This window comes from Schistocerca piceifrons, chromosome 6 (assembly GCF_021461385.2).
Source record: "Schistocerca piceifrons isolate TAMUIC-IGC-003096 chromosome 6, iqSchPice1.1, whole genome shotgun sequence".
Taxonomy (NCBI): Eukaryota; Metazoa; Arthropoda; class Insecta; order Orthoptera; family Acrididae; genus Schistocerca; species Schistocerca piceifrons.
In genome coordinates this window covers 114,974,191-115,046,279 of record NC_060143.1, presented here as the reverse complement: position 1 = coordinate 115,046,279, position 72,089 = coordinate 114,974,191, and the positions used below count along the sequence as shown (strand labels likewise).

Here is a 72,089-nt window from a genome sequence, read left to right as displayed (position 1 = left end):
TAGTGAGGAGAACCTTTTGAATGCAGGAATTTTAAACTAAAACTGATATATTTAGATTTATTGCCCAATTCACAGACTACAGAAATGGGCCTGTTTGAAAGTATTTGTTTACAAATTTATATAATTGCTAATAACATGTGATTAGTGTAAAATATTCCTCAGTTGATGTAGCCAAGGTCCGTCTAAAGAAACTGATTACAGTGATACATTTACTGATCTTGTGATGGCATTTAAAATGTGCAATCAATGAAAGGACTTAAATAAAGGAATGCAAGGCTATACTAAATTCTTGCTCAGACTAGTGGGTACTTGTTTACCACCAATAAATTGCGGCTCTTATTATCCTGTATTTTATTAGAAACTGAACTTTTTACAGCTGTTGGTATATTAATGACTGTGTATTTCTGAATAATGGACATTTTGTAAACCTCAGTAAATGCCTTTTGTCTTTGTGCAGATTGTTGTTCTTGGTAGTATTGAATTTGGCTTTTGAGCTAGTTACAAAAAGGGATATATTATTTTAAAAGATCAGTTGTAAATAAATAGAATGCTTTTAAGGCACCCAGTTCTGAGACTTGAGCTGAGTGTTTTTTAATTTACTAGATGATAATTTCGTAATGCATGCTTTTGGACTCTCAAGCCCGTAGCTTTGCTTGAGGTGGTACCTGAAAATATTACACAGTAAGAAATTATGAACAGAAAATAGGGCAACTCTTCTAATTTTTTATGTTGCACAAGTCTGATATTTGCATTGCAAATAGGCCTAGGCCTATATTTCAACAGGGTAAAAGTGCACATAGTGCCCACAGCTTTTGTGTTCTATGCTGCTATTAGTAACCGTTCATGTGATGAATGATGGGAAGTGACCACAAAGACTCATGAATTTAATAGAATATAAGTTCATTGTCTTGTCACATGCAATTTGAAGCCATTGATTTAATGTACAGGAGACTTATCAAAACACAAAAATTGGTTTACAATTTTCCTTATAGGCCTAATATCAGTAATATAATATAATGTACTGTATAATTAATTAAGCTATTAACAATTTTTCTTCAAAAATAACAAACTTTTAAAAATTAACAGTCCTAAGTACTTGCTCTCTCCTGCTCAAAGTTTCAAGTTATTCGTGAATTCTTCTAATGAATAGTAACATTTCTGCACAAATTTGTCATATTAGGTTTTTTTTCAGTGTTCCTAAATTTATGCTGAGCAATTCTCTTCCTTTCACTTTGTTACAAATTTTCCTACCCATATAATGCGGAGTTTGAGCATAAAGTTTTAAATGGTGGGTGGGCAGCATAAAATTATTTTGATTTCTGGTGGTGTAATCATGTTGGAAATGATTTGCAACAAATAAATCAGGGCTACTGTGTACAAAGATGATCAACTCATAGATGTATAGTGAGAGAACACTTAATACACTTAGATTTTTTTTAGGAGTGGGTGACGTGATTTTCTTCACCCTACATTGTGCACATTTCTAATGATGGTTTACTGACGTTTTAATATTTGACACATATGGTTTGAGGTACCCCAAAATACAATTCCATACCCTATTAATGACTCAAAGTAGCTGGGATATACTCCTTTTCTTATGCATGTACTGGTAGCTTCGTACAATATCCTCTTTGCAATTACTAGGCTATTTAATTTATTTGTGAGGTATTGAATAGATGATAGATTTTTATTCAGTTGCATTCCTAGGAATTTCACACAGCTTGCTTCCTGCAAATCCTGGTTTCTGTGACTGACTTGAATATAGGCCTAATTTAATTTTGCTTCTTTTGTTTTAAACTGCATTAACTGAGTTTCTCCATGTTTAATTTCAACCCATTTAAATCAAATCAGGTAGGCTATCTAATTTTTTAATGAATGTAGATGGGCAACCACAGCTGACAGTAATCATCTTGGATGTTAATAAAACACTTTAGCTGTAGTCTTTTATTTCTAGATCTCTATAGTTTTATAACACTAAGAGCCATTTCTTCGAGTGAACCTCAGCATAACAATAAATCAAGAAGGAATAACCATCATGAGATATCCAATGATATAATTTACTAGAATTGATTTGAGATCTTTAAAAAAAAACTTTTACCTAAGAATGTCAAAGTATTTATACTCACGTAACTAAAACATTAGAGTTAAAAAGCTTGTGAATTTAGAATTAAATATCGCTAAAAGGCGGTATGTCATTGAATAAAACAGCTGGATGCATGGAGGGTCATTCCATGTCGAAACACGCAATAATTCAAGGATTTGTAACGCTCTGTCTCAGATTTTCACACAACTTTGCACATTTGCGTATACTTATAACATAGGAACTTATGCAAAATCTTTTTGGTCTCAGACTACAACTTTATTTTATATCGAATTTTAAATGAAGTGATATTCTGATAACTGGGCTCTGCAAGAATGTCAATCAAAATGGTACTTAACTATATAAATGCTCATAACTCAGGTGTTTATGAAGCTTTTGATTTTTTTCCCTTCTTCCAAAGTTAAGTAAGGCATATAGTTAACAGATGTCCAGTTATTGAAGCAGTAAAGTTACAAAGAAAATTTTTGGAAAATATCAATGTATGTCAATTTTCGATTTCAGAAAAATTGCAAGGATGTGGTAAAATGCTTATATCAAATTTCTCCAACCTGCTGGGAACCTGATTTTGGTCTTAAATCCTCTAGATTGTAAGTTTCTAATAAAATAAATATTTTAATGAGTCTTCTGCTAATTGACACACATCTGAAATGAAAATACTTTTTGCTGTGATGGCAAAGGGTCATTTTAAGTAAGTTCATCCATTCATTGCCTCAGATGGAAGGGTATCAAATAAGCATATTTAAGTATAGGCCTAATTCGTTCTAGGCGGCAAGTTAACTTTAAATGTGAAAATTTATTTCTATTATATATGATTTGTGTGTTCAGCCGATCACCTGCTCACAGTGATAAAAAAGTGATCTTAGAGGTAGTAGCTTGTTTGAAACCTTCATAGGAATAAAAACAATGCAAAAATTGCTGAAATTCGTTGTTAGAGAATAACTGGCATGCAACGATTCGTCTATGTGGCCTCAGTTGCTGCAGTTCACATCTGTGTTTGGTGCGGCCCTATTATCCCACTTGTATAAAGTATGTTTTAAGTGAATTAGTGCTCAGTTAATTGCAGTGGAAAATGTGAATTCATGCCCTACAGGAGAATTAGTAAAAACACCATGTCATTTGACAACCTGTACTGCAGTGAAAACTATACAAAAAATAGAAGAGCTGAATGAAGACCAGTGAGATTCGATTTTGCTGCGGTCCAATATAAGCTTTGGCGACAAGATCAAGAAAGTGCTGGTATATGTGGACATGACAGTTACTATTATGTAAAAGTTTTTGAAAGTCATCAAAGAACTTGTGATCCTTTCAAAAAACACAAACAGTTAAAAAATCTTTGAGGTCAGTTTGCTTGTCTTTGTCTAAAACACTGTTACCAGTTAATCTATGTGAAACCAGGCCAAAAACTATACATAACGTGTAATATTTGTAAGCGGAAAAGTGACGTCATTGACAGAAATTGAAAGTGATGCAGATGACTCAGAGGTGACATTTCACAAATCAGTTGAAGTATGCAGGATCCAAATAAAACTTTACATGGTTTGGGGTGCTCTCTCTTAGAACTTCACTCCATTCCAAATCACAGCAATGCATCACATGACAAAAAGAAGCTAGAAAAATTGAAGCATGTTTTGGAAAGGAAAGTGTGCCGGGCATTAGATTGCAGTATTGAAGGTTCTGGCAATAGATAAGAAAAATTTAATGATGAAAGTCTTAAGAAAGCCAAAGATTTTGATGCTATGATATTGTTAATGAAAGAAAAAATTGCTATTGTAAGAGTACCTGTAAATTCAAATTTTAGCCTTAGCTCCACCCTCTTGGTCAAAGAAAACATAATGTCTGAATTCAATGTTAGTGAGTATGTGGTTCGACAAGCAAGGAAACTGAAAACAGAAATGGATATTTTATCAGTTCCTAAACCAAAATGGGAGAAAGTTATTGCTGATGAAGTGGTAAAGATTGTCACTGGTTTCTACCAAAATGATGAATATACTCAAATGTTACCAGGGGGTGAAGACAAAGTTAGCATTCAGAAGAATGTGTATATGCGAAACAATCTCATTCTTTGCAGTTTGGGAGAACTGCACTCATTTTAAATGAGAGAAGCCAAACATTAACATTGGTCTCTCTAAATTTTGTTCGCTAAGACCAAAGTGGTGTATATTAGCTGGTGCTGTCGGCACTGTGTGTGTGTGTTTTTTTTTTTCAGCTGATGGATAAACACAGATCATCGGGCAGAATTGGTAAAGCAGACTGCAACTGTTGGTGAATACATGGACGTGTTCGTAACAAAATTACTGTCACTTGGACCACATTCATTTATATCTAAGTGTCTGACTGAATTGAAAGAAAATCTAACCCCCCGAAAAAGCTATTCTATTAATGGACTTTGCTGAAAACTACAATTTTGTAATTCAGAATGAAATTCAGAATTACCACTGGACGAGAAGCAGCTGTAAAATCCATCCCATGTGTGTTTATTTGGTAAATGAAGTAAATTAGGTGGAAGTATGGCTGCAACTTACTCTGTTGCACTGATGAAGCCTGAAATGGGCACAGTGTGTATCGAAAACCCACACACATTGATTTATATCTGCAGCCCAGCAGCTGTCACCACCCTGCACAGAAGAATGGAGCTCTTAAGACTTGGTCCATAGAGCACGTATCCTATCAGACCAAGAGAGTCTACCAATGGAAATAGAGCATCTTAAAACAGTGTTCTGCAAAAATGGATATACTACCAAACAAATTGAGACGGCAATCCAACCAGTCGCTACACCACAGGTTCCAGAAGCAGAGCAAGATGAAGCAAAGAAGGTGGCATATCTGCCCAGTGCTGGTTCTGTTTCTGCCAGAATTAGTAGGATCCTCTGTAAACACCAACATCAAGTGTGTCTTCTGTCCATCCAGCAAGATCGGGGGACTGGTGGGAAATGTTAAAGACGACCTAGGGTTATGGAAACCAGGCATTTACAATATACCTTGTCAATGTGGCATACCCTACATTGGCCAGACGACAAGAACAGTGGATATCAGGTGCAGGGAATGTCAAAGGCACACCCAATTAAGACGAGTGACTAAATCAGCCATTGCTGAACACTGTCTAGAACTAGTTCATGCCATGAATTATGGTGAAACCAAGATTCTAGCACAGATACCCAGATTTTGGGACAGTGTTATAAGGGAATCGATAGAGATAAAAGAAACTGACAATATAATGAACTGCGATGTAGGGTACCAGCTACGCAGAGCCTGGGGTCCTGCTCTGGAATTGTTAAAGGAGCAATGGGGACAGCTGCAGCATTCCATGAATAGAACTGAGGGTGTGGATATGAAAACGATCCCCAGACAGAGCCAGGCTCTCCAGACTGAAGATGGAATATCCGGGAGCAGGTCCGACGGGTGTGGACCGCAGAGGGAACACCCAGAACCGCAGCGGATGGAAAACGGAATGGCAGCACTCCAGCAGGTCACAGTGAGCAGGTGCGGAACGCAGAGGGAATGCCTGCAACCGCTGGTGGAGGGTGAAGACCACAGACATAAATACTGGACCAGGTCCACTCGAGGAACAGTCTCAGGTCGCACCTGGTAAAGGTTACAAGCTATGTTACAGATATATCGTGCAAGAACGACGCTGATATCTGGCAGAACAGCTGACAACCCAAGATGTCAGCCTTGCTATAGGTTGTCAGTTGATGTAATCTGATTTGAATAATCTTCTGGACAATGATGTGATATATGTTAAATGAACATCCAATATCTACCAAAACTCAGGGGGCTGCTTCTTTTTTCTTAAAAAAATTAGAGTTTCCATAAACATAAATCTTGTATTGGCTGTCAGAAAGTGTTTTACCTATTTAAAAATCATTGTCTGGACCACAACAGCTTAAGCTGATTTTCTATATTCCCATAAGTCAAGAATAGTTATTAATGAATATACATCCCGTCTATGATGTGGGGAAATCTGACAGTGATGTGTTGAAAATAATGTACTTTCTGTTGTTGTTGTTGGTGGTGGTGGTGGTATTATTATTATTATTATTATTATTATTGTCTGAAGTAATGCAATGCGGCATTTATGTTCGTAAAAAATTTCCATTTTTCTCCCTCACACTACATGAAATATGTGGAGAAATTTTGCATTGACTATTGCCATGCGTAAATTAACAAGTAGAAAAAACTTCGTGCAAATCTGAAGCAGTGGGTGTTAGGTTTGGCTGATCTTCCTTACATTTTTTTTTTTTTTTTTTTTTTTTTTTTTTTTTTTTTTTTTTTTTTTTTTTCACCACAACACAAAGTATTGTGATTTCAGATTTATCTGTGTGTCCATTCGCAGAAACCCCATTAATAATTTTATTTTATTCCAATGTGCATTGTCTCTGGAGTTATTTGAGATCAATTATAAGTCCCACCAGGTTAGAGAAATGTGGCATAAGCGTTTTTCAATCTGTCTGTACTTTTTCCGGAAATTGGAAAGTGACACACATTAATTTTTTTTGTATTGTTCTTTGTAAATAATTACATGTCTGTTGAGTATGCACTTCTCTTAACTTGTGGAAAAAATTCCAAATCAAAAAAGCTTCATAAACACGTGAGTTATGGGCATTTATGTAGATAAGTACCATTTTGCATGGGCATTCTTGCAGAGACCAGTTACCAGAGGATCTCTACATTTAAAAATTGATATAAAAAAAAGTTTCAGCCTGAGAGCAAAAAGATTTTGCACAAGTTATAAGTATAAGCAAATGTACAAAGTTGCTATTCACCATATAACAGAGATGCTGAGTCGTAGATAGGTACAACAAAAAGACTGTCACAAAGAGAGCTTTCAGCCATTAAGGCCTTCATCAACAATAGATCTCTCTCTCTCTCTCTCTCTCACTCTCACACACACACACACACACACACACACACACACAAGCAGTCTCAGGCAACTGAAACCACACTGCAAGCAGCGGAACCAGTACATGATGGGAGTGGCGACTGGGTGGGGGTATGAACAAAGCTTGGGAAAGGAGGGGGAGGTGGGGGTATGAACAAAGCTTAGGAAAGGAGGGGGAGGGATAGTGTGGTGGGGTTGGTGGACAGTGAAGTGCTGCAGGTGGAATGGGAACAGGGAAGGGGCTCGATAGGTGAGGACAGTGGCCAATGAAGGTTGAGGCCAGGAGGGTTATGGGAACGTGGGATGTATTGCAGGGTGGGAAGGATCCAAATGGTAAAGGCTGTGAAGCAATCATTGCAATGAAGGATGTTATGTTTGGCAGCACGTTCAGCAACAGGGTGGTCCACTTCTTTTTGGCCACGGTTTATCGGTGGCCATTCTTGTGGACAGACAGCTTGTTGGTTGTCATGCCCACATAGAATTCAGCACAATGGTTGCAGCTTAGCTTGTAGATCACATGACTGGTTTCACAGGTAGCCTTGACTTTGATGTGATAGGTGATGTTCGTGACCGGACTGGTGTAGGTGGTGGTGGGATGATGTGTGGGACAGGTCTTGCATCTTGGTCTATTGCAGGGATATGAGCCATGAGGTAAGGGGTTGGAAGCAGGGGTTAAGTAAGGATGGACGAGTATATTGTGTAGGTTTGGTGGACGACAGAGGGGTTGGAAGGATAGTGGGCAGGACATTTCTCATTTCAGGGCATGGCGAGGGGTTGTCGAAACCATAGCATAGAATGTAATTCAGTTGCTCCAGTCCTGGGTGGTACTGAGTTACGAGGGGAATGCTCCTCTGTGGCTAGACGGTGGGACTTTGGGAGGTGGTGTGAGACTGGAAAGGTCGGGAGGACAATTACAGTCTGTGACGGCTTCAGTGAGACCTTCGGTATATTTTGGGAGGGAGCACTCGACACTGCAGATGTGATGACCGCAGGTGACTAGGCTGTACAGAACAGACTTCTTGGTATGAAATGGTTGGCAGCTGTTGAAGTGGAGGTATTGCTGTTGGTTAGTAGGTTTCATATGGGCAGAGGCACTGAGTTGGAGGTCAACATCTAGGAAGATGGCTTGTAGGGTTAGGGAGGACCAGGTGAAGCAAATGGAGGAGAAGTTGTTGAGGTTCTGGAGGAATGTGGACAGGGTGTCCTCACCATCAATCCAGATCGCAAAGATGTCACCAGTGAATCTGAACCAGGTGAGGGGTTAAGGATTCTGGGTTTTTAAGAAGAATTCCTCTAGATGGCCCATGCACAGGTTGGCACCATGCGGGTGTTGTGCCTATCTGCGACTCTGCATCTCCGCTATATGGTGAGTAGCAACTTTCCTTTTCATAATAATGTTACATTCCATCCTGGATTTTCCATTGTTTGAGCATATGTGCAAAGTTTTACGAAAATCTGAGGTGATGGGTGACATGATAGCTATTGATCTAAAAACAAGGAACTAAATACAGCTGAAGTGGATTATTAATACCCAAGAACCATGAGTGAATAGCCAACAGCAGGAGACAACAGTCACTGTAAGTGCACTTCAGCCTGGAACAGTTAGTATGGTTTTGTTCTTCCAATTTGTTTCATACTTAGTTACATCTATATGCATATCTCAATATTTTCTGTGAAAATCTTTTGTAGGTTGTATTCGACATATAGTGCACCTTTTTCAAATTTGACTGTAAAGTGCCTAGGCACCAATTTTAGATGTTCAGTCTAGAAGCATACAGAGACATTTAACTAAAAATTTGGTATAAAGTGTAAAATATAGTATTATGTAAAGACAGTGATTGCCATAAATTAATAACTAATGCAGTGCCGGGTCATCTTCTAGCATTCCGTAAAATTTTACATCTTGATTATGTATAATATTATACATATCCTTGTGAGACCTCCAACATGCTAATGTTGAGGAATTATATATATAACATTAGCGTGTTATATGTCTCACAAGGATCTGTATTTTAGTTAAATGTTTCATGAATTAGTTGTTGAAGTCTGTTTTAATTCTGAAGTATGATCCATGAATGATGGCGGTTCCTGCAGGTGGACAAGGATGGGGATTGCATTGTTGCTGGTTCCAAGTGACAGTTGTGGTATGAGCATACATGTGCTTTGCACTTGATGAAAGAACTTATCCCAGAAATTATGTCTCTTACTTGCTTGTGTAGAATTTGTCACTTAAATACCACCACCAACATATCGCAACAAATGGAATAAAAATTGAGACGAAATAGCTCACTACAATCACTTATAATGCTTGCATTGCATACAACATTCACAACAGAACGCTCAGAACACCACTGTACACTCACTGGCTGTCAAATAATGTGTGACGTAGGTGTGCAAAACAAGCTTAAACTCAACCGCCATTGTTCGTATCTCCAACTATAATCAGACCTTTGCAGATACTCAGCACTCTATTTTCATTCTATTTGTGCAGAGTTGTTCAAATGCCAAGTGAAGCATTCAGCATCTACACAGCAGTACTATTTGGAGCTTTGCAGCTCCTTCGCTAAATAATATACCTATAGATATAGGCTGACCCATACTGGTGGAACAAATGTCCATACATGGATATGTGTGTGTGTGCGAGTGTATACCCGTCCTTTTTTCCCCCTAAGGTAAGTCTTTCCGCTCCCGGGATTGGAATGACTCCTTACCCTCTCCCTTAAAACCCACTTCCTTTCGTCTTTCCCTCTCCTTCCCTCTTTCCTGATGAGGCAACAGTTTGTTGCGAAAGCTTGAATTTTGTGTGTATGTATGTGATTGTTTGTGTTTCTATCGACCTGCCAGCGCTTTTGTATGGTAAGTCACATCATCTTTGTTTTTAAATATATGTTTCCCTCAGAGGGAAACATTCCACGTAGGAAAAATATATCTAAAAACAAAGATGATGTGACTTACCAAATGAAAGTGCTGGCAGGTCTTTGTCTTTAAATATGTCTGCTTGTGTCTGTATATGTGTGGATGGATATGTGTGTGTGTGCGAATGTATACCCGTCCTTTTTTCCCCCTAAGGTAAGTCTTTCCGCTCCCGGGATTGGAATGACTCCTTACCTTCTCCCTTAAAACCCACATCCTTTCGTCTTTCCCTCTCCTTCCCTCTTTCCTGATGAGGCAACAGTTTGTTGTGAAAGCTTGAATTTTGTGTGTATGTATGTTTGTGTTTGTTTGTGTGTCTGTCGACCTGCCAGCACTTTCATTTGGTAAGTCACATCACCTTTGTTTTTAGATATATATATATACATGCCAGCACTTTCATTTGGTAAGTCACATCATCTTTGTTTTTAGATATATATATATAGTTATAATAGAGGAAAAAATATATCTAAAAACAAAGATGATGTGACTTACCAAATGAAAGTGCTGGCAGGTCGACAGACACAAAAACAAACACAAACATACACACAAAATTCAAGCTTTCGCAACAAACTGTTGCCTTATCAGGAAAGAGGGAAGGAGAGGGAAAGACGAAAGGATGTGGGTTTTAAGGGAGAGGGTAAGGAGTCATTCCAATCCCGGGAGCGGAAAGACTTACCTTAGGGGGAAAAAAGGACGGGTATACACTCGCACACACACACACACACACATATCCATCCACACATATACAGACACAAGCAGTTAAATATGTCTGCTTGTGTCTGTATATGTGTGGATAGATATGTGTGTGTGTGCGAGTGTATACCCGTCCTTTTTCCCTCCTAAGGTAAGTCTTTCCGCTCCCGGGATTGGAATGACTCCTTACCCTCTCCCTTAAAACCCACATCCTTTCGTCTTTCCCTCTCCTTCCCTCTTTCCTGATGAGGCAACAGTTTGTTGCGAAAGCTTGAATTTTGTGTGTATGTTTGTGTTTGTTTCTGTGTCTGTCGACCTGCCAGCACTTTCATTTGGTAAGTCACATCATCTTTGTTTTTATATATATATATATATATATATATATATATATATATATATATATATACACACACACACAACACACACACACACACTAAGATGGTATCTGTTCTTTCGCACATGTCCGAGTATTTATTCACAGCTGTTAAGTTGGCAATTGTGTGAAACAGCTAAACAGTTGGAGCTGTCAAATGTGTACAACACTGAAAAACCTGTCCATATGTGGCATGCTGTCGATTTCATTGTCCCTACTATTACTGTCTGGAATATTGTTCACAGCATGATGTGTATCCAATGCATCACCCTGGCCCCAGCTCTCCCAACATCTAAAGAGACTCTGAGACTTCAACTGCATCTCTCCACAACAGATCAGCTAGGTGTTACGGAACTTCAAACATTTCATCATAAGTAAAACAATACATTACAACAGATAACCGAACATGATCAGTCCCATTCCATCAGACATATTCACACCTATCTTGGAAGATACACTGTTTGTGTGTGGCTCCACTCATTGCAGTGCACTCTACAAGTGTCAGAAATTCCTGGACGGAAAAGATTTATCCAGCCTACACAATTAATGGTGAGTGGGGAGGAATGACTATAACACCATTACATGGCATTACAATACGTTGCCGACAATAGACATCAGCAAGGTGTCACATTTACCAGTCTAATCCCTCTCCCAACAATGCTACATAGGTCACTTACAACATCACACTTACAAATTAATACACACGTCGGCCATTGTTCACATGAAAGTATTTTACATAAAAGCTTACTTTACAGCTACAATAAGTACTAATAATAAACTGAAATAACTCCACCATATAAACATGAACCCACAGAAGTTATTTTGTCTATTCATGTAACAGAATGCATTCTATGTAGTGTTAACATATTTTGTGGGAAATAAACACCCCTGGGTATATCCCTGCACACTGCATCACCAGTGATTCATAAGGTGCGCTGTGGAGGGTAGGCATAACTTTTTAAGACTCCCTGTAATTTCTTCTGGTACAAAGTAAGGAATCATCTGCTCGATCTTCAGTTTGCAGACCTATGAAGGAGAAAAAGAGCACTAACACAATCCCTCACACTTCTATCCCACTCATCGGCCCCTTCACCCTGTTGCCCCCTGGAACACAATTCATCCTTTAATAAGGCTATATGGCACTTAGACTTGGTACACATATTTAATATCTGTTTTCAGCACACTTTATCTATAAATGAACATTAATTGTATACCATTAAAATAATATTTTTAATAATCTAGCAATGGAAATCCCAGGTAGGAACATGAACAAAGTAGGAAAATATAAATTGCTATGTACCATAAAGAAGAGACATTAAGTTGTAGATAGGCACAAATAAAAGGCACTTGCTCAAAGCTTTCAGCCACAGCCTTTACCAGCAAGAGAGAAACAGACACCATTCATACACACAAGTAAGCACACCTCATGCACGGGGCACATGACCCCCAACTTCAGCAGCTCGGACCAGACTCTGACTACAACATGGGATGGAAGCAGCAATCTGGAGGGGATGGGGAAGGAGGACAGATAGCAGTGTACAGATTTGGGGTGAGAGAAAGGCTGTCTGATGGTGTGTGCAGGGACTAGAATGCCAACAGGCACAGTGTCAGGAGGTGATAGGGCAAGATCAGGAAAAGATGGGCAGCTGCATTAGCAGAGGGTGGCACCCTCAATCAGTGGACTCGGCCTTCTTAATCTGGTGGTTAAGATTTTTAGTTTGTTGTTCAGGACACTTGCTCCTAGCACTGAGCAAAAAATTGCAGCTATACGATTTTTTCCCCTAATTTTCCTTCACTGATTGGACTAATGAAGATGACAGTGAAAATTCGTGGGTGGAAAGATTAAACTGCATGAGGACAAACAACTCACCTTAGAGACTGAAAGAAGCTGCATAAATATTCAGTCAGATCTTGATCAGATTTCAAACTGGTGCAAAGATTGGCAACTTGCATTAAATGTTCAGAAATGTAAAATTGTGCACTTCACAAAACGAAAAAAAAATGTAATATCTACAACTATAAAATCAATGAATCACTGTTGGAATCAGTGAACTCATACAAATACGTGGGTACAACACTTTGTACGGATGTGAAGTGGAATGATCACATTACCCCAGTTATGGGTAAAGCAGGCAGTAAGACTTCAGTTTATTGGAAGAACACTGGAAAAACGCAATCAGGCTAAAGAAGAGATTGCTTAAAAATGACTTGTGTGACCCATCCTAGAATACTGCTCAAGTGTGTGGGACTAACATGAGATATTGAAGGGCAGTGCAAATGGTTACTGGTTTGCTTGATCTGTGGGAGTGTCACACAGTGATTCTGAAGGAACTGAACTGGAAGACACCTGAATATAGATGTAAACTACCCCAAGGAAGTGTGTTAAAGTTTCAAAAACAGGCTTTAATTAATGACTGGGAATATAATACAATCCCTTATGTATTGCTCGCATAGGAGTAGTGAGGATACGATTAGAATAGTTACTGCATGCATAGAGGCATTCAAACAAATTGTTCTTCCTGCGCTCCATACATGACTGGAGCAGGAACAGACTCTAGTAACTTGTACCATGGGATATACCCTCCGCCATGTATCTCACGGTGGTTTGCAGAGTGTAGATGTAGATGACAAAGTCTTGAGCAGGAGAAAATACAAAAATAAAGAGAGAAGGGAAACATTAAGCATCAGTAAAAGATATATAACTGTTTCAAAACTATTTACTGAAACTTAAGTATAATTTTATGATTAGGACATAACTACAGCAGTTTTATTACTCAATACTGTTAAGTCTTTACTCTTATCATAGTTACAAATTATAAAAAAAATTATTACAAAATTTGAATAAAATTACAGTAGTCGCAACCAAAAACTATCCACTCTTGCACAAATATAACTAGTTCCAATCATAGTTTTGCCTTCCTTTCCACATAGTTACAATCACTAATTATTTGCTCTGCTTCCACAAATGTTCATGTTTAATAACATCAAGGCAGAAATGAATTAAAGAAGAAGCAACAGTGATCTCCCTTTTTCATTCAACAAACTATTCTGTCAGCACTCGTATTTAACAAAACATCCATTTTCTTCTTTGACATCCTTGCAACATGTTTAACTAAACACTGTTTTGAAAGAGGATACACAGCTTCACACAGTTTCATCAGATTATTAATAGCATCAGTCACACTATCAATGTCCATTATTCCACTTTGGGTGTATTCTGATATCTGCTGATGTGTTGGTAACAGAGTAGCTGTAACTGTACCATGGTTTAAGTTGGTCCCATCTTGAGGAGTTGTGTTGCATAAATCTTCCTCTTCAGCCGTAGGATCAGTGAACTTCATATCGCCATGAATCCCCTGAAAAGAAATCCATAATGAGTAAATGATGCTATATCAATGTGTAAAAGCTATGCTATAAAAGTTTTACATCACAGTAAAGTGTGTAAACTTTTAAAACAATCTAGTTTATAGCAGCAAATTATCATTATACTTTTCTTGAAGCACATGAGAAATTTTGTTTGCACAATAAACAACAGAGAGTAATGATCTGGGTCCAAACACCAAGCACTTAAGCAGCTAAGAAATATGTCAATTGTACTTGCCGCTATTTACTTGAAGCAAAGTGTAATGGGAGGACTACTGGGAATATATTTCGTGACTAAGAAGTATGGGACTTAATCATCATAATCATCATCATCAATAGTTCCAAACCAACAGATACTGCTTAATTAAAGTTTCTTTAAATTTACAAGGCTGGAGAATTTCTTAGCTGAATAAAACTAGGAATATCTCACTTTGTCGCTAAACTGTATCCCACTTATTCTATTAAGGTTATCAGCTTGTCCTATATAACGAATGAGTATGTGGAGCAAGGCATGTGAGAGTTCTTTGATACTTCCAGATTCACAATGTGATGGCAGAATGCATTTTCACTAACTAACTTAAAAAAAAATTAAAAAAAATAGTAGTTTAGATGACACAAGAGAGACTACAGATGAAACAGCGAATCGAACTGCATGAACCATCAAGTATGGTTTTGGCTGCAGTTTGCTCGTTTTGGTGGGAGTGGTCAATGTGTTAATAATACAAGAAAACTGCTTTTGAAACATGGCCTGATCAGTTACCTAGAAGGTTCTGCTCATAAGTGTGTCTTTCAATGCCTTTAAATATTTATTTTCTGGTATGGCATATAATATAATCAAAATAAATAGTTCAGGTCTCCGTATCACCAGATCTAAAACACAGCCAGAAAACCGCTATAAAATAGTTGCACAAGAGTGCGTCAAATACACAAGGTATTGGTAGATTTGACAATAAGTAGTTGCATGGGTGGAGGATGTGTCAGACAAGGTTAAATGTCTTCAGCATTACACTTATCAGACTGGAAAAATCAGAGAGAGATTTGAACCACTGGATAAGCTACAATTAGGATGTAATTAGGATAGCAATTGCAGCTGCTGAAGGTGAAATCATTTTGTAAAGATAAACAGAGCAGACTGACAACAAGGCTATGGAAATGGCCTGAAGAGTAGGTTGTGGCACACCTGGTGATAGGAATATTTTACTAATGCATAAGGACAGGAAAATTTTGCAAAAACGTTAATGTGAAAATGACATGAAACTAGAGGTTTTTAATGAAATAATATGAATCGATGATTTTACCAAATACCGTGAAATATATAATTTTTCTGTAAAAATGGTGAACCATCAAAGGTTCAGGACAATGAGCACAAAGTAATGGGGGATTACCACTTAACAAATAGTGCTGGTTAAAAAGACATTGCCCAGTATGCAACCTAGTTAAAATGATCTCATCGCAAGGAGAGGGTGGAGAGGTGGTCGGCCAAGCAGTTGGGCGAGGTTTAATTCTCTGGAGCTTGTTCCCATGAAGGTACAACCAGTGGTGATGCTAAAGTGACACCACCCGCTCATGATGCCACGATGGTGGGCTGTATTGAGGCGGTATAAGATGGACGAAATTGCAAATGCGTAAACGAAACACTAATACCCTAGTTTCGAATGGGCAATGGACTGGCACAAATGCGAGAGGGTGCTCTGATCAGCTCCCCACGAAGTACTGCTGGGCACACGTAACATTGAGGTACTGCGTACAGCGGGTGGCCAGGTAAGACATGTGGGAGGACCAAGCAAGTTTCCTATTGAGCATGAGCCCCAGAAATTTCGCAGTTTCAACGAACAGAAGATCAACAGGCCCACAATGTAAAGATGGCGGAAGAAATCCACTGCACCATCAGAAAGTCACACAAATGGTTTTGTCAATGGAAAAGCAAAAGCTTTGTCAATGCTCCACGAGTAAAGACGATTGAGACAATGCTGAATACACCACTCAAGGAAACAAGTCCAAGGAGAGCTGCAATAGATGGCAAAATCATCAACGAAAAGGGAGCTGGAGATGCCCACTACGAGACAGGCCATAACAAGGTTAATCGCAATAGCAAAGAGGACGACACTCAGGATGGAACACTGAAGCACATCGTTTTCCTGAATAAAGTTGTCCAAAAATCTATAAAAGGCCCGCTTAGCTGGGCTAGGCAGTCTGTAACAGGTTACAGATGGCCTAGCACAGCTAAGCGAGCCTTTTATAGATTTTTTAATTTAAGGAAGTGTATAGTTAGGATATGTGCCAATATCCAATTTAATAGACAGTGTTTAGCAGCAAAGGTCATTCCAAATTATGTCTGGTGTTTGTTTCGTAAAAATGCTCATGGCACTGGAAAATACTTAGGAAATATTATGTTATTTTGCCTGCGCAATGAGATTCGTTCCTTGTATATTAAAAAAGCCTGTGTAAATAAGGAGCTATATATGGCTCATCTATGTTTAGCTCGCATGTTAAAGGGACAATAATTCCAATGGGTTTCTGATCACATCACTGCGTACCTGGATTCATTTACGCAAAATCTCACTGAAAATCAGGATAAAAAGTTGCAGAAGCTTCAAAATTTGAAGCAATGGAGTCCTAATCCTCAAGTCACTGAATGCAATTTTAAATTTTTTTCTAAAGATTTGTAACTTAACCGACATTGTCTTCGATTGGAAAGAGAAATGGTTATTGGATAAGGGTTTATCCTATAACACATCACACAAAATATTGCACCAGCAACTGGATCGGTTGGTCTCCCACACTGTTTCTGCTTTGGATGGAAAACTGATGACAACGGCTCAGCGTACTGAAGTGGCTATGGGGGTAAACAAAATAGTAGAGATTTACTCTAACAGCCTCGGTTATCCTAGTGGTAGTTCTCTTATAGGGTCTGAGGAGAATATTACAGCACGTACGATCAGTGAAAAGCTCCAGGATAATGGTTCGATTATAGTGCAAGCGGATGAGTCTCAATCAGCCATAGTTATTTCGGAGGAACAGTACGTTGAAAAGGTCAAGCATTTTATTGCTCCTAGACTTCGTGGTGTAAAAGCTCCATAAGGAAGGTTTGCCTATCTGACCCACTATTAACTGCAGGAATGGCCCAGATGTTCAACTTAAGAAACATTTGGCTGAATATTTGAATAGGAACCTCAAGGATCCGGTAAACTTCAGTATCTCAAATGGAGAGGATTTGATTAGCAAACTTTTAGCCTTGACAGTTCCAAAGGGTACTTCCCTGGTTTCATTTGATGTAAAAAATATGTATGCAAGCATCCCAACCGATCAGCTCCATGAAATAATTAGTGAAAATTTAAAGAAAAATAGTGGCAGACCATTAGAAGAGACAGAAGAGGTATTGCAGCTTTTCAAATTGGTATTAGGTTATAACTATTTTAAACTTGGGGATAGTAGATACATCCAAAAACAGGGCTTGGCAATGGGATCTCCACTGTCTTATTGCCTTGCCAACATTTTTATGACTTTTTTTGAGCATAATATGATGGTCGACTTAAGCAGGTACTCTGAAAGGATAATTTTTTGGGCTAAATATGTGGATGACATAATTTTGCTGTATAACAGTTCTTTCCAGGATTGTAATGCTGTCCTAGGTGAACTAAACAAAATACACAAGAGGATCCAATTTACTATGGAACAGAGCATTAATGGCACCCTTCCCTCATTAGATCTATTGGTCAAAATCAGTGGGAACTCGGTTAATTTTGATTTTTTCAGAAAGTTCAACACTTCTGACGTCGCGATACACAGATCGTCTAATCATCCTTTGCAATTCAAAAAGGCCACATTCAGGGCTTTACTACACAGGATGCATACAGTCCCATTATCTCAAGAAGCCAGGGATCATGAATTTAAAGTAATACAGTTTATTGCCTTTTCGAATGGATACGACGCAGAATTTGTTGGTAAGATTAACAGGGGTGTATTACGGTAGATAAACATGAAACATAACACTGCTCACATCCCACTCACTGCCAGAACATTCACTTCCCTACAACCAGCAAACAGCAGATTAGCTATTGGGCGTAAACTTCACAGGATACCTTTCTATGGTAACATTTCAATCAGAATCGGCAAATGCTTAAGTTCCAAGGGAATAAATTCGGCTTTTTATATTCCTAAAAACAATGGACAGAAGTTCAGGCACAAGGAGGCTGGAACATGGAATAGTTTCAAGTTGTTTGGTATATGTAGTATCTATCTCCTGTGATGATTGTGATGCGGAGTACATGGGCCACACAGGAAGAAGTTTTGAGACCTGCTTTAAGGGGCACATCAGCGACCCAGGCTCAAAATCAGCCGTAGGTGCGTATTTGCGGGAAACGGGTCACCATATCACCAATGCTGGTGTTACACTTGGAAAGTAAGGGCAACACACTTAATGTTTTGGAAGAGGTTGAAATCTTCAGAGTTCTGAAGAAATCCTCTTGCTCCTCACTTAATGCCTGGACTGATCTGAGGCACAAAGGTCTTCTAGAAAATTTTGATTACTTAGACAGGTAGCCTTACCCCTATAGCTTACTTGTAGTAGGTTCTGTTCAATATACTTTTGTGTGTACTCCGGGCCTTACGCATTCAGAACCACCGAATTTATTATTCTTATGGGTTTACCTAACTGCCCATTTTTTAATATTGGCCACCTAGTATGGTGTTACACTTTCTTTCAAAAAATAGACATAAGGAATTGTTTATCAAATGTTCAGCAGCCCCCCACTCTTCACACCTTGTACATGTCATCCGGCCTCTGGCAATTCTTGTACCACTGCGTGAGCGCTTTCCGGGTTTCGGTCAGTCAGTCAGGCCGTGCCCACTGCCACACTGATCCTCTCAATTTGCGCAGTATGTTCTGAGATGTTTACATGGCCCTAATTCCGCTGTTTGTTCATGCTAATGTTCTGCTCTTCGCCGCTCGTGTTTAGGGGAGCTTCATAAGCATTGTATTTTATTTTTATTTTCTAGGTCATTGTCCCTCCCATCATTTAAAATTTTTTTTAAATTTTAACTACCGCTTTCACCAGGTGACAGTATACTGGATGTGAATGGTGGGGAGTGGCTACAGGGCAATGTCCAACGTTACTATGTTATAAATAGCGTATGTGAGTACTTTCTTGTTTCATTCAAAAAACTGGCTATTTAAAAGTTTAATTTACACCTCAGAATTGGGGGATCGGATAGTTTATATGAGCTCTTATTATTTTTTGTACAGATTTCCTGAGGATGCACCGATAAGTGGTGCGAAACCGGTCGCAGATTTAATAAAAATCATTCATACAGCCAGTGCGGAATTTTCTTTGAAAAAAATGTCTAAGTTTGGCTGTGGTTGCCCACCCTACAAAACAACAAGCTGCAGTAAGTCTGCCCTGATGACACCGAAGGATAGAGGGATGTAAACGGTACAAAGGGAAAAGGTGAAGTGAGAAGGGAAAATGCGGACTGCAACAGCTTGCAGCAGGGTGCCACAGAGATGGTCTGGCTATGAATGTCATCCCTGGTGAGCAGCATGACTCTCCCATGAGGAGGGGAAGGGGGAATGTCAAAGTGGACCAGAAAGAAATGTGAGAGATCAAAGCGGTCACGAGGATGCAATTTTGTTTGCTTGAGGCAGAGAACAACTGGATGCTGCGATTCCAAGAGCAGCCATAATTTCTCTTTGTTGGATCTATGGCTGTGAATGTTCCAGCGGAGGAGAGTCTGACGAGGAAAGGGGAGGAGGGAAAAAAAGAAGGGGGTGTCACTTTGGCAGGTGCTAAGTGCCAGCCTTCGAAGACTCACTGCTACAGGACGCAGATGCTGGAGGGTCCAGCTCCATCAGATCTAAAGAGACATCCGCAATCTCCCTCTGTCGATCTGCAGAGACCAGGGCAGACAAATGGTTGGGAGTGCACATCAGCAACACAGAGGCTGGCCAGGTGAGGGTATCACGTGTTGACATGATTGAAGAGGATCTCTGAGTTGACAAAGGAGAAGACCATTTGCCTTTGTTTGATTTCTTGCAGCCTTTGTGGGTAGCAGATGGCAATTCAGACGTTTGTTGGCTGAAGGGACATAAAAAGTCTTCAGTAGAGTACTACTCCTGTCCTTTCCAGCTGGTTGGTTGTGTATCAAGTAACTTCACCCCATGAGATGAAAGTTGCTGGCTTGTTGCACAGCTGGAGGAGGAGGAGACAGGGATACTATGAGGCCACTGGGCGATTTTACAACTGCGATGCTGAATTTGAGGTTCCATGTCAGTGTGGCCATGTCCTTCATGGAGTGCGACACGTAGCAGCACAGTACTATAAGTGCCAGATGGTAAAATGCAGGTTTCCCGACTAGCCAATAAGTTGCAAGTGACAGGGTAAGGTAGTCCTTCCTTGACTTGGATTTCCTGGATGACCCGCTCATCGAGATACATGGGACAATCTTGGGAGGAGGGTGCAGCAGAGAGGAGGAGGAGGAGGATGGGGACAATCACCCTCATGGGCATCCCTACCACACGTTACACATTTGGCCTGGTCTCTACAGGACATTCAAGAGTCGTCGTAACAATGACACTGGCAGCAGTGCATCGGGTTCAGAATGTATTGTCAGACTGTGATAATTTCACAGTCTGCTTTGATCTCTGTTGGAAGCACTACTCTATCAAACATGAGAAAAAGAGTGCATGAGGACACTAAGGATGCATCTATCTTTTTTATCACTCGATGCACTGCAATGACGCCCTGATCAGAGAGGTATGTTTGGATATCTGCCTTGGCCAGACCATCAAGCAGCCTAGTGTAAATAACACCACGCAAAGAATTCAGTGCTCGATGGGCTTCAACACAAATATGTTAGCAACGGTGGAGTGAAGCTGCAAGCAGTTGCTGTGCTTGAGAATCAGAAATAGCCTCCAAAAGAAAAGTGCCATTGCGTAAACAAAAGCAGGATTTCACAGGACAGCAAATGCATCAACACGGATTTACTGCAGCGAAGGACTGACCATCTTCAGCATGGGAAACCACAAGGAACTGTGGTAGAGCTGGGAGGGTCTTTGAATTGTTAGTCTCATTCCGGGTAGATTTAGGAGATGTAGACTGTGAAGAAGATGATTAGCTCTTTGCAAAAAAATCCCACATGATTGCCAGTGTCTCCGATAGTGCGCTCTTTCCAACTGGGCGGCTCCTTAAGAATGGGGGGTGCATCTGACTCAGGTCACACCTCCCAAACACCTGGCAGAGGGACCAAATGACAATTTGAGAAAGTAACAGCTCAGGCAATCACCTCTCCCTGGGCCTGGCCTGTACCAGGGGGGTAAGTGCGAACCCTACCTCTCGATCTGGGGCTAGGAATTAGGCGTTACCCAGTCACCTGTTATGCATCAGACACACGAGCCAGACTTCAGGAGCATATAGGGAGGAAGTAAAAAAAGAGAAAACCCAAGTACCAAAGCGGAGGAAAGATAGGAGAAGGGGAACGAAGAAAAAAAAAGGACAAAAAGCTGTGGAGAGATTGTTCTGATATCAGGCTACTGAAAATGCAGAACAAATTCCAAAAACATCCCAAGCATGTTCCCCAAGGGAGGGGAAAAGGAATAGCAAGAGTATAGGGAAAAGATTCTGCAAAGGCTGGAGCCCTGTGGTAGCCAAACAAAAACTCGCCAAAGAGTGGCACTTCCCCTGGGAGGAATCTTCAGGTGGCAGTTCATTTCCATGTAATAAACTTTGATGTGACAATGAAAATAGCACCAAAACTAGCAAAAATACTACAAAATTTGGCAAAATTGGTGAAACAAACATCGTCAAATTCTGAAGGAAAGAAAGCGACACTGAAGATTGCAAAAAGATAACACCATGCTGGATAAAAAAAATCTCTGAATATTTGGAAAGAATGTCAAAAAATTGTGCAAAAAAGCTTTGTCTTTGGTAAAAACAAAACTGGCTTTGGCAGAAAATGATGCCAAATTAAGAAAAAATATTAACTAATTTGAAAAAATAGCAACAAATGAGGCAAAAGGTAACACCAAACTTGGCCATAAAATAAAACTATCTTTTCCTGTCCCTACCAGTGTGTGTAAATGCAGGCAATGGAGTGCCTTGAGGAGAGTTCGCCAGCCGTCATCTACAGAGACAATAGTATTGTAATTTAGAATGGGGGTCTCAATAGTACCAGAGTAAGCAGTTCGCTTTCTACATGTGCCAGAGTGTGGTTCAAAAGAACTGCATGTACACCTATATCTGTCCACTGTAAATTCCTGTGAGGCATATGCCAGAGGGTACTTCCTGTTGTATCACATATTACATTCTCTTGGCCTCTATTTGTGTATGTAGCACATGAAGAATGACTGCTTAAATGTCTCTATGCATGCTGTAATAGTCTCCACGGTCCCTACAGAAGCTGTGAAGTTGCTGTTCTCGCAGCTCATCCGAATATTGGTATGTGCCCTAGTTTATCGCTGCGGGCAGTAAGAGACATTTGGCAGAGTTGCTGGTGAGCAGTCATAATAGATGATTATACAGGTTGGTTGCAAAAATTTGACTTTGAAGTAATTTGCCTTTGGATGATAAGAAAGCTGGTTGCACAAAATTGTTCAAGGTTTAGTTACACTGCTAAACATATGGTTCATTTAACAGCAGTAGCATGTAGTATTCAGTGTAGTTTGGTCATAGTGGAAAAAACTAACAGTAACAATAAAAAGTTATTATCAACCATAAACCTTGTGCCACACAATTAAAATCAATTTCACGATTTGTACCGCATCTTGGTTCAGTACAAAAGATAAGGGAGAGATCTATCACACAATGAGCAATGATAGTATAACAGCACGGACATTACCGAGTGATTAAATAATGGGCCGGGTATACACCCAGATTCTTTATGTACTACTGGTTCTTGAAAGTATGTAAGTAGTCTCTTGCAGAACATCAGCATCTCTCTTCAAGAATCTGTCAGTTCAGATTATTCAGCATTTCCATCATACTCTCCTGCAAGTCAAACAAATCTGTGAGCATTTGTATTGCCCTTCTGTGTATACATTCAATATCCCTCTCACAGTCCTATTTGGTGCAGGCCACACACACTTTTAACAACATTCTACACACATCAAAAAAAGTTTTGCTTCAGCTTGGTTCTGAGAGTTCCGGAACCCGTACAGATAATTGGAATAGACATCATTATAAACATCAATTCTGCCGTTTTTATTGTTCATGAAAACCACACACTGCATGTTGTACCACCATACAGCGAGAACTTCAGAGGTGGCGGTCCAGATTTCTGTACACACCAGTACCTCTAATACCCAGTAGCATATCCTCTAGCACTGATGCATGCCTTTATTCATCGTGGCATATTATCCACAAGTTTATCAAGGCACTGTTGGCCCAGACTGTCCCATTCCTCAATAGCGATTTGGCCCAAATCCCTCAGAGTGGTTGGTGGGTCATGTCATCCATAAACAGCCCTTTTTAATCTATCCCAAGTATGTTCGATAGGGTTCATGTCTGGAGAACATGCTGGCCACTCTAGTCGAGCGATGTTGTTATCCTGAAGGAAGTCATCCACAAGATGTGCACGATGGGGGTGCGAACTATTGTCCATGAAGAAGAATGCCTCGCCAATATGCTGCCGATATGGTTGCACTATAAGTCGGAGGATGGTATTCACGTATCATACAGCTGTTACGGCGCCTTCCATGACCACCAGCGGTGTATGTCGGCCCCACATAATGTCACACCAAAACATCAGGGAACCTCCACCTTGCTGCACTCGCTGGACAGTCCGCCTAAGGCGTTCAGCCTGATGGGGTTGCCTCCAAACACATCTCCGATGATTGTCTGGTAGAAGGCATATATGACACTCGTCGGTGAAGAGAATGTGATGCCAATCCTGAGGGATCCATTCGGCGTGTTGTTGGGCCCATCTGAATCGCACTACATGGTGTCATGGTTGCAAAAAATGGATGTCGGGAGTGAAGCTGCACGTCATGCAGCCTATTGCACACAGTTTGAGTCATAATATGACGTCCTGTGGCTGCATGAAAAGCATTATTCAACATGGTGGCATTGCTATCAGGGTTCTTCCGAGCCATAATCCATATGTAGTGGTCATTCACTGGAGTAGTAGGCCTTGGGTGGCCTGAGCGAGGCATCATCGACAGTTCCTCTCTCTCTCTCTCTCTCTCTCTCTCTCTCTGTATCTCATCCATGTCCGAACAACACCACTTTGGTTCATTCCAAGACGCCTGGACACTTCCCTTGTCAAGAGCCCTTCCGGGCACAAAGTAACAATGCAGACGCGACTGAACTGCGGTATTGACTGTCTAGGCATGTTGACAACACGAGCCGTGTACCTCCTTCCTGTTGGAATGACTGGAACTGACCAGCTGTCTGACCCCATCAGTCTAATAGGTGCTGCTCATGCATGGTTGTTTACATCTTTGGACAGGTATAGTGTCATCTCTGAACAGTCAAAGAGACTGTGTATGTGATACAATATCATAAGTAAATGTCTATCTCCAGGAGTTCTGGGAACCAGGGTGATGCAAAACTTTTTTTGATGTATGTAAGATGGGGGCACACAAGTGTCTTGTAGGTAAATCCTTTGATGACTGACTGCATTTTCCCACTTTCCTACCAACAAACTGAAGTCTGCCACTTGTTTTGCCTATAATTCAGCCTATGTCGTCACTTCATTTGAAATCTACATAAATTGTTACAACTAAGTATTTGTATGAGTTGACTAGTTCAAAATGTGAGACACTGATATTGTCGTTTTAGCTTACAATGCTTTTGCATCTTGTGAGGTTCACAAGTTATAGTTTCGTGCACTCAGTCCCACCTCTATCTCTCACTCACTCACTCACTCACCCAGTCATTCTACCTCACATATCTTAAAGCAATGGAGAAAGTGTGACAGAGGCTACACCAGGGATTAAAACAGAAGTAAAATGACGGAGGAGCTAAAACAACGAACAAGTGTACATGACTGGCTGACCACTTGACATGGGTGAGCAAGTCACCCTGTTAACACATTACGAATGTCTCCTTAAATTTTTTTGGAAACAAGTTTGACAAATCACAAAACCATAAAAGTCTCAGCACATTCATTTCAACGTCACTTAAAATAGAGGGCAGGTCTGCTGGCACATCTGCCTCTGCCTCTGCTCTCTGTTCCGAAAATAAAACAAGAGCTAGTAAAATTTGAACTGTACACTACAGACACCACACAATGGAGGACTGTTGCGCCAGAGCAAGAAGCCATAGGTCATCGAACTGTGGCCTATGTCAAGCTGAGTGAGGACGACCTCATCCTGCCTTCATAGCTGAATGGAGGTATGCCATGACCGCGTAGTGGGCTTTACTAGATGGAGCTTTTAATCTGTCACTTCAGACACTCATCTTCCCATCGATGCATGACTCTGTACCTCAGCCGCGAGGAGATAGCATGCAGAAAGGTGGCACACTGACATAACTGAGGATCACGGCTTACCTCCTTGGCTGCTACATCTGCCATTTCGTTCCCTGCAATACTCATGTGCCCTGGTACCCAGCAGAAAGACACCTCCTTCCCCAACCATTGTAGTTGGAGGAGGGTCTCCTGGATGTTCCAGATTACTTTATCTGCTGGGTAGAAATGTTGTAAGAGTGAAGGGCACTCAGAGAATCAGAACAGACAAGAAATTTAGCACTTGAAGCATATCTCATCTTCTTCTGTGCCTGCAAGATTGCATATAACTCCACGTCAAAGACAGTGAAGTCTCGAGGCAGTCTGACCTTGAGGACAAGATCAGGGAAAATGAACATAGCAACCAATGGAGTCCCCGTTTTGACCCATCCATAAAGACAACTGCAGAATATGGCTGCTCAGTTAAAATGTCAGAAAATATTGTATTTAAAACAAAATCAGGAGTGAAAACTCTTCTGTACTGCACAAAATCTAAAATTACTCTGCCCCTCTGCATTAACCAGGATGGCAGACAGTTAAAACCCTGGATTTGGGGTTGTACTTGCTCCACACAAAGTGACTCCAGCACATACCGAACACAGATCCCAAATGGCCTTGTTGCTCGTGAACAATCGGAGAAAAGGCCTCCCAGATGTGGTCGAGCAATGATATGATATGATAGTGAATTTGGAGCTATGTGGAACTTACATGCCTGACACATCATGAGGAGCTGCTGCCGGGTGGCGAGTGACAGTTCTGCAGCCTCAGCACAGAGACTGGGTGTGGGGCTGGTCCTGTCAGCACCTGTGGCCAGCCTAATCCCCTCAAGGTAGATAGCATCAACAATCTGTGCATCCATCATCTAGCCGTGAATGCACAAAAGCCCTACAAAAATGGAGCGACTTGCCCTGTCTTCTCCCTAACACCTGTGGTTAAGGCAATTTATGATATTCACTGCCGTTGGGTTCTGACTTTCTGGTCTCTTGGGTGTGGTACCCACAACAGTTTCAAATCAAAAGTGAGGCCCAGAAACCTCACTGGGTCTCTAAAATGTAGAATGGTGTCCCTCATATGCCAGGCAGGTAAATTAAAAATACAACAAAAATGATTAAAATGCACACACACACTTATCTTCACAAAACTGAAAACCTGTCTTTGCAGCTTGCTCCTCCAACATCTATATTGTAATTTGCAACTGATGGGTCCTTGATGCAATTCTGGAGGAGGAACAGAAAATAGCAAAATAGTTCACAAATAAGGAGCACTGTACATGACTCCTTACCACACACATGATACTGTTTATGGCTATGGCAAAGAAGGTAACACTGGCGGGAAGAACACCATTCTCCTGCTCAAAACAATCTGAGGGCAAGTCACCAACTCAGGACCTAAAAAAGCACTTAGACAGGAGAAACCGTATGAAGATGATGAGGTGGTCACCAAAGTACCATTGATGGACTTTCACGAGAATACTGCGTCTCCAAGTAGTGTTGTACATCTTACTGATATCAAAGAATGTACCTAGAGAATGATGTTTACGCAGGAAAACCTCCTAGGGACAATGGACTGAAATCTCCAGAATCCACACTGAGAGCAGCTAAAGAGGTGCCTGGACTCTAACAACCAGATGATGATGGTTAACCATACACTCCAGGGTCATTCCTGCACAGCTCGTTAATGCCAAGCTCTGGTAACTACTGGGATTTATGCAGCCCTTTCCTGGTTTCAGGAGAGGTTTCAGAATTGCCTCTCTCCACGAGTTAGGAACTGCCCTGTCTGCCATATCAAATTAAAACATATGAGGAAGATTTCCTTTAATGCTGTTGGCAAATGTCGAAGCATACAGTACTTGATTAGGTCATGGCCTGGTGCAGTATCACGAGTCTCAGACCGCCAATTCCAACTCCCACATGGAGAAAGGCAGTTGTAAGACTCAGAATTATCGGCTCAAGTCCAATTTGACCCTCTCTGCAGTTGCAAGGTAGTGGCGAAATGCTGGATCCTGGCTGGCATTGGCAGTAGTCGCTGCAAAATGTCTGCTACCATCTGAGCAATGTCTCTGGATGTTGTCTGGAGATACCTCTGTTTCAGTATTGCTGCTATTGGTAAACAACTGTGTTTACTGGAAATCCTCCTGATGGCTTCCCATACTTTTGTAGAAGTGGAATAGTTGATGGAGTCCAAGAACACTTGCCATGACCTCCTCTTGCTCTCATTACTGATGTATCGAACCTCGACTCTTGCAACTCGAAAGGCTGTGAGGTTGTCCTCTGTTGGCTAGTACTTAAACCGCCAAGAGCTACATGCCAGTTTGGGATTGTTGGGTGAAACTCACTTCAAAATGACTTCAGCAGCAAATGTGCATTGACAAATGCAGGTACTAGTGATGACACAAGCAATCTCCATTTGCGTAGCAGCACCAGCTTTCTACACTGGCTGTGTAAGAACTGAAGTAAAGGAGGTAGCAAATGTTAGGGGCAGCATGGCTTTATAGGTCTTTTTGGCCTGGTTATATGGGATGCATTTCTTAGTCGTAAGCTCTTGTATCTTTTGTTCTTCAAGATACACGCTGCAGTCCTGACTCCAGGCAGGGTGAGCCCCAGACTAATTCACACACTTCAAAGGAGATGAGCAAGTGACTCTTTTGTGGATGCCCTTGCCATAAACATTTGCCAGAAGGGATTTCTCCCTTACACTCCAGAGTAGCATGCCCAAAGTGCTGGCATTTGAAACACATAGTGGGTTGGGGACATAAGGGCACATGCTTAGACAAAGGAGATTTCCCTTAACTTGCTCAGGAAGTTTCATGCAAATGGATATCAGGATAAAGGAGTCGGATTTGACAAGATCCTCATCCACCATTTTCGTTAGGTCTTGCGTGTCAACTATAACTTCTGAAGCCCACTCACCTTGCAATTCCTCCTTGGGAATGTCAACCAGATTCCTGCAAGTTACAATGCCTTTGCTGTAGCTCAAGGTGTTGTGCAGTTCAGTTTCTATTGCATACCTCCTGAGGCATCTAGCTTTTTGGAGGTTAGCTGCTTGCTGGGAATTTGATGTTTCCACTAACAGTGTTCCCTCTAAACCCTTTTGGATACAGAAGAGCAAAACCTTCTCAAAACTACCCTTTTTTCTTTTCACTCTTTCAAAGGATCAATCTCGGTCACAGCTAGGAGAATTAAAGTCCACCTAGACAGAGTCCTGTATGCCTAGGTAAGGTGTGGTAAGTTTGTACCATCCTCATAACCCAGACCATCAAGTCACAATTGCCGTTCCCTGTGACACTCAATGTTCCACCGCTGCACCACATGGTGGTCATTAAAGCACGTCCAGAGCTTACAGTGACAGGACACGGTGCACTTACCACACCCCAGGTCTGGAATCCTTGGGTCACCAAGCCGTACGCTGCGGCCGTAAGTTGCCAATCTTTGCTTGACTTTCAAACCTTGTAACTATCTGACTAAACATATGTGCAGTTTTTTTTCATATTGTAGTTAATTATAGATAGCTGCGATCTGCAACATAGTCTAGGTTACTATTAATGTTCATTGCTAGATCATTCATGGACAATATGAACCGTAAGAGTCCCAACTGGTTCTGTGCCATCCCCCACCAGAAATCTTTTACCCAGGTACAAATTGTGTTTGACACCTCATATGATGGTATGAGTGAAATGGGCCTTGAAAGTCATGAGTACTGCATCTACCCAATTTGCTCTAACTAGGACTTTCATATGTCATGATGAAAGCATGAGGTGGGTTTTATGCAACTGATGTTTACAGAATGCATTAGGCTTGTCGTGAAGGACCTGATTATGTTTGAGGTCAGATTATATTCTAGGATTCTACAGTAGATGAATATCAATGATGTTGGCAGTAGTTTTGTGGATCACATCTGCTACCCTTTTTGCACAACCTGTGTTCTCATACAATCACTGGGCACAGTTTCATTGTCCAGGGGATCAATGGCATACTATGATTAAAACAGGGGCTAACTGATTTTGAATCTTGTTTTTCCATGGCTTTAGATGTTTTCTGTTTTTAGCTCTTACTTCCAACACCAGATGTGGAGCTTCCATCTCAAGAAATGAACAACTTGGAAATTTGTGGTAAGGTCTTATGGGACCAAACTACTTAGGTCATTGGTCCGTAAGCCTACACACTACTTAAGCTAACTTACACTATGGATAACACACACCCCCATGCCCGAGGGAGGACTCGAACCTCTGACAGGGGGAGCCACATGGACCGTGACAAAACGCCTCAGACCGTGCAGCTAGCAACTTGGCAGCCCTTCCATGCAGTGAAACAATGAGACTCCATGTCTAGCTCCATCACCAGGGTGTGAAAGAAGTTACTCTCACATCCTGTTTCTGCAACTTAATCCCCTACTAATCAAACTTTCAAATAAAGTGTTTAGTACAATAGCACAAAAATTCATGTGTCTGCAATCTATTCTGACTCCTTGCATCTCTCAATCTATAACACGTAAGCTGAAATCTAGGCTTATTACTGTACCACAATTAGGAAATTTAAATGCAGATTCCTAAAAGTTGTAGCTGGTGTGGTCCGCAATTATAGCTACCGAGGCAGGTAGTTCATAAATTCTTCTATTTTCAAAAAAATATTTGTTTACCTGCATAATTTATGGCCCACTCAACTACTCTTTCTGAACCACTACACATTATCAGATGAAACAGTATTAACATGTAAATTACTAAAAGCCACAGCAGATTTGACAGCCATCTTATCGGAAAACTTTATCACCACAGAACCTAAGGAAAACTCAAAATCTCAATATCAAAGCATAGTACAGGTACTTTTATCCTACAACTATGGGCCTAATGCTTTTTTACCTTCAATAGGTTTTTGTCCCCCCCCCCTCCCTCCTAATGAGGGCCATATTGTGACAGTAAATTCTGAGCACTACACAGCCATGTTGTAAACATCTCTGCACCATGAAGTTGATCCCCATAGCCACCTATGGTTCCAGCAAGATGGACCGACAGCCCATATTGCACATGGGATTCCTGAAAGAGTCATTTCTCACTTTTGGGACATCAACCCGGCCTCCTCATTCATGCAACCTGATTGTACATGATTATTTTTTTGTGGGATTATCCTAAACAGAAAGTTTATTAGCAATGTCCAATCATTGTCAACAAGCTGAAAGACTGAATTTGTGAGATTCCAAACATGTTGTGGCGATTTATGTTACCTCTTCCAGAGAGACTACATGAATGTGTTATTCAGCATGGTGGACACTTACCAAATGTTATTTTCAAGAAATAACACCATACACTAATTCTCCATAAAAAAAGAGAATTATTTTTATCAAAAAGTAAATATTTACATTTTCAATTGATATGTTGATTTAGTTTCAAAACCATCAGGTGTTTCTGGTGCACCCTATGTAAACACATGTTAGAATGGTGCTACCTAGAATTACCTAGAAAAGAGGCAGATTAAAAGGATGACTAATGAATTTATTCATGATACATGTTTGAGAAAACCCAGAAAATAAACAAGAATTGTTGTTGTTGCGGTCTTCAGTCCTGAGACTGGTTTGATGCAGCTCTCCATGCTACTCTATCCTGTGCAAGCTGCTTCATCTCCCAGTACCTACTGCAGCCTACATCCTTCTGAATCTGCTTAGTGTATTCATCTCTTGGTCTCCCTCTACGATTTATAGAATATAGTATCAAATATATGCACAGATGAGGAAAGATAGGGGGGTGGGGGAGGTGGGAGGGAATGACAATAGGGATATGAAAAAAAATCATTATTAACACAAATAGATAGCATCTGCAAATATTCAGAAAGATGACATGAGATCACATGAACATCTTATCTACATCTATAAGTAACATACCAGAGTTGCTGCACACACCAAGTCATACATGGGGACACTCGCATCAGCTAGTGCGAGAGCAGCCGAGTTGATAGCAGCTGCTAGCGCACATCCATCATTTTCAAGCACGAGAACATAGACATCCACTTGGAAATTTGGAAACTCATGCTATGAAAGAAATAAGACACTCATGTTACTTAAATATCAGTAATCAATTTTAATGTCAAACCACATTCAGTTTCTATCTCATCAGATTTAAACTATAAATGTACCACTATTACTGCTGCTGCTGCTGCTGCTAATACTACTATTGCAAACCGTGTAAGTACATGGGAACTTGAATGACATAAATTAGAAGTTTCTTATGGCTCCAATTTATCTTCACCGAGTCTTTTTCAAGACTTTAAATGTTATCCATGACTTTTTTGTCAAGCCATACAAATACAAGTATTATACTGTTGCCAGTTCTTTATCCCTTCACCAACATTTCCAAACAGAAATTTCTTTTCCACTTTTGAAGAAGAAGAAATTACTTCAGCGATAATGTCCTGGAGAGCTGAAGAATTTTGTTTTAGGGGACTTAGGTCTTTTCTCGCAACACTTGTTTCAAAGAAACTGTAAGATTCATAATGTAATCTAGGTCTATCATTTGTTTCTTTTAGAAGCTAATGGGCTGCTATCATATAAATATTGCACTGTAACTTAACACACACAAAGTGGTACAAATTAATGTGGTGGACACATCTAAACTAATGAAAATTGAACAGGTGTAGGAACATAAACTGTAAACACATGATATTTAAAGACATATTGTGTTCTAGTTTCTGCCATCTCTTTGCATCCATACACTGCATACCAGGTAGATCTGTGCGATGATACAAAATTCCATTTCAAACATTATGGAAGACGGTCATCAGAGTGCACTCCACCATAGTCCCTTATCATTTATGAAGGCTACAACAACACATGATTTTCCAACGTCAGGTGCTGAAAGTAACACAGTTTGTTCACAAAGAGAAAAATGGGGGCTCTCTAGTTCTGAATCGAGTCCTCTCACGTTCGCATCCAGCTGCTGCTGACCTCAGCGATATAATACAGAACCTTGCATATGAAGCCATTGTTATGTAACTGTTATGATTTGTAGTAAAGTAATACATCTCTCTCTGAGGGACAAAGTAGTTGCTGGCCCATCCTGGGCAACACCAGATACTCCTTCCACTCCTCGGAGAAAAGCAAAGGATAGTACATTAAGGACTAGAGCAAGAAAAATAAATAAGAATTTCACTGAATGTTGCAATCAAGAGAGCAGAAATAAACCATTGCACCTCCTGTCTCTCAGCTGACAAGATGAACAGTGACATACATAGGGGGCAAGCTTCAGATCTGTGAGAAGAATTCACAGATTTTGTAAATAAAATCCTGTGAAGTTATAGGAAACTGGTGGCAAAAAGAGGTAATTTTAAGTTTAAATTTTTCAGTTTGACAGTGAAACTGCCTTCCCCCTCATCTGAGTTACTTTAAAGATGTCATCTTGTTTGTGTGTGTAGAAGAGTTTATTGTCATCAACTAGGTGGCTGAAGTTGCAGTAAAAAAGTCAATTTTTTATAAACTCCCATTAAACATTGTGGTAAAGATACTTAGCTGGTACCCCATAGATAGTTGGCTTGAGTCTTGTGACATACTGACTTTCTTGTTGTTGTTGTCTTCAGTCCAAAGACTAGTTTGATGCAGCTCTCCATGCTACTCTATCCTGTGCAAGCTTCTTCATCTCTGAGTAACTACTCCAACCTACATCCCTCTGAATCTGCTTACTGTATTCATCTCTGCGTCTCCCTCTATGATTTTTACCCCCACTGCTTCCCTCCAGTGCTAAATTGGTAGTCCCTTGATGTCTCTCTTCTTTCAGTTAGCTTGTACCACGAATTTCTCTTTCCCCCAGTTCTATTCAGTACCTCCTCATTAGTTACGTGATCTACCCATCTAATCTTCAGCACTCTTCTGTAGCACCGAATTTCAAAAGCTACTATTCTCTTTTTGTCTAAACTGTTTATTGTCCATGTTTCACTTCCATACATGGCTACACTCCATACAAATACTTTCAGATGGACTTCTTGACATTTAAAACTATTCTCAATGTTAACAAATTTCTCTTCTTCAGAAACGCTTTTGTCATTTGGGTCATAATAATAAAAAAGAGAGATACATGAATTGAAAAAAACTTAATTTAAAGTATATTACATTTGCATTATTAGAAATGTTCTGCATGTACGAATTTGGGCTAATCGGACTTCCTCTCTTACATTTCAATTGTAAATGCAGGCAGCCGACTTCAAGGACACCAGTGCGTGTCAAATAAATGAAGAAAATCCTCTTTACGTGGTTCCACTTCACTTCAATAAAAATACTTAATACCGATATAAAGTCTTCTCTTATTTCGAAACATATATGATGCAAAACAGTCATAGTCCATCATACTCCAAGCAGCACATCTTAACAGAACTTCTACATATAAGAGAGTGAGAAACAAAATCATGTACAAAGAAAACTGAATGATGACCCTTTTTTTTTTGTTTCCCGCAGCTTACTGTGCATTCATAATTAATGTCTTTCTTTGCTGACGCTTATGGTCGATCGCTGTTTCATTTTTTGTTTTTGTTTTTCATAAATTTTGACTTCACCATATCTGGGGGGGGGGGGGGGGGGGCGGGAGTCACCATGTACCTACACACATTGCCAGTCTACATTTTACATCCTCCCTACTTCAACCATCGTCAGTTACTTTGTTTCCCAAACAGCAAAACTCATTTACTACTTTACGTGTCTCATTTCCTAATCTCATTCCCTCGGCATCACCTGATTTATTCCAACTACATTCCATTACCCTTATTCATCTTACCTCGACTCTTGTAACTGCCATCTGGTTTCTGTACAAATTGTAAAGTCTTTCGCTCCTCCCCCCCCCCCCCCCCCCCACTGCCAAAAGCTTCCTTTAAGTCTACAAATGCTATAAATTTAGGTTTGCCTTTCCTTAATCTATCTTCTATGAGAAGTTGTAGGGTCAGAATTGTCTCATGTGCTCCTACATTTCTCCGGAATCCTAACTAATCTTCCCCCAGATTAGCTTCTACCACTTTTTCCAATCATCTGTAAAGGATTCTTGTTAGTATTTTGAAGCACTGACTTTTCTTATATCATCATTATTTTCATTCAATTAATTGTAGCTGCACAGTGTAATACCTAGACAAGTGGTTTCAACAAGTTGATACTTCCCTTGGGGGGGACTCACTTTGTTACTTGTAACAACATGTTCTGCACACAATACAGACCTACTTTCTAACATTTATTTTCTCTTTCACTTGGGCCAAGATGTACTGGGAAAATCCAGTTGCATAATTCTGAGAGGTGTCTGGAAGCAGACAATCTAAAATTTCTGCGTGCAGAAGACCGTTCCCAGTCTGTGGAAACCTCGACCAGTACTCGAAGAAAAGATAGGTTGGACTTGGAGTATTAAATCTCAGCAAAATATTTTGTTGTCCATGGCATTCAAATATAAAAAATGCAGAATAAGAGGTCTCCACTGCTAAAGTTTGGAAGCATTATTGATTGGCAGTCTGATTTCATTGAAGAAATAAAATATCATAGGGTAGCAGTGACTGAAATATTCCACGTGGATGAAACTTTGACAGATGGTAATATGACGGCACGTAAATGTTGGCAGAAGGATGATGTCAGCATTAAGGGGTGGTAAAATACTTATTACTGGAAGTGTTGGATCGAGGAAGGGGTTCATCAATGAGGTCAAACTAAAATTCTGGGCTAAATCCACAAATGAGGATTACCAAGGTAAACTAAATTCTGGAAACTTTTAAAGGCGGTTTCCAAATATATTTCTCCCAAATCTTCCTCCAAAGACAGCTATTGTGACGGACAGTGCTCATACCAAAATGGATGATAAAAGTGGCCAAACCACCAACATGGAATGATACCAAAAGTGAAGTTAATGAAATGGCTGCAAAAGAGGAGTGTTGCCTGCAATGTCAGCATGAGGAAGCAGGCTCTGTTTGCTTTAATTCAAAAACATAAGCTTGATAAAAAAACATACATGATTGATGAAATGGCAAATGAGAAAGCCCACAAGCTTGTCTGCCTGTCACCCTATAATTGTGATTTGAGTGTTTGGAACAGCCATAGGCAAAAGTAAAAGATTCTTTAGGAAGCGCAACATTTCAGTGGACATGTCAAAAGATAATCTGTTTAAGATTGCGAATGAATTCCTTCTGTCAGTAACTGCTGATGACTGGGAAGGGTACTGCATGAAGCTCCAACAACTGGAAGAAGATTACTGGAAGTTTCAGGTGTTGTCAAACTTTCAGCAGACAATAATAGTTGCTACTCACCATATAGCGGATATGTTGAGTGTGAAAATCTTTCCGTTGTGCCTATCTGCGACTCAACATCTCCGCTATATGGTGAGTAGCAACTTTCCTTCTCAATATTGTTACATTCCATCCTGGATTTTCCATTGCTTGATTTCAGCAGACAAGAATGACATTTTCAATCTGCAGCAGAGTGTGCACTGATATGAAACTTATTGACAGATTAAAACTGTATGCAGGACCGAGACTCAATCTCAGGACCTTTGCCTTTCACAGGCAAGTGCTCTGCCGACTGAACTACCCAAGCACAACTCATGACCCGTCCTCACATATTTAATTCTGCCAGTACCTCATCTCCTACGTTCCAAACCTAACAGAAGCTTTTCTGGAAACCTCACAGAACTAGCACTCCTGGAAGAAAGGATCCTATCAGTTATATGACGGTCAGTTTGGCTTTAGGAAAGACACAGGCACTGGAGAGGAAGCTTTGATGTTGCACTCAATAATGGAAGCAAAACTTAAGAAAGACCAAGACACATTCACAGGATAGCAGTTGGCCTTAGTCTCAGACATAAGGTATATGTAACTAACCCAAATATTTTATCTTGTGATGCCTATTGCATCATGTGATGTGGAAAGAGGGTCATGTGACATATCAAACAGATACAGAATTACATCAGAAATCAGTGGTGCTTTTCATTTGAGCACAACTTTATTCATTCTCGAGAAATGACTGATGTTACTTCCTTGCATGTGACAGGAAACCTGATGGCATTACATAAGTCAAAGTGAGATTATGCTGATATCAGAAGAGAAGAACACCAGTGTTGTCACAGAAGATTTCAACAAATGCCACCTAGACAGGCCACCCATTACCCACAGCGTGGTGGTGAAACCATTCACAAAATTCTGTGAAACTGGCCATGTGTTATACAAACTGAAACCTGGATGACCAACAATGGCTACAGATGAAAGAAGATCAACTACTACTATGGTATCATTCAGCAAGAGTGCAGCACTCACCACATCTTGCATGAAACCAGGGTCAGCCATACATCAGTAAACCCTGCACATCTCAGGGAGTGGACTATTGATGCTTGTGCTCGCATTCTACTACAAATGTTGGTTTAAGTCTATGAAGAATAAGCCTAGTGGATAACAACCAACTTACAATGTGATGGATAACATTTTGAACATATCCTATAACCTCTGTGTGTTATCTCCTACACTTGCTATGTTCTGTGGAAAATGCAACAAAACTCAAGAGTGAATAAAGCTTTGCTAAAATGAAAGTCACAATTATTTTTCTCACATGATTCTCTGTCTAGCTGATGGCAGCTCCCAAACTGACCACAATGTTGGCAACATAACGTCACAGACTTTGCCCCCATCTCCATTCTCATTCTACTTGACTGGCAATATGTTTAGTCATCTTTTTTGGTTTTAGAATGGCGGCTCCACGCGCATGGACCATCCTGCAGAGCAATGAATCAGTGAATATATAGCTGTTACTGTATGAATGATTAAAGTACTAAAAAGAATTTAGTAAATGTTTGGAAAAAATTTTACTGAGTAATTATGATAAGGAACCAATTAAATATTGTCTGAGCAATCCACATCAAACATTGACCAACAGACACTAAGAAGTGCGAAGTAGCACATTCAAAAGTATTGTACATTTTGGTCTTAGGCCATTGTTACATTATCATATTTCTTTGACAAAGAAATATGATCAAACATTTGTCAAACTTCTTTTGACATGGCACCAGAAAAGGATATTACACTGTCGTCATATTTTTCATCAAAGTTCAATGTGGTGCAGTCAAAAAAATTATTATGCGCTGCAGTTGCTTGCACCGTAATTGCACTGTCTGTGCATATGGAATAGAAGTGGCAGAAAAAAAGGAAACACACTGAGTGCAGCCTTGTGTTTTATGTCAAGATAATAAAAGCATTCAGCAAAATTTGCTAAGAGAGCTGCAAGTGGAGGACCTCAAATCATATATAAATTACTTACAAATGGATGAGAGTGCATTTCAGTATTCGCTCAGTAAAGTGGCTTCTCATACTACAAAACAGGATATTCACTTGAGAAATGCCATATATGCAGAAAACAGAGTCACCATAACACAGTGATTTCTTGATACAGGAGACAGCTACTGTTGTTTACAATAAAGCACTCGAATACCACAATGCACATTAACCAAAATGATTTCAGAAATTTGTGAAGCGATTTATAAAGCACTCGAGGAGGAATATCTGAAGGTAAATAAATGTTTAGTACGCTGTATGGGCAGTAAAACCTACTTTTATTTCTGAATAATTTAATTAACAGATTTAGTCTTCCAACAACTATAAAATTAATAACAGATGTAGCACTTTTTAATTTGTGGTATCCATAGTTCAAAAAGAGGCAATGTAGAATGGAAAGCTAAGAAAAAAATTTTCTTTGATAGTGTGACCAGCTCCTTCATTCTGGCTTGCTGAAAAGCTGCCTGGATGTTTCAGATGTACAGATGAATGGCCGGGGATGTGGATTTGAAGTTGCCTGCAGCATATCCCACCTGCCCATCAGTACACAATTAATAGCATGCATTGTGCCCCTTGCTCACTCCCCCCCCCCCCCCCCCCCCCCCCCAATTAAGGCAAGATTATTAAAAAGAGTCCAAGGAACACACCAATTAAACTCTGAAGCCATGTTTACAAACACACTACACAGACGTCAAATAGCCGTAACGATGCCAGTGCTCCAAGCAGTTATATTTCACACTGTAGTGAACAGAAGACAAGTGACTTTCACTATCAAATCTATGGCATCGTATTTCTCTGATGAAAGGCAGGATTTGACAAGTTCCCTATTACACTATCAAATTTCTTTGACATAAATATCTGACACCTCAACTTTGATAAAAGAAATATAATAGTGTAATACAATCAGTAAACAAACAAAATAATGTAAGTGGTTGCTTCGTACAAGACTGTAACACAGTTCCTCCTTTTAATCCAACCAGATCCAGAAAGGCAGTATATAATGGCAACCAGATTTATGTATTGTTCCTTGACTTCCAGACAGAATTTGATACAGTTCTGCACTGTTGCCTAGAGAACAAAATATGAGCTTACAGAACAGTGAACCAAACTTGTGACTGGACTCAGGATTGTCTTAGCAGACAGAACTCAACACATCACACTAAATGATGCAAAATCATGAGATAAAAAAGTAGCATTTTGTTTAACCAAACATGATGTAGGACCATCACTGTTTACATGATTTATGAATGATCTACTGATAACTTTCTTAAGTTCCATAAGGCTGTTCATAGACGATCCTTTTATATACAGCCAAGTCAGAATGCCAGAAAATTGCTGTGAATTGAAGGAAGATCAGCATAAGACTGACATTTGGTGCAGGAACCAACAGTTTAAATAGAGGGTAAGACCCATTATTGTCCAACTACATTATTGACCACTGATCAACGTAAATGTTAAGGACAGAAAAATATTGAGGAGTATGTATCAGGAGGCAGCTGAAGAACAACAACCACATGAAACAAGTTACAAGAGAAACAGATGGCAGATTGATTCATTGGAAGAATTCTAGGGAAGGAAGCTTACAAAACTCATGTTCAATCATTTCTTGATTACTGTTCACCAGTCTGCAGAAGATACAATAGATTCACAGGACAGCACATTTCATCACAGACTTATTAAGTAGCACTCGAGGGTCATGGGGATGTTCAGTAACTTCAGTAGCAGATGCTACATGGTAGACATTGTGCTTACCAGAAAGGGTTACTATAAAAATTCAGAGAGAATTTTTTCCAAAAAATATTGCTTCCTTCCACATGTATCTTGCAGTATGGCAAAGAAGAAAGAATCAGTGTGTTAGAGCTAATGCACAGCCTGCACCTCACACACCAATCGTGAACGTAACAGTGAAGAGAGAAAATGATAGTGGTGCCTGAAGGAGCCCCTGCCACAACTGATAAGTGCCTTGGTGAGTACAGATGTAGTTTTCATTAGCCTATCATTAGCTATCTTCTTGGAAAATACCAGTGTATCAAACCTTAGGTTATTTGCATTGTTCTCTCTTTAGTTAAAACCTCAAACAAAGTATACAACTGTGGATTACATAGTGGTAACCTACATTTCACATTGTTCACAGTACAAACTGTTTATTTCCTGAACATCTAAAATTATTTTCACATCAGCTAATAGTTTTACTTAAAAGATTCCTGGGCATAATGTCACAGTTTGGGTTCCACAAATGTTGCTTGATTGAGAATGCTATTTATACATTCGCTCATCAAATATTACAAAAAGGCTTAAATAAAAATGCATCACCTGTTGGTATTTTTTGTGATCTCTCCAAGGCCTTGATTGCGTAGATCATGACACTGTCTTACAAAAACTCAATTTTTATGGAACTGATGGCCTGACACACTTGACAAACAGAATGCAAAAAATTATGCTGGATGATTCAGACAATGTAGGAAAGATAAAAAAAAAAAAAGAAACTAGTGACAGGTAAAAATCACATGGGCAGTCCAAAGGTGTTCAAATTTGGGTCCACTCCTATTCCTTTTATATGTGAACGACCTTCCACTTAACATTCAAGAAGCAAACTTGGCATTTCTTACAGATGATAATAATGTTATAATAAATCCCACTAGAGAGAAGGCAACACAAGAGTTAGTACATGACAGTTTCCAACGAATTCTTAAGTGGTTCTCTGAAAATGGATTCTCCCTAAATTTTGAAAAAAACATACTACATTCAGTTCTGTACAGCAAATAGAGTCCTACCAGTTACTGAAGTAGCATACGAACAGCAGTCAGTAAGTAAGTAAGTAGGGTAGAATGCACCAAATTTCTGGGTGTACATATTTGATAAAAACTTAAACTGTAAGAAACACATTACTGAGCTTCTCAAAAAATTAAGTTCGTCTACTTTTGTTCTTCATATAATTGCTAATACTGGAATTAAATGTATCATCCTCCTGACATATTTAGCATATTTCCACTCAATAAAGTTGTACAGAATAATTTTCAGGGGCAACTCACCACTTAGAAAGAAAGTACTGATTGTGTAAAAGCATGCTGTAAGAATAATGTGTGTTCACCCACGGACATCATGTAGGCACCTCTTTAAGGAGCTACATGTTTTAACTGCACCATCACAATACATATTTTCACTAACAAATTTTGTCATAAATAATAATCCACTACAACTTGGGAAGAACAGTGATGTACATACCTACAACAACAGAGGAAAAATGACCCTTATTACCCATTGTTAAAGCTGTCAGTGGCAGAGGAGTTCAACATGCAGCAATAAAATTTGTTGACCATTTGCCCAATAACATAAAATTTCTTACAGATAATGAAGCACATTTTAAATCTACTTTAAACTCATTTCTCCTGGACAACTCCTCCTATTCCACTGACAAATTTATATTTAAAAAGTGGTAGCCCATACAAAAAAACAAAAAGACCTTTAATAAAGTGTTGCTGTATGAGTAGGAATAACATGATAACAATGGAAAATCTTGGATGGAATAATACAATATTATGAAAAGGTTAATTGCTATTAATCATATAGTGGACAGCCAGAGACTGTCATGTGTATGTACGCATTGTGTGTGTGTGTGTGTGTGTGTGTGTGTGTGTGTGTGTGTGTGAGATTCTGATGCATGTTTGGCCAGAAACTTTGTTTGGCAGTCTTTTTGTTATGCCTACCTGTGACTCAGCATCTCCGCTACATGGTGAGTAGCAATTATCCTTTTCATAACATTGTCAATAAAATGATAGTATGTTCATTAATGTTAACACTAATCACACATACATATCCTATAAACTAACTCATTCCACATTCCAATAAAATTGTTCAAATGATCTATGGAACATGTAACCACTTAACTAACCAACAAAAATGCTGCCATCGAAACTGCAGAATATTTCAACAAGGCAGCTGCTTACTCAGGAAGAGTAAAGAACACAACATTAGTTATGCTGGGGACTTGGCTTCTTAGAAGCCCAATGTCTCAGTTGCAAAGGCCACAGGAGAAGAAGATTATGCAGCTCAGAAGTTTGGAATACTTGATTTGAAGGATACGCACTAGACTAAACATTGTCTGATTTTTTAAGTATCCCAGTTCCCCGTCATCATTTAAAGTTAATAATATGTGCCATTGAATCTCAAGAGCTGTAAGCAAATGTGTATGACAAGGCATCACTTGGTCATCCAAAAACCACCCTCGTCTCTTTCACAAAGGCACTGTAACTTACAAAAATAATGTAAAATCCTGTTTGGAGTACCAAAAATTTAATGAGTGGGGACAACCAATCACTGGACAGACTGATTCATTTATTATATTCAGAAAATCCCCTCAAGAACAACAACTTTCAGGAATGAAGATTAAGGTTCACATCACCTTAATGACAATGGCTTTATCTTAATGGAGTCTCATCACAACGGAACCCTTGTCCAACATGTAACCCACACACTTTATGAGTCTGATAACAGAAGTTTGTCATTACATTTACACAGATTCTAATACTCTGTGAAAGTTCCTTTGGCTCATTATTGGTCTTCACAATAAATGTACCCCACTCAGTCTTGGCCTGAGTTACCTAACTGTAACAACATTATTTCATTCCCGTATACGTTGCCTATGAGCATAATTAATCATTGCAATGATGAATAAGTTGAAACTACTTCATTACACTTCTCTCTCTTAAGAATGTTATCATTAGAGGCCAACCTCAATTATACCCTGAAAGACCTAAGAGAGGCAAGTGATTAATATCTAGCCAAGAATGGAATCATTTGAGATGGAGACAGACAAATGAGGGGAAAAGAACTGGTATTCGTTCTTAAAAGATAATATAGTAGCATTCACCTGAAGAGTTTTAGTGAAATAATGAAAGCCCTACATCAAGATGGCCCAAAGAGATTTGCACCTTGATCCACCTCAACATGAGTTTCCCCCTGGCACACTATCATGACAGATTAATGAACGAAAACCAATAAGGACAATCAGTAAGCAGCATAATTTTCAAGATAACAGCAGAACGATCAGCACACTGTGGTCTAATAATTATCTAACATTTAATTCTAATTTCATCACATTAACTTCCATTAGCCAGAATGCAACAAGTTAACATATCCAGAAATGAAATACAAACTTTGGGACTAGTGTAGCAGGGGATACAACCCGTCGGCTTTGGACATTGACGTCACAAGTCGCCAATCGAGAAGCGATTCTTCTTAGTGTTGTAGCTCCCTTCAGTGGCTGATAAGTGTTTTTTGGCTTTTTAAAAAAAAATCTCACGAGATAGAATAAACAGATCCACTTTATTAAGCAATCAGTAAAAAAACGAAACTGAAACATAACAGCAAAAGCGAAAATGGTAAACTGCTATCTGGCGACTTGTGACGTCATTGTCCAAAGCCGACGGGTTGTATCCCCTGCTGCACTAGACCCCAAACTTTTAGTTACAGTTACTGCCTACCTTTCTTCCAGAAATTTTCTTATAATGACATCCATTAATGAATGATCAGTAACACAAAATATTAAGGCTTGGTTTCATTTGTTATTTGCGTATTACTGAGGTCAGTGCATCAATTATAAGCTTCCATAAAGAAACCAGACAGAACAAAGATTAAAAGTAAATATTTTAACACATCCTAAAAGATTAAAGGCAAATGTCTGATATAGATTCGAAACAGGGCTCTTTCTACAGTATTAGGGGCTAGGCACTAACCAGCTGAGCTCTTCACACACAACACACAGACTGGTTCAGTACTTCAGTATTCTAGACCTCCCCCTTAGTTTCCAAACAATGGGTTGAGGTTAAAGTTCCAGCCCTCAAACTGTTTTACCATAAGGAAATTCAATAGGCTATACTAGAGCACTGAATTTCATTGCAGGTGGGAGGGCAGAACAATTCATCCTACAAACATAATCATTTTATTGTTATGACTAACCGGTTTTCTGCTGTATCCTCCCTCTCAGGACGGTACTATTCAAGGACCTGCAGGAGGCTGGAAAGCAGAAGCTAAGTATCGGAAAAATGAACCCTTTGGTGATCACTCTGTACGCTCAGCTGTATGGGGGTGGGGGTTCGTAAAAACTGTTGGTCCAAGTTCGACCGCCGGTCCACATATTATTTAAATCGGTCGGGAAGTTTAATTAGCCTATTTTGAATAACGTGTGTTAGTTTGAAACATGGGCCACAAAAAATAGTGGCATCTCAGCACAATAAAAATGAGATTTCGAACTGTTAAGTTATACATTATTGTGGGCATACTTCAATAATACAGCAAAGAAAATGTCTTCGGAAAAATACAAACTTATAATTCTTACACGACAAACTGCTGGTTCTAAGGCTCTACGTAACATCAAGCTGTATTGTTTCTCTTCTGAATCCTGTTGATGGCCTCTTCTTTTTTTGCACGAAAATGGAGCATATTTGAATTCACAATACAATTCGCCGTTTATGCTGTATTCAGACTTCCTTGGAATTTCTCGGGGATCGAAGACTGAACAGACAACTTTCGTTCTTTCCTGTTCCAAATAGGCTGAACCTTTAGCCTGACTCACCACACCAGTTTTCATGTCTTAAAAAAAAATTACAAAAATCAGATGACAAATTACATCAGTGCTAATTCTACATTCAAAATTCACAGCGTCAACCAAGTTACATACAAACTTTACGCTGTTCGTCCATATGCCTCCCACAGGCTCTGACACCATTGCTTGCACATATACTTTTTATATACTCTGCGTAAGTCAGATCTGGTTTTTCGACGTGCAATAAATATGACGTCGAATTTTCTGGACCCTGAATTCGCCTGCTATCTGTCCCCATGTTTAACCACCAGTAAACAAAACATCCACGCGCAAAAAAAAAAAAAAACACTCGAGTATACATATGCACACCAAAGATCATTCGTACTGACGGTATCGATCATAAGTATCGACTTGATGAAAGATCGTACGTAAAAAGCTCTTCAGCCCGGTTTCCAGAGGTATGGTTTTCTTTCACATGCATCCCCCTAATAGTACCCTTTCATGCACCTGTACTCCCTCCAATAACGGGGGTCAGTCAACAGTTGGCAACGGAGGTGAGTCGTCGACGTATTCGGCGGGGAGGACGAGTGGTTCCCCGTACAACACCTCTGCGAGTGAAGCACTTAGATCCTCCTTGACTGCGGTTCGCAAGCCCAGTAAAACCCACGGGAGGGCGTCTGTCCACTGGCCACCATGTGGCATGATTGCTGCTTTTAAGGTGCGGTGGAACCTCTCCACCAGGCCGTTGCTCTGAGGGTGGTAAGCTGTCGTACGGAATCTGTCTACACCACACAGTTGACAGAGCCGTGCGAAGAGGTTCGCTTCAAACTGGCGTACCCGGTCCGTTGTTATAGAGGAGGGACAGCCAAAACGTGAGATCCACGATTTGATAAAGGTGGCGAAAGCGTCGGTGATGGGCGTGTCCTCGACCCAGAGGGTCGCTCTGTCTATCATTGTGAAAAAGTAGTTAAATGGGCCCGCAGGGGGTAAGCGCCTCACGATGTCAATGTGGACGTGGCGTAAACGTCCGGTACGTACGTCAAAGTGGGCGAGAGGAGGGTGGGTGAGACGGGAAACCTTCCTACGTTGGCACGACACACACGCTTGTGCCCACCGTTTGCAGTCCTGACGTACGCCAGGCCACAGAAAACGTTCAGTCACTAGGCGGATCGTGGCCCGGACGCCCGGGTGTGCTAAATCATGGAGTGCATGGAAAATAGGTTGTCGCATGGACGGTGGGACCCATGGTCGAGGTCGTCCAGTTGAAATGTCACACGTTAGTGTAAGGTCTGAGTCCGTTAGCGAACGGTCTTCAAATCGAAGAGTTGAGGTTGAGCTATCAAACTCAGCATGAGTTTCGTGTTCAGTCCGCTGGCGGCGTGCAAGTTCGGTGAGGGATATGTCAGCTGAGACCACTGCGATCCTCGACCAAAAATCAGCGACCACATTATCGGAACCGCGAACATGACATGCGTCGGTTGAAAACTGTGAAATGTATTCCAAATGGCGAAGTCTGCGAGGGGGTGCGTTGCTGCTCGGATTGTGGATCGCCTCCGCAAGGGGTTTGTGGTCGGTGTAAATGACAAAGACACGTCCCTCGAGGTTATTCTGAAAGAGGCGAATGGCGGCGTAAACCGCGAAAAGTTCTGTATCAAAAGATGACCATTTAGTCTGAGCACGTTACAGTTTTCGCGAAAAGAAGTGTAGAGGTTCGACAGAACTACCTAAATGTTGGTGGAGCACGGCGCCGACTGCTGAGTCACTTGCATCTGTCATAAGAGAAAGCTGTACGTCCGGCATAGGGTGTGCAAGAGTCACTGCTGTCTGAACGGCCGTTTTGAGTTTGTCGAAAGCCGTCGTCATTTCATCTGTCCATTGAACTTTGCGCGTGCCTGAAATATTCTTCCCGCGAAGCGCATCGGTAAGCGGAAGTTGTAATGCCGCGGCATGAGGAATTCGCCTTCTATAAAAATTAACCATGCCAAGGAACCGTTGTAACCCTTGAAAGTCATTCGGCCGTGGGACGTTAGTAATTACCTCCACGCGAGGGGGTGGTGGAGCGATACCTGCAGTGGAAACCACGTGTCCGAGAGAAGTTACTTGTGAAAGCGCAAGTTGCGATTTGTCCTGGTTGATTTCAACACCTGCACTTGACAAAGCGTCTGTGACAGCACTTACGTGGGCTTGATGATCCTCGCTAGAGGGTGAGAAGATTAAAATGTCATCTAAATATGCATACGCAAAAGAGAAAGGTCGTAACACCTCGTCAATAAATCTCTGCCAGGTCTGAGCGGCGTTTTTTAACCCAAAAGGCATGTATAAGTATTCAAAGAGCCCGATGGGTGTGATAATTGCTGTCTTTTCGGTATCGTCTGCTCAGTCTATCACTGAGAAAACCTGAGAGCCATGTAACCAGTGTGTGAATTCCTGAATATGTGGCACCGGATAGTTATCCATGATTGTTCTGGAATTCAAAGCGCGGTAGTCGCCGCATAGTCTGTACGTGCCATCGGGTTTATCTACTAAATGAATAGGAGATGACCAACTGCTACTAGAGCATCTGATGATGTTGGCGTCTAAGAGTTCGGATATGATGGCACGTGCACTCAGGAGTTTTTCTGGATTAAGCCCGCAGGCTTTGTGTCTGATCGGCGGTCCCGGTGTCGTGAGAATATGATGTACAGTACCCACTGTTACAGCACACACTGACGTGTGGAGTCGTCGACCTGACTGTCCTAGCGGGGCAACACAGGGAGACCCTGGACTGCCCTGTATGTGGCGCCCCGAGGGCGTCGGTGTAGATGTGGTGGCGGCTGCGGCATGTGTGGCGGCAGATCTCGGAACGGGCGTCGTTACTGAAATCGGCGCCTCGTAGGTCAGTGGTGGAGGTGTCATGGTGACAGATACAGGCGACGAGGGCACGCGCACGGTGTTGTGGCGGTGTGGTGGGGTCTGGGTGGCAACAGGGCGCCCCTCGGTAACCCTTGGCGCCGCGGCGTCATGCTGGGTCGGCGAGGTGTCAGCCACAGTAGCTGCATCCGTGGCATTGGTAGCCCCGGCGTCTTGTTGAACACGGCGACCAGAAAAGGAGCGGTCCGGTGGCAAAACAACGTTGTGGGGTGGAGTAAGAGACGCGATTGTGCGGTCGCAGGAGTCGATTTTAGCCTGTAATTCACAAAGACGGCGCCGAGGAGCGCTGTTGTCAACCATGAGGGCTGAGGATTCACATTGGATGTGGATGAGAGAAGACGTTGTTGTAGCCAAATCGACGGAGAGTGCCGCACAACGGCGACGTTCCACGATGATAGAGGATGAGGTGTTGGTGGTGCGTGTCGAGAATGGAATGCGAATGCCTGATTTTGAGAGTAAAGAAGAATCGTCGATGTCCACTGATAGCTTGTAGTGACAGAGGAAGTCTATACCAATGACGGGTTCATCAACTGAAGCTATGCAGAAGGACCATAGGAATGTAGTACCAGTATTGAAATCGAGCTGGACGAGAGCTGTGCCGGTGACAGGAATGCGTGTGCGGTTAGCTGCAAGAAGCTCAACAGGTGGAGCAGAGCCAGTGGCAGGGGTCATCGATTAAGAATGAAGAGTGTAACGTATGATCATAAACGTACGGGCGTGCAGATGGCATCGGAAGGCTCGCAAAATTAGAGCATGATTGTAGGTGCAGAGGTTCATTAGGACAGAGTAGCGCGCTTAAACCGCTCCGTCCGCGGAGTTTAAAGCATTGCAGGGCGCGCAGCACTTCACGGCTTTATCACCGAATGTTGCATAGTACCACAGACTGATGACAGAGCCCTGTTGCTGTTGGTAGAAGCAGCGGAGTCATCTGTCCGCAGGGCAGATGACCCGGTACCTGGCGCGGTCGGTTTGGTGTGTGGTTTAATGCTGGCGCGCGTAGCCGGTTGTGTGGCTGCGCGTGCAGAGTCACCAACCTCTGTTGGCGAAGAGTGCGTCACGTCCTGCGTGGTCGCTGGGGGATATAGGAAGGTGTAATGAGTGTACGATGAAACTCTGTTGGAACCAGCAACTGTTTGATGGAGTTTCAGTAGGGTATAAGCTTCGTCTGCTAGGCGCAGCTTAGCATCTAGGGGAAGGTGTCTCTGTGGCAAGAGCGTTAACTGCAAGGTTAAAGGGAATTTATCCAACCAAATAGTCCAAAGGGAGTCGTCTGGCAGGGCTTCCTTAGGAACCATAGCTCGTAAGTATCGCCAGTACTGGGAAGGAGACTGGTCTCCGGGTGGTTAGTGATAAATTGCTAGGCGTAACAATTCAGTTTCGGAGCGTGACGCAGGCTCGATAATAGCTTGTTTAAGTGCAACATATTTGTCATATGCAGGTGGGTCAAGTATAATATCAGAAAATAACTCCGTGAAATTATGGAGGTGACTGACAAGGAGAGCAAAATTTGTGTCATCCTCGTGAATTCGGAGAAAATGAAAAATACTGTCCACAATGGCGAACCAGATGCGTGGGTTAGACTGATTAAACGGCGGTAAGTCAGGCTTGTGAGCTGGTGGATAGTAAAGTGCGGCAGCAGACGAGGGTGGGCCACAGGATGGGGCACCATAAACTGGGCTGAGGAAACCGCGTTAGCGGTGGGCAATGACTGACCTGCACTCAACGGCGCGGAGATGTGCGACGCAGGTTGGTTGTAGAGCCACTTGAGACGTTGCTGCGGTGCAGGAAGAGCCTTTGAGGCGATGTTGTCCCACATAGCCAGGTTGGAGTCCGACACGGCAGCGGTGACCGATTGCACCGGAATTGCGGGCAGTGGTGGGGATGCATGAAAAGTACCCAAGTCAGGCACAAAATACACTGAAACGTTGCCATCGAAGGGCGGCGCGGTTGCAACAGCCGCGGTTGTCATGTTAGCGGGTGGAATGGTTCCCCGAACACGCAGCGCGGCAGGCACGGCAGAAACCGTGGTTGGCGGTTGCGGCGGGAAAGTTTGGTTTTGAATAGCCTTCTGAGCCATAAAGAACTGGTTTGGCGTTGAGTCCAGTGAAGGTAGTGCACTGTCCACGATCGGCGGTACACACAAATTGGTCCGTTGAGCACATTTAGCGATATATCACAATTCGGTACAAACGGCGAAAAATGATGTCCCGTGTAGTCAGGAAAACCGCGAAATGACGATTGTGACATGCCTGAGTCGAAAGCACTGTCTGTAGCACTGTTAACATTGTAACGGTTAACGGTCACACGAGGTGTCAAAGAATTCCATGTGGGTAAACACACATTCGGAGCACTATTATGCGGAAGCACTGTGGAAAGAAAACCTGATTCTAACTCAATTAAAATGTCCGTAGAAGGCGGAACCGATAATCTGGTGGCTGGCATGGTATCGTTGTTCGGATGCATTGTCGGTAACATAGTTCGTTCGAAAATTCCGTAACTGAGCTGCAATAACTCGTGTTACGCGGAATTAACTTGTCTGGGGACACCAATGGAGAGTTTTGGTAGGTATTGAGTCCCATAAACCAACTTCTTACAGCACAATAACGATTTATTCGCATAACGTTCACAGGTTAACATCACAGTGCAAGAGTAAACACTAGACTGTCCTCACTCTCTGGTGAAGCAGACCCAAAGATAGTAAATATAGCAAAGACATATAAATAGGTATGCACAGAAGTACAGGTTATTACTGTACGATCGCTACACACCTCTTTCCATATGAGTAAGTAGAAAACGCAACTTACAATGGTTTCAGGATGGCGGCAAGTGAAATTATTTGTATGGGTTTGTCCAGCTTTTAGACGAAGAACGTTGACAAAGGAAAAAGGTCCCACAGATGTGGGATATGGAAATGGGTATCTCATAGGAATCGTTTAGAAGTATCAGATATGCTAATAAGGGAGTTACCTGATGATAACGCCGTTTCATTTGAAAATCATTTTCAAATGAATAAAATTGATTTTGCATTCGTTTCTGCCCCTTCACAAAGGTTTTTGTCTCAGCAGTTCAGCATTGCTTCTATTTTCAGTATTAGTCAGGTGTTCTGAAAGGGCACAAGTTCTGTGTATGTACATTTGTTTGACCGGTATGGTACTTAATTTTGAATCAAACACTGCACTACTGTGTAGAATAATCATTAGTCAATGACAGCGCCAATACAAATACTTATGTTTGCTTATGATTTGCTAATGGTCTAGATTGGTTTTAAATATCTAAAGCCACAAATAGTTTCAGTTTCATGGTAATATTTACACTCAAACACTAAAGAAAACAATTACTATCTTTATACTGAAATAAAAACACACCTTTACAGATTTGACTGTTCTACAGTAATGTGAATCTCAGCAAGTACACATTTTCGGATTCAATACTTGTTAATCCGAATCCTCACGTGAAACAATGTTGTCTTACTCTGTTACAAATAAGTGATTATAAGGAGTTGCTGAATGCTAGAGTGATATTCCAACCACACTGTTTAAGAACATTTTGTAACTTAAGATAGTACCGGTATTTATTAACTTCGTTGCAACCTAAGCCCATTGATCTGGCATGAAGCTAATTTTCCACATAATAAACAAACTATTCTAGATCTGTTCTGGCGATCGAACCACAGCAGAGTCAAAGCACAACCACCAATCAGCAATTGCTGGAGCTCATATGGTATGGTATGGGAAGCAACATCGTCCAAGAAAGTAGGACGCTTATCAACATAAGTAATTGTAAGTTGTCGTGAATATGTACGTTTGAGCAGTTGCCAGCAGGCTGATGCACATGCAAATACCTCAAGTCGCATATGAGCAGCGCCTTCTCGTGCTCTTGAATACAGGTAGTGTGAATGTTAGCTATATGAGCAGCAACAGCAAGCTGCCAGAAACTGCCCGGAAAAATTTTCCTGGCGCGCCCAAACTCCCAGATTTGCATATGCGCATACTCTACTAAATTGTTGTGGAGGTAGTTGTCCCCACATGACCTGTGTTTATGTTACCCTAGTTTGCTGAATTTTCTCTTCCTTTACAGCTCACATGTCATACGAAAACAAAACATATATCTGTGGCTGGGAGTTATGAAGTGAATTATTGGAAAAATACATTCACATAATCACAAAAGACAAAAATACGTTATTTCTTTCAGATTTCTGATTTTATTTTGTTTCTGTATTATTAGAAACCAAGCATTAATCGTTTTGTAGAGTAGTTAAGTTATTTTGGTCACTTTTCTAAAGAAATTTGGCTTTAATTATTTTTTCCACAGAGGCAGTTAATTTATTAGTAACAAAGTGTTTAATTTCACACCATTGGCTACTGTCAACTGTTCATTCAATTTCTCATGCGCATTTTCATTTTCTGGCACATGTGGCATAATGCCATAATAAAGACTCAAACATGAGGTATCTCGCGTCCGTCGGCCGTCGTAATTTAATGTATATATTATTATTGTTATTATTATTTTTTGATTGTTGCCGACTTACGTGGTGGGCCTTAATAAAAATGATATTTAAGTTGAACAATGTAATAAACTCGGCTAGTCAGTTCACTTTAACGTAAGAAATCTTTAGTTATTAATTAAAATTGCGGCCCACACACGCGCGAGAGTATTTTTCTTACCTCCGTTGACCATTGTATTGTAGTCGGAGTCCTGGCTCTGGCTCTCAGCTATGGTACTGAAAATAAGAATCTTAAAGCTAAGTATTTCTGCAACTTCGTGCGGCTGTGGAGAAAAATTAATATTATGTTAATAGCTGGCGAGTTTTCCGCTTCCGCTAATTTTTCGTAAGTTAATATCGCCACGTAATGGCGTCGTTGGCTGCATCGGCCGCTGCGATTGTTGAGCTGTAAATTACTTGAATGCAGGTTAATTCAAGGAAGGCGGACATGAAATCGGGATCACCTCTTACAAATTAAAAGTGCACAATAATATTAAATAGTTATATTATATGTTTAACTCATACAAATATGCTTACATTTGTCAGCACACGCAAGATGTCCCTCTAGACACATTCAAGACAAAAGAAGAAGTGAAGACGACTAAAAAATTAACAAAAACGCGTATCTTGTCGTCTCTTTAGATCATTCTGTCATAAATTATTTCTTTGCAATCTAAACCTACACAGAGAAATTATTATTTTACGGCTACATGATAAAAAATTTGGCACTGGGGACGCTATATTGCCCCCCGAAATGTTTGTGTCATAAAAAATGTTCGTGTTTTTTGACACAAATATTTCCACTTTCATGTCCACAGTGTCCACACGCAGATTTTTCTTTCACAGTTTATATATGTCACATCGTATGTTGTAATTACTGAGGTGCGTTGCACACAAAGTGTAATACAGATGAAGTTCAAGGTATACAACCACGAGTTAGTCCGGAATATTTGAAGTCCCAGGGGTGTCAACTGTTCGCTCCCCATTTGGCGCGGCCGTAGGGAAACCTGGGGAAAACCTCGGCGGAGCGACAGACTAACTGCTTTGGTCACTTTCACTTAATTGTTTCTGGAATGTTTGGAGTACAGGATGTGCATACAAATATTTTTGTTGCACTATGCAAAAAATGAGGCCATTAAAACAATTGATTGCGGTGTCGTTGATGATCTACGCCGCGACGTTTGGCTCGCGACGGCGTCGGTCGGTGTGTTCGGTGCTCGGCGTTCGCGGCGGCTGCGGAGAGGTCAACGCCCGCTCGACGCCAGCGTGTGTCTCGCCGTCGTGGAACGTCAGAATCAGCTGATCGGCTGCACCGTTGGCGATGCGCTTCTGTCTCGGCCGGGCGTGGCGGAGTGGAATGATATCCGCCCCCCGCTCTTGTTGGCAGGAGTCAGCCCTGCTACGCATCTCCGACGTAGTACATGAAACATACACACAACCAACGTAATATTTGTTTCCCGCTGCAGATGGTTACGCTAGTGGGAAAGAAGAATTTATTAGTGCGGCAGTTGTTGTTAAGTTTTCGCCAGTTTCCAAGTGTCAAGCTAGCATTGTCTTGCAGAATACATGACATGGATCTTCTCCCGTGAATGAAGTTTTTTTGCAATACTGTTTCCATTACACGTCAGTTTTTGTCTTGACAAAATTATTTGTTTTCGCCGCACTCGCAGGCACTGGTGAGTGTCCCAATACGAGTTTAGCACAAACATTCGCCGTTTCTGCGGTCGCTGTTTTGCAACAGTCCACGCATCGCATTCCAATCTCGCATTATTGTGCTCACTGAAACTACAGTCTGTCCCAAAAATATTGACTGTGGGTTCACTTCACGTTAACAGTTCACATTTATAGTAAATTCACAGTTTTTCGTGCGTAATATTGGCGTTTGGCGTCCTCACCGCTGTTGAACGTTCAATACTAGCACTTCACTGTCCATATCACAGTTTCACCTTCACAGTTTTTCACACTGCTTAAAGTAACTGTTTCGATTAGTTCACAAACACTAATGTATTTCATTCAGTCTGAACTGGATTTTGGCTAGTGCTGGATTTTACCAGTCTCTCGCACTAACTATCTCTTTTTATTTTCCACTTAGAGTCGTACTTGCCTTCAGATTTTTTGACTATACAATTGTATTTCCGTCTCATCTGAGGTAAGTCCCCATGTCATGTCTGCCCACTCATTGCGTACTTGCTCTCCAGAGCCAGGCTCGACTTTACAAAACTTTGCCTCTCGCATTATTGTACACATTTTATAATCTAGGCCTAGCGTGCAAGTTCCTAGATTAATGTTAGATTTGTGACTTTTGTTTACACTACAAATTCGTGCAAATCTCTGCCTTAGCAGATGGCAATATATTTTAACAGTGCTTAGCGGTAGTCGCGTTTACTGATTTGCTTTGTACTTTGTCCACAACACATGAGGTACCTTGGGTGATGTACACCCTGCACTCATGTTATTTAGTAAATTATGATTGAGCATATTTCAAGATCGGTATAGACATAAATACATAGAACAACATATACACTATAATATTGAATTTCATAAGTTGCATTACTACTACAGTTCTAAAATATTCATGACACACTAATGAAAAATTCTTTCATCATTACATGTTATTGATTTTTTTAAAAATATTTTTAAAGCATTTTTCAACATGAAATTTTTAACATATTCTTAAACCTACGTTCATTTTTTTTTCAAAATGCAATTGTTTAAAAATACTATTATTCCTTAACATCTACAAAATTGAATCGCACTAATCTTGTGTGCCTCATTGTCTTTAAATATTACACTAAAATCGGAACATTTACACACAGAAAAAATACACTATAAACTTAACCTACTACACACAAATGTAAACGTTGCTCTACTGAGCGAACTTCTTTAAGTCTTTGTAAGTATTTTTCTTGTTTACTTCGTAATTGCCTCCTTATTCGACCACAGGATGATGTAGTTTGCGTGACAGAAAGTATCGTGAGGTACCACTTCGATGTTATAGGTGTAGCCCTCGATAACACCGGGTTTTTCCGAAAACACATTCTCATAATCTGTAAGTAGCTGAGTCAATTTGTTTTGTTGTGCTTCAGTCAAATGTTCTGACTCCCTAACTTTCATGGCTATCAGTTTCCTTTTTTCCTCTTTATCTTCAGTAATAAATTCTTTATAATACGCTTGTCTTGTACTTAAGTCAGAATATAAATTCATTACCTGTATTCCTTCGAATCTCGTTTGAAAGCTCCGGCAATATTTACCATGCACTTCCCGTGTCCTCAACAACGGCAAAATTACACGTCTATCCTCGTTCATAAGGCTTACTTCCCCGCACAAGAGGTCGATTTTTGCGTCCCTCTGGCGTAAAAATTCCATCCCCAGGATGCAAGCAACACCTAATCCCTTAACTACTAGGAACGAGCTTTTCATTGCTTCATTTCCTACCGTAAACTCGACTTGCACCTGGTGCTTTATGATTTGAGATTGTGCACCTATTGCACCTGTTACACGACAATTCTTCACTGGCAATACTGGTATTCTATTATTTTGACTCAAGTACTTGTAAAAATTTGCACTCATGACATTGGTTGACGCACCGGTATCGACTATTATCTGTATTGGTGCTCCATACATATCTGCTTGCAATATAGCCTGCACAACACTTTTGTCGGTTCGGTTACATTTCTGCGGTATGTCTACAAGTTCCTTTTCTATTTTTGTTCCTTCATTGTATCTCAGCATACAAAGTTTATGGCTGTCATCCGTGAATGTGCCCTCACTACACCATCCTGCAGCCAACAACGGAGAGCGTATTGTGGCTGTCTTTAGTTTAACGGATGAGCATTAGTGGGTTGACAGTTGTCTGTCACTTCCACTAACCTCACATTGTGGTTCTGGTTGTTGTTGTTGCTACTGTTGGGTTGGCCGCCCTGCCTCCCCGATGGCGTATTTTGATATTGTGTATGGCTCTGGTTTTGCGGTGGTCGGTTGTAACTTCCTGACATATTCTGTGACGGACCTGGGTTGGCGTTCCATTGTGGCGCTGTGTTTTGTTGCCACTGTGGTGTTGGTTCGTTACGACCACGCCGCTGGTTCCGGTTGTTCCGCCATTGCGGATTGCCGTTACCATTATATCCATTACTCATGCGTCCATCATGATGTCTCTTTCGATTTTCACGATTATAACCGTTGCCGTTATAACCATTGCCATTGTTTGTGCCTTGATTCTGTTGCCGGTGCTCTTGCCTATTCCCGTTACCATTTGGTACTAAGTTACTACCGTTACTGTGGCTGCTATTGTAATCGGCTTTGTGTTGATTATAGCCTGCATGGTTCCACTTGTTTTCGGTTTTCATATCTTCGATCAATAGGTCAACAGAATCCAATATTTCCATGAATTGTTCTATATCGTATTCCGGCACATTGATGAAATATCTTTTAATTTCACTGGGCAACTTCATTTTTATTAATCTGATTATGTCACGATCGGACATTGGCTCGTCCCAGTACCTGGTTTTGTTTATATACTTTTCGAAATATTTGCGTAACGTTCCCATCTTAGGATTGTACATTTCTGGACTGTACAACTCCTTTCGTAGTCTTTCTTGGACGCTATCGGACCAGAATTTTTGCAAGAATGCACCTTCAAACTGTTGCATCGTTAGACATTTTTCGGACACGTTGGTGGCCCACAGTGCCGCGTCACCTTGAATAAAGGAGACCACGAACTGTATTCTTTGTCTTTCCGTCCATGTCCTAGGAAACACATTCCTGAAGCTCTTAATAAATACAACAGGGTGGACATTTCGTTTTTCACTATTGAAGGGTTGGAATGTCCTGTGTTTTATTACATTGTCCTCTGTTTTGCACGTCTGATTGCTACATTCTGGGACATTCATCACTTCGTGATGTACGCTGCACGGTATTGCATGTTGTTCGTGCTCATAATTCGCATTAGGTTGCGGTTGCGCACTCGCACCCTGGCTACCGTCAGCGTTATTACAGTAATCAGTACGCGGAGTCGGATTCATGATCTGTCCGCCACTGTTTACATTGCTTTCCAACGCAGACAGTCTCCGCGCGACCTCCTGTTGCCAATTTGGCAACTCCGCAGTCACACGGGACTTAATCTGTGTTAATTCGGCATGTAGTGCGGCAGCGCTGGCGTCAATATTTACACTCGCGGCCGCAGTCGCTTGTTCTACAGCTGTTTTTACGTCGCTTTCAATCTTTGCAGATATCTCGCGATCCTTTACTTCTAGCCATTCATTTAATTCTTTTTCTACTTTTTGAGCTTGCACTTCCAAATATGCGTCAATACTTTTCCATGCATCTATCTCCACATTATCTACGCGGTTGGTTAAAGTCTGGACATTATCTTCAAGCCTAGCCTGCGATATCTGTAATTTTTGCATTTCGCCAGCTAAGCTTTGCGCAAGATCGGGTATTTCTTTGCACGCATCCCGCATCTCGGCTAGTTCGCTTTGGATACTGTCGAGTTTTGCTTCACTGCGCTGCTCTTGCTCAATGAGCTTTTGCGTTAATTTTTTCTCCTGGTCATGCAACATCTGAGCCAGTTTTTCGTCTCTTTGTTTTTCCCTCTGTTCTGACATTCTTTCCTTTTCCCTTTCTTTCAGTTCTTTTTGTTGCTCTTGCTCATGGAGCATCTGAGCCAGTTTCTGATCTCTTTCCCTATCTCTTTCTTCTAACCTGCGCAGAAATTCTGCAAATGGGTCTGCAATCGGTGAGCATACTGGTGCCCCGCTTAATCTAGCACTCGATTGGCCCCCCTGCCCAGGCAGTGGAGTTGTTACTCTATTCCCATTCTGCTGTGGAGCGTCATTCACCGTCCACAGATCCTCGCCCCCGCTCCGGAAATTATGTTATCCGAGGCGGTGGCTTGGGATTCGTTTACGTATTGCAAATGATCCTCACTTTCCATATTAACAGAATTTTGTTCTTTTGGTACGGATGCTTTAGGTTGTCCTATCTTACCCATACTAAATTCACTTTAAGCCACTGACGAATCTTTAACACCGATACACACACGATTAATTATCCCCTCCAAAAATAAACATTAAATACACAAAACGAATAATTATCCCCTCCAAAAATAAACACATAAATACACAAAACACCGAAGGTATCTCATGTGCACATGGGTTCGATATTCCGCACAGAGCTACACAGGATGCTTGCACAATAGGCCTTACCTTACTTATTTTTCTTTCTCGCAATCATTTTTCTTTTCTACACTTTTTCCTCTCCAGATCTCCTCAGGGTGTGGTTTTGTTGTTGTACATGTAAAAGAATTCATACAAGCATTAATATTTTACAACAATTAGACACATACATAATTACATTCATTACAATAGAATCATATTAATCGGGCCCCAAAGTTGCGGCGCCAATCTCGCGTCCGTCGGCCGTCGTAATTTAATGTATATATTATTATTGTTATTATTATTTTTTGATTGTTGCCGACTTACGTGGTGGGCCTTAATAAAAATGATATTTAAGTTGAACAATGTAATAAACTCGGCTAGTCAGTTCACTTTAACGTAAGAAATCTTTAGTTATTAATTAAAATTGCGGCCCACACACGCGCGAGAGTATTTTTCTTACCTCCGTTGACCATTGTATTGTAGTCGGAGTCCTGGCTCTGGCTCTCAGCTATGGTACTGAAAATAAGAATCTTAAAGCTAAGTATTTCTGCAACTTCGTGCGGCTGTGGAGAAAAATTAATATTATGTTAATAGCTGGCGAGTTTTCCGCTTCCGCTAATTTTTCGTAAGTTAATATCGCCACGTAATGGCGTCGTTGGCTGCATCGGCCGCTGCGATTGTTGAGCTGTAAATTACTTGAATGCAGGTTAATTCAAGGAAGGCGGACATGAAATCGGGATCACCTCTTACAAATTAAAAGTGCACAATAATATTAAATAGTTATATTATATGTTTAACTCATACAAATATGCTTACATTTGTCAGCACACGCAAGATGTCCCTCTAGACACATTCAAGACAAAAGAAGAAGTGAAGACGACTAAAAAATTAACAAAAACGCGTATCTTGTCGTCTCTTTAGATCATTCTGTCATAAATTATTTCTTTGCAATCTAAACCTACACAGAGAAATTATTATTTTACGGCTACATGATAAAAAATTTGGCACTGGGGACGCTATAGGTACTACAGTTCTGGTACCCCAAGAAAATTGACATAGCGAAAACCACACTGAAAAGCTTAATACCAGGTACAGATACTTCATTGTAAATCTGGGCATACGAATGTCCACTTTAAACTGACTTGTGTATGGCTTTCAAAATTTCGATGCCCTTACAGCATTCTCTGATGTCCTGTTTCTTTTATGACACAAACAAAGTAAGATCTCTTAATGCTATATATGTATGATTGTATGAGTATGTAAATGTTCACTTTGAAGATGACTAATAAATCGGCGAATTTGGTCAGTACTATTAAATAAAATATTTTGTTTCAAATATATTGGCAAATTTATTTAGCAGAATTGTACATATCTGCCTTCGATGAAACACATTTTTCACTCATAAGATTTTTTTCAAGAATGCTCTGGCTTGATTTATTTTTTAATTAATGTTGTTTACCCTTAAATTTACAGAATTCCAGTAGTAACTGAGTACATTGAGCTCACTTGACATGATTGTAATACATAACATTTTTACAAACAAATTAAATTACTTATATGACATTATTTTTTGTTATATTATTTTTATTAAAATTTTCAGCTTGAAGACTTTTGTAAGATAAAAAGAACCGAAGATTTTTTTATCTTACTAATATCTTCATTTCAAAAATCTTTATACATACAATAAAATAAAATATAATTAACATAATAGAATCATATCAATGTAATGAATATAGTAAAAAAATATAATATTACAAACTTCTTGATGATTGTTTAAGAATTGTTCATTATAACAGTATCTATTACATTTTTCACAATATATTTTATTTTCCACAGTATTGTGTTCTGTACCATTGTATAAGACATATTTTTGTGTATCTTGAATTTATGTTCGTTCCTGTTGTTAAATATTTTGTTACATTTATCACATAAATATGATGATCCTAAGAAGGCTGCCATACTGTTATTTACACAAAACTGGTTGCGATTTTTAGACTGATATATTTTTATTGCCTTTTCAGGACCACCATAGACAACCGAATTACATTTTTCAGCACATCCAACATTTATTTGGAAATCGAGTGGTCGCTCAACTTTTTTAATATCGTCTAGAGCATATCCTTCTTCAAAATATACATCTAATTGGTTGCATAATGCCGTGGTTAACTCCTTTTGTAGTCTGAATTTACCCTCTCTAATTTTCTTAATTCCACCAGTAGTTACTTCTCTGCCTAAGATAAAGTCTGTGTGCTATGTTGATGCAACTATTATTGCTCTAGGACAACATAGATTATCACTGTTATTAATTCTAGTAATGAATCTTGAAGTCTTTTTATCTTCACCCCAATTTATTATTTGATTAATTTTGCTTCCCCTTGAAACAGATAAAAATTGGTTTTCAAATGTAGTATTTGTTACATCAACAGACTCATCAGATGTTAATATACCTCTGAGTTTATTGCAGAAAACTTGACCAGATTCTTCAGTATTTTTTGATGACTTTTATCGTGTAGAAATTAGATAAACATTTTTGGCATTGCTGCTGTCATACTCAATTTATCTCCTTTTCTAAAATTAGTTCTCTTTTTAGCTGCTTCTGTCATAGAGTCCTTTCCTTATATAATCTGTTTTCGCACTAACGCTATTGAATTCACTAATATTAGCATCATTAGAAAATTTTACAGTCAACTGGCCAAGCTATAAATTTTTTATTAAATATAGATTTTCTCTCTTTAATCTCAAATAAATCGTTGTTCAAGCGTTTGTTTTCTTCTTCTTGATCAAATAGTTTAGTACTGAATGTATAAATTTGATGTAGTCTCACAATTTTTTCTTTTCTTTGTGGTTGAGTTTTTTCAAAAACATCATTGTCAAATCTGTAAAAAAAATTGACATTAGAAACACGTTTTTGTCTTGTTTTAGTATTTTGTAATAATTATTGATGAAATTAAATCTTCTGAAGTAATTGAATTAATTAATTTTGATTTCTTTAATAAACTGTAGCCTCTAATGCCAAAATTTTTAGCTCTAATTTTAACTTCAGATACTCTCATATTATTGAGAGTCCGTGTGGGTATAGCGAAATTATGTGATATAATTAACATACTTAATTTATCTTTTCTTAATCTGATGCAATTAGTGTTATTGTTTCTTCTACAAAGATCATCAAGATGGAGTAGTAGTGAATCGCTCAATTTCAATCTCTTATTAAATATTTAAAAAATTAGGGATTTTTAAAAGGGTGCAGTCAGATTTCTTATTTTTCATATATTCTGGAGTACATTTCTTACATCTACTTGAATGTTAGCCTTTACAAATCGATCTGAGAAAAATTATTCTATTTCTTTAATCTCTTGACGATCAACACATTATTTTGTGTGTTATATGTTGCAGTCTGTTGTTCATCGACAACAATATCTTCGAAAATCCTTCAGTTGGAATTTGTTGTAAATGGTTTTCAAATAATATCCAGAACCATTTTTTCCACACATACCAGGAATTCGTTTGGTAATGTATATTCTTATATGATATTCATGTATACATTGGCTACACATTGTCCTACTACCACCTTTTGTATATTTCAGTAAAGTAAAAGTATCAATTGATATCTCAGTTTTGCAATATTGACACAGCTTAGATTGGATGGCAGCCATTTCTACAGAAAAAATTTCATTAGGACAAATCAAATTTTCTAGTTATCTTTTAACAAATTTATTATCTCTTGAACGACTCCTGATGGTTTACAGCAATCAATACCAAGTATTCATAGAAAATATTATCTTTGAAAAAATATAAAATCCATTAATGTACCTAAAAGCAGAATCAATCCAGAAAAACGTCTTTTAAAGTGCCACACATTTTATTTCTAAGACCATATTCAACCATTTTGGCATAGAAATAATCATTAAGGAATACATATGTTTTACCTGAATATCTGTTTATCATACTATTTAATTTAAAATCTTGACATAATCTTGTATAAGATAGTGGTTTTGGATACCCTGTCATTAACTGTAATGTATTCAAATTTGTCATATTATCAAACTCTGAACAAATATTACAAATTCTCCAGTTGGTCTTTGATGTATGCTGTCTATTTTTTTGTTAAATCCTGTGATAAAAATATTAGTCAATTAGTTATTAGCTGTGATTTCACACCACTACAGATTTAAACCCACATTTGATAAAAATATATAAAATTATATATAAAATTAAATTCACATATAACAGGTGATCGAACTTCTTAATTTGGCATAAAGATTCAACTGATTGAGATAAACTCTTTTCGGTATGGATAGCTGTGTTTATATCGATACTTTCTTAGACACAAGCTTTGACTAGCATATATATCATCTTAAGATAATTCTAAATGTGAACCATTATAGTACGGATACATTATTGTTTCATCAACATCTGTCTGTTCTAAATGTAATGATCGACCCGTTTCAAGAAGGAGAACTTCAAACAGAAACTTCAAACAGATTTGTTTATCTATTGGTGAATTCCCATCAGTCTCGAAGAACTAAAACTCTTCATCATCCATATGTATTTTCACAGCATAATTATTCACAGCTGTAAGAAACACGTGTCCTAACACATTACCATTTCACTCTAGACTCTTTGAACAACAGTGACCATATATTTCACAATTATGTATGTATCTTTTATTTGTAATTAAATTATCAGGATTATTGTCATCTTGATGAAACTGAATGCTAATATATTTTTACCACAAATAAAATGAAGCTTTTGACTCTTGTAATACATTTTAGTTGCATGTATATAAAACCATTTTATATATATTTTATTCTTTTTATACATAGTGGTTCTGGAATCAGTGTTTATATCTTCTAAACCACATTGAGGCTTATGCATAAACTTTTGAAGTACCTTCACTTAACTCATCGTTTATTTCAAGACTGAGGGTGTCCTGAACTATCATTAAAGCTTCATTAAATACAGCAATCACTTGAGTAAGTTTTGTTTCATCTTGAATATCTAAGTAACCATAATCATCTAAATATTTCATTGCTTTACACTTTTACTCTGCAACTGCAATTTCACAAACAACAACAGTGGAAGTATCTCCATTTATATAGACTTAAAGCATTATGAGATTAATTTAAATCGCTCAAGATTGGAAGAATTGACAGGAAATGAAAAATAGACTATTTATTAACGAACCTGAGCTACATGTGAAATTCTTATTAGCACTAAAAGGATTGGGGATTTCGATCTACCTAGAAGGACCAACCCATTTTGATGGGTAAAGATTCATTTGTCATAAACACATATTAACATACATCAATTTATTTCAGACAAGTTACATAGTTTATCAGGATACATTTTTACTTGTTTCTGCAGAATTACATGATAAAATGAACATTTTATACCTAAAAAGTAATAAAACATTTTTTAATGAAATGTAGAATGGATAAATTTCTCTGGAAAAGAAAACCATGTGTTTTTACACAAATATCTGAAAAGCACAATATATTCTAGAGAAAAAATTTGTAATTCTGCTTTTATTAATTCAAAACCACGTGCTGCGCCATGATACCTCAGACAGGTGTATTCAGCATTGCCTAAACATGGTCCACAAACATTCTTGCATACGGCATACATTAATGGCTACTTCAATTCTTGCCTCTATATCTTCCAATTTGACAAGTCTTCTGAATGTTGCAATGTTGTGGTACTGTATTAGGAAGAGTATTTTGTACCCTTGTGGCCTTATATGCTGAATCCAACTCTTCTGCGAATTTGTATTTAAACTGACATCTGCTTAATTTTTCTTCTATTACTCCCTTATAGAGTACCCAAGCATTTATACCTGCTAAGTCCAAGACATGGAAAAATCGTGCATGGGCCATCTGCAGTATTCATGCTTCACAACGTAGAGCTATGTGTTAATTGCATCAGTGCCATACTTGGTGTTGTTGTAGTAGTTCACTGACTCTGGTAGCTTTTTAGGACATCGTTCACTGTTAGTCGCTGTGTCATGCATTGAACTCAAAATAAGCACATTTTGGTCCTTTCTCCCCTGATACGATGTTAGTCATGTCACCTGACTTATAAAGAATAGTTTTGTGCTAAGGTGCTACAACAGATTTGGCTGATTGATGTATTTCCCTTCTAGATTTCTTCACTGTGCCTACAGTTCTTGTACTCTCTTGTTTCAAATTTTTTGTGAAGCATTTCTTTGTAAAAAAAATTTCACAGATTATGTTTTTTCCTGCAGAAACAAAGGGCTGCATAAGACATGTTACAACATGCCCTGCGAGGGGAACATCTGTGGGACGCTGCTCATCTTTGCCTAGCTAAGGAAACCCATTCACCAGATGCTTAGAATTCGTATCAATTGCAAGCCAAAACTTTATTCCAAATTGTCTGGTTTATTGCTCGTGCATTGAATGAAAGAACATCTAGCCTTGCATGGAAACTGTTGCTCATACATAGTGATATTTTCACCTGGAATATAACACAGTAAGGAATTGGCAATGAAAGGATTCCACACAGGGGTAGAAGGTCCAAAACGATCTGTCTTTAGTCTATGTGGATGTGTGCTCATTTCGTCAAATCGCATAAACTGCTAACTTTCAGTGAACTTATTTCAGCTCATTGTGTTCCGAAAAATTTGCTGGTCCCCATGTAGTCGACCATAACATTTCAACAGAAAGTTTTTTGCTCCATATACGCCTCATAAATACATAAGTGATATTGCGGCTTCTATTCCATCGAAGCTAATGGTCCAGCAATCATCATAGCTCTTTGAGTGCTCTATTTTCTGTACACTTCTTTATACAGGATGACACAGAAAAATGGGAACATTTCCACGATCCAATAAAACTATAAGTGGTGAAGGAAAGAAATTGCATTCATAGTTATTGAAACCTTATAATTTTGCCATTTACAAAACATTAATGGCATTAATCATTTTAAAAAAATTACATCCTTTAGATGACGTCCTCCTGTACGAATACATTTGTGAAACTCACTGTTGAGATTTCTCATTGACGACTGCAACATCTCACCTGGAATACTGTGAATTGCATCCTGAATTCTCTGTTTTAATGCATCCAGGGTTCTTGGTCTAGTCTTGTAGACTTTGCTTTTGAAGTAGCCCCACAAGAAAAAAATCACAAACGGATACATATGGCGATCCAAAAGGCCAGGGAATATTACCGAATCGTGAGATCCCACGCTTGCCAAACAATTCCCGCACATATGCCATTCTTTGCTGTGCAGTGTTTAATGTCGCTGTGTCCTGTTGAAACCAGGCTTCTTGAACGTTTGGAAATTTGTTCAATGCAGGTATAACGAAAGTTTGTAACATCTCCATGTAATGATCAGCATTGACGTTGTGTTTCCCTGGTCCTTTGCGAAAAAAGACGGTGCGATAATCCCATCTGATGAAACACTACACCATACTGTCACTTTACAAGCATATAAAGGGCGCTTAAGAACCTCATTAGGATTTACCAACATAATTCATGATTGTGCCAGGTCTATGTTCTTTAGCTATAAGATCCAAAATGACTTTTACAGAAAATTTCCAAGATTGGTTTTATGAAGAAGTTTAATCATCAAATCGTAAACATGGAGAATACAAAATTATAGATCAAATAACTCTTTTCTAAATTGTGAACAAAATTAAGGATGAACATATAGAAACTTTAAATCGGATAATTGATAATGCTTTACAAATAGTAGAAGAAATATACAGAGAAATAGATACTTTATTAACTCATGTTGTTCCTCAAGAATTTAAGACCGACTTTTGCCCTTTTAAAATTATTTGATGAAAAATTCAAATATAATTATCTTATCATTAGAGCACAACGGTGGAATTTACTAAGGCGATTGCATAGAATCGAAGACAGACATCCAAATTATAAAGAAACGTTAAGATTTAATTATAAACCTAGTTCACTAAATTCATAACAAGAGTAGAGAACTTTAAGTACTATTTGTTGACACAATTATTTTAATATTTTGGTAACTGTACGCAATATAGGTGGCCAAAAAACGTAACTGATAGAAATAACTGGTTATTGAGAAGTAGTGGCTGCTGTGATAACCACTCATCTCAGAGTAGCAGTTATTTCAATAAGTGCCAAGAGTGCCTCGTGCCATATGTTTCCCAAAGATTGTACTACACTTTTGTAACAATTCATTGGAGATCTGGCTACAGTGGAGAGGGATAGACATCTGGTAGGTGTTTTGCTTGGAAATAACCATAAGACTGCGCACCATCTGTTGATAGAACTATGCATTATTTCTTACTTTCTCACTACTTTCAGCACAAACAATTAAATAAAGTTAATGTCAGAGTGGTCGTTGATGGACGCAGCTGTAAAGCCATTGCACATGTATGGTCGTTCCCTTGAATCATTGCTCTGTTTGTCAATTTAGTTTGGGCGTGTAATACAAAAAGTTAACGTAAGGAATTCGAGCGACTATGGAAATAACTGTCAAAAGCTGGTATCTTTCCCTGGTAGTTATCATATTCACTCACAGTTTTTATTCTCCGACAGTTAACCTGCTACCACTACAGGTAACCTGTAAGTTGTTAACTGTGCTCCTGAATCGTGATAATTCCAGAGAGGATAGTTACTGGAGTCAACAAAATATTTTCGTAATGCTACAGAAATAGCCGCTGGCAATTGTGGGTTTCAGAGAGTTGACAAAATTTCTTACCTTTGGTTGCATTACAGAGTATTGACTTTCGTTTCATGTTCTTGTTTTTCTCTGTGGTGTTGACACTAGGCTAGTAATACTAGCAATGGCCATATACATGGAAAACTCTGAAATATCGTAAAGACCATACAATGTGCTAATATTTTTCAGGCGTTTTACACTTACTGAAACATTTGAGTATTGTAGGGATCTAAAGCTGGAAAACAGATGAATTTCTTCTCAACGTATACCACATCCTTAATGCCTAGTGGGATCATTATGATGAAAAAGTGCTGGTGCTGCATTAGATCAATCTCATTAGAGTGTATCTATCAACCTGAATACAAAAAAAACTTCTGCAGATTGTTGAAACATAGCTTTGTGGCTTTACTAAGAAAAAATAAGTTTTCTCAATTTTTACACATCAATCGCAAATGAGCTTTTCCTATTAAATTTTTTTGGTCATTGACTTTGAAACATTTTCTACATAGTATTGGGCACATCAGTTTTATACTGGAAAATTGTGCAATGGAATATTTGCACTTCAGATGCTTGTATGACAAATTAAACATTTGATGGTGGCATATATGCAGTGAGTACAGGTAGGCTTATAACAATAATCTCGTCAGATACTATGTCAGTGGTAACTAAATAAAAGTATATATTTACTTATGTTAGGGTCTACTAGTACTTGTGCATACTACATGAACGTTTTTGAATAATATGTGCTTCTTTGTTTTCCAAGAGCTCAAGGCAGAGTGTTTTCTATTATTTTAAGCGACACTAAAAAGCCTTTCAGGTTCACTCATTGCTAAGTTGAGGTTCTGTTATATGCAAGACTTAGCCCTTCATTTTGATTGATCACGTGTCTCGTTCATGAATTAGTTTGTTGCATGTTCAGACAGTTAAGCGTCATGGTGTTAAATTGTAAAAAGGAAAAAGTGAAAGCAAGCAGGTAACACTGACAGATGAAGTGTTTATTATTGCCTCATATGTATGACAGAAGGGGAAAAAAGCAACACATGCAGTCAACAGGTAAAGTATTCCTCAGAAGAGGAAATTTCATTATTGGGAAATTTCTGAAAAATTAATGCAAATTTGTACTCTCAGCATTAATACTATTAATTCAGACTCTCACAGTCTGGATACCCAAGGAATAATTAGATCAACATAGTAAAAAAGGTATCATAATGACATCTGCTTAAATCTGTTACCCTTACGAGGCAACACAACCAATCACCCATTGGAATTCTGCATACAATAATGGTGACTGTAAGAGATACACAACAAACTTAAGGCTTGGAGAAATGCAGTTTAGTCATTCTCCCACCAAAAATTAAAACCCTCAAGGTAGTTGAAGAAATCAACCAATTTTCCATATCTCACATAAAACTTGCATAGGTGTACACACAATTTCTCATGCAAAAGTAAACCCATCTAACATGTTACATAGATTTTTGTGTTGTGTTACAAGGCTCTACACTTAATCTATTAAAGTCAATAGCACAAGAAATTAAGCTTTGAATGTTACGTACAGCATTCAGTTTACGTCTCAGTTCATACTTAAAAAAAGCACTATTTTAACATATCACTTAATCAATGCTATGGCGAAGTTCCACGTACTTTCTGATTCAGCTGTGAGGATAATATTTCTAATAGCAACTGATAACCTACATACAAATAATATGAAACATCAATAACCACCCTAACATCAACTGAAATGTTGATTAGCTAAGGTTATGGCACAATTCATATGACATTGCTGCCACTTTGGGCTGCCCGCAGTTATAATAATATTGGTATGTAAACTAATGGATTCCACCTACTTTGTTGTTTAACTGTAGCCCCATCTGGAGGATTCTGTCGTGAAAAAAAACTGACAGTTCAAATGGTTCAAATGGCTCTGAGCACTATGGGAGTTAACTGATGTGGTCATCAGTCCCCTAGAACTTAGAACTACTTAAACCTAACTAACCTAAGGACATCACACACATCCATGCCCAAGTCAGGATTCGAACCTGCGACCGTAGCGGTCACGCGGTTCCAGACTGTACCGCCTAGAATCGCATGGCCACTCCGGCCAGCTGACAGTTATTTATAGCTGTTAAAAATAATGGTTATAAAAAAAGAACTGTGATTGTGATAATGGTTACTCCAAAACAACCATTTGACCCAACTCTAATACACAAGAACAATTGAACGGCCTATTTCAATAGTGGTACAAGTCCATTGAACCCACATTTCTGTCTATATTGCTACTGAAATTAATGAGCCAAACAAACAGAAAGAAAGGTTCATCTCTAGCAAGAAGCCATATGCTTGAATATTTCTGGTATCTCAACTTCAGATTTTTCAGCACTCATTAACTTTAGGACTCTGTATCTCAATATGCCTGCCCCCATGAACCATGGACCATGCCGTTGGTGGGGAGGCTTGCGTGCCTCAGCGATACAGATGGCCATACCGTAGCTGCAACCACAACAGAGGGGTATCTGTTGAGAGGCCAGACAAACGTGTGGTTCCTGAAGAGGGGCAGCAGCCTTTTCAGTAGTTGCAGGGGCAACAGTCTGGGTGATTGACTGATTTGGCTTTGCAACACTAATCAAAACGCCCTTGCTGTGCTGGTACTGCAAATGGCTGAAGGCAAGGGGAAACTACAGCCGTAATTTTTCCCGAGGTCATCTGGCTTTACTGTATGGTTAAATGATGATGGCGTCCTCCTGGGTAAAATATTCCGGAGGTAAAATAGTCCCCCATTTGGATCTCCGTGCGGGGACTGCTCAAGAGGACGTCGTTATCAGGAGAAAGAAAACTGGCGTTCTACGGATCGGAGGGTGGAATGACAGATCACTTAATCGGACAGGTAGGTTAGAAAATTTGAAAAGGGAAATGGATAGGTTGAAGTTAGATATACTGGGAATTAGTGAAGTTCGGTGGCAGGAGGAACAAGAATTCTGGTCTGGTGAATACAGGGTTATAAATACAAAATCAAGTAGGGGTAATGCAGGAGTAGGTTTAATAATGAATAAAAAATAGGAGTGCAGGTAAGCTACTACCAACAGCATAGTGAACGCATTATTGTGGCCAAGATAGACACGAAGCCCATGCCTACTACAGTAGTACAAGTTGATATGCCAACTAGCTCTGCAGATGATGAAGAAATTGATGAAATGTATGATGAGATAAAAGAAATTATTCAGGTAGTGAAGGGAGACGAAAATTTAATAGTCATGGGTGACTGGAATTCGGGAGTAGGAAAAGGGAGAGTAGGAAACATAGTGGGTGAATATGGATTGAGGGAGAGAAATGAAAGAGGAAGCCGTCTGGTAGAATTTTGCACAGAGCATAACTTAATCATAGTTAACACTTGGTTCAAGAATCATAAAAGAAGGTTGTATACATGGAAGAATCCTAGAGATACTAGAAGGTATCAGATAGATAATATAATGATAAGACAGATATTTAGGAACAAGATTTTAAATTGTAAGACATTTCCAGGGGCAGATGTGGACTCTGACCACAATCTATTGGTTATGACCTGTAGATTAAAACTGAAGAAACTGCAAAAAGGTGGGAATTTAAGGAGATGGGACCTGGATAAACTGAAAGAACCAGAGGTTGTACAGAGTTTCGGGGAGAGCATCAGGGAACAATTGACAGGAATGGGGGAAAGAAATACAGTAGAAGAAGAATGGGTAGCTCTGAGGGATGAAATAGTGAAGGCAGCAGAGGATCAAGTAGGTAAAAAGACGAGGGGTAGTAGAAATCCTTGGGTAACAGAAGAAATATTGAATTTAATTGATGAAAGGAGACAATATAAAAATGCAGTAAATGAAGCTGGCAAAAAGGAATACAAACGTCTCAAAAATGAGATCGACAGGAAGTGCAAAATGGCTAAGCAGGCATGGCTAGAGGACAAATGTAAGGACATAGAGTCTTATCTCACTAGGGGTAAAATAGATACTGCCTACAGGAAAATTAAAGAGACCTTTGGAGAAAAGAGAGCCACTTGTAAGAATATCAACAGCTCAGATGGAAACCCAGTTCTAAGCAAAGAAGGGAAAGCAGAAAGGTGGAGGGAGTATATAGAGGGTCTATACAAGGGCGATGTATTTGAGGACAATATTATGGAAATGGAAGAGGATGTTGATGAAGATGAAATGGGAGATACGATCCTGCCTGAAGGGTTTGACAGAGCACTGAAAGACCTGAGTCGAAACAAGGCCCCGGGAGTAGACAACATTCCATTGGAACTACTGACAGCCCTGGGAGAGCCAGTCCTGACAAAACTTTACCATCTGGTGAGCAAGATGTATGAGACAGGCGAAATACCCTCAGACTTCAAGAAGAATATAATAATTCCAATCCCAAAGAAAGCAGGTGCTGGCAGACGTGAAAATTACCGAACTATCAGTTTAATAAGTCATAGCTGCAAAATACTAACGCGAATTCTTTACAGACGAATGGAAAAACTGGTAGAAGCCGACCTCGGCGCAGGCCAGTTTGGATTCCACAGAAATATTGAAACACATGAGGCAATACTGACTCTATGACTTATCTTAGAAAATAGATTAAGGAAAAGCAAACCTACATTTCTAGTATTTGTAGGCTTAGAGAAAGCTTTTGACAATGTTGACTGGAATAGTCTGTTTCAAAGTCTAATGGTGGCAGGGGTAAAATACAGGGAGCGAAAGGCTATTTACAATCTGTACAGAAGCCAGATGGCAGTTATAAGAGTCGAGAGGCATGAAAGGGAAGCAGCGGTTGGGAAGGGAATGAGACAGGGTTGTAGCCTCTCCCCAATGTTATTCAATCTGTATATTGAGCAAGCAGTAAAGGAAACAAAAAAATTTGGAGTGGGTATTAAAGTCCATGGAGAAGAAATAAAAACGTTGAGGTTCGCTGATGACATTGTAATTCTGTCAGAGACAGCAAAGGACCTGGAAGAGCAGCTGAACGGAATGTACAGTGTCTTGAAAGGAGGATATAAGATGAACATCAACAAAAGCAAAACGAGGATAATGGAATGTAGTCGAATTAAGTCGGATGATGCTGAGGGAATTAGATTAGGAAATGAGACACTTAAAGTAGTAAAGGAGTTTGCTATTTGGGGAACAAAATAACTGATGATGGTCGAAGTAGAGAGGATATAAAATGTAGACTGGCAATGGCAAGGAAAGCGTTTCTGAAGAAGAGATATTTTTTAACATCGAGTATAGATTTAAGTGTCAGGAAGTCGTTTTTGAAAGTATTTGTGTGGAGTGTAGCCATGTATGGCAGTGAAAAATGGACGATAAGTA

General features: G+C 39.7%; 1 protein-coding gene across 1 annotated transcript; it reads right to left on the bottom strand.

The window, feature by feature from the left end:
- Positions 1-13,660: 13,660 nt before the first annotated feature.
- On the bottom strand, positions 13,661-44,897 carry LOC124802627 (exosome complex component MTR3-like). Its single transcript, XM_047263516.1, has 4 exons — positions 44,698-44,897; positions 44,356-44,609; positions 31,633-31,779; positions 13,661-14,315 (listed from the first exon to the last, which is right to left on the bottom strand). Exons 1-4 carry the CDS (start codon positions 44,858-44,860, stop codon positions 13,995-13,997), a joined length of 885 nt encoding a protein of 294 aa, XP_047119472.1. The 5' UTR covers positions 44,861-44,897; the 3' UTR covers positions 13,661-13,994.
- Positions 44,898-72,089: the final 27,192 nt, after the last annotated feature.

Excerpts from the sequence above, each read along its gene's own strand:
- LOC124802627 (XM_047263516.1), bottom strand. The coding sequence starts at position 44,860 with ATGGGGACAGATAGCAGGCGAATTCAGGGTCCAGAAAATTCGACGTCA. Across the intron at positions 44,610-44,697 it reads GGACGAACAGCGTAAAGTTT|ACATGAAAACTGGTGTGGTG; the intron begins GTATGTAACTTG and ends TTTTTTTTTAAG. Across the intron at positions 14,316-31,632 it reads TGGTGTGTGCAGCAACTCTG|GGGATTCATGGCGATATGAA; the intron begins GTATGTTACTTA and ends ATTTCTTTTCAG.